Raw genomic sequence first — 67142 nt, 5'->3', positions numbered from 1 at the left:
CCAGCATCTTCAGAAGGCAGGCACGAAGCGTGGGGACACCAGGAAGAGCAGCACGATTCCCTTTCACCCTCCTCCCCTCCAGCCCCCGAGGCCCCCAACTTCCAGGTGTCCTGAAAGTCCAGCTCTGTGGAGCAGGATGCTGGAATCCTTGCTCCCAACCTGGCGGCCAGCATAGTGGCCCCTGTGGTCGGAGCCCGCCTGCCTCTGGGAATTGTGTCTTGGGGGAAATGAGGTCCTCCTCACCCCAGGCCATTTCCAGGCTTCCTGAGCCACCGAGAGCACTGGTATGAAGGATGAATATTTTATAAAAGGCCATAAAACATAATTTGTTCTTCAGAACGAAGTAGAGGCTGTAGTTAAAAAAAGAGAGACGCTACCATCGGTGGACTGGGAATGTTGCATTATTTAGCCCCAGCTATTTCATTCCATCGGGAAAGCAGAAGAACCAGAACATGAAAATCACACTCTTAGCTCCTCAGGAAGGGAAGCAGCACCTTGGAGGCCCCGCTACATCCAGCTTAGACTCACTGGGCAAGGGACAGTGGCTCTCTGTTTGCAGTGTGCTTGGGGGGAGGGAAGCATAAACGCTTTGGAAAGGACCAGGCACAAGGCTGCCCCAGCCTCACCCTACTGCTCCTGTCTGTCTATTTGCATCCAAAGGGGAGAGGGGAGCGGGGGATGCTAGTGGGGTCTCCTCCTTCTGTAGACGCCTCCCTAACGTCCCCCATCTTTTCTTCCAAAGCAGCCCCTTCATTCTCCAAGACTGGAACGGGAAGCCAAGCCCAGAAGAGAAAACAGCCTAAAAGTGCACATTAGACTTGCCAGCTCCATTTCCTGCATCCGACAGGCTACCTCACAAGGCCTTTGAGACCTTGCCTGCCCACTTGTTTTGGGGACCTGTCCTACTCGACAGACAACCTTCTCTAATTTCTTCCTTTTTATTTTTTTCTTTTCTTTTTCTTCCCTCCTTTCCTCCCTCCTTCTCTCTCTTTCTTTCTTTCTTTCTTTCTTTCTTTCTTTCTTTCTTTCTTTCTTTCTTTCTTTCTTTCTTTCTTTCTTTCTTTCTTTCTTTCTTTCTTTCTTCCTTTCTTCCTTTCTTCCTTTCTTTCTTCCTTTCTCTCCTTTCTCTCCTTTCTTCATTTCTTCCTTTTTTAAAAACATCTTTATTGGAGTACAATTGCTTTACAATGTTGTGTTCCTTTCTTTCTTTCTTTAAAAATTTTTGGCCATGCCACGCGACTTGTGGAATCTTAGATCCCCAAGTAGCTTGTGGAATCTTAGTTCCCCCACCAGGGATCGAATCTGTGCCCTCGGCAGTGAAAGGGCCGAGTCCTAACCACTGGACCGCCAGGGAATTTGCAATTTCTTCCTTTTTAGGTTCCTGCAATTCCTGACCCTGGGGGGAGACGGAAAACCATTTTACTTCTGTTTTGATGCAAAGAATTGAACTTCCTTTGCCTTAAGCTTACATCACAAACTGTATCCTGGGCTTTATTTTTCTTATAACCATAAAGTCCTTTCATTTGTCGTCAGACCTAAGAGAACTTCTTTACTTCACGGAGTTCGCAGTGAGCAGAATCAACAAGAGATATAATTTCTTCAACTGTGTCAAAGTTTCCAGATCCATCTCTTCGTGAACTTGTACTTCACTCCAGTGGTGGAAGAGGCCAGAAAATATTTTCTCTGTCTTTTCTGAGTATACCCTCTGCAGAGTGATATGGTGGGGGGAGAAGTAACCAACAATAAAAACAAAAGAGTTGACCAAAATTAAGCTTTTGAAATGAATTTCATGATTTATGTTCAATGTTTTTCTTGTGGCCATAGAAAATAGAACATTAATGACCTCTGTTGTATGTATCTCCAAGCAGGGAAACAAGCAGGTGTATCAGTCAGGAGAGGCTACGTTAAGCTGTAGTAACAAACATCCCAGACCTCTCAGTGGGTTCTATTGAAGGATTATTTACACATTCTTCACTGGCATTCTTGGCGGCCCTAGGTTGATGAAGCGGCCACTCTCGCAAGTGCTGTGGAGCGTTATGGCAGAGGAAAAGAGTTTGGGAAACTCAGCGCTGCAGGCCAGATGTGACACGTGTCACAACGCATCAGCTGGAGCTAGTCACGTGACTCTGGCCCGCCGTACGTGGACCAGGAAGGGCACAAACCTACCACGTGCTCAGAAGGTAGAGAGATGGAAATATTCGGTAAATAGCAACAATGCCTACTATCGTCTGCCCTCCTGATCGTAAAATGTTTGACCCTCACAGGCAAAATACACTTACTCACTCTCTAAGGGAGACAACACGAAAGTCCTATCCATTCCAGGTACCAAGCTCAAAGTCTAGGACCTCAGCGGCGGGTAGCAGGTCTTTGTGTTCAGAGGGACATGTTCTGGTCTCCACATCAGTTACAGACGTGGACCTCCTAGTTCAGAAACTCAGAGAACCAAAGACATGTTAACTTTCCCTCTCTCACAACGCGATGGACAAGGGTTGATTTGGAATAAGATAACCTTAATAAATATTCCCGTTCAGAAGGGGGAGAGATGGAAGCAGTGCGGCCATCACTGGACTGCTGTGGTTCTGAACTCCACTTAGCAGAATTAGGACCTCATGTGGCTGCTTGGGAGGGATTCCCAGCTCACTGCTCTCTATCCCCTGGCTTCTCCTTCTGGAACACCCTTTTTCTCTGTCATCTTCCTTGGTCCTGTCTGAGATGGGCATTGCAGGTGATATGTTTCTTGGGGACTGAGCAGGTTTCTCTGTCTGCTTCCTGACCATAAAAATTTAGGGGCCTGGGCTTCCCTGGTGGCGCAGTGGTTGAGAGTCTGCCTGCCAATGCAGGCGACACGGGTTCGTGCCCCGGTCCGGGAAGATCCCACATGCCGCGGAGCGGCTGGGCCCGTGAGCCATGGCCGCTGAGCCTGCGCGTCCAGAGCCTGTGCTCCGCAACGGGAGAGGTCACAGCAGTGAGAGGCCCGCGTGCCGCACACACACACGCACAAAATTTAGGGGCCTAAGAGTTGTTTCAAGTCTTGAACAGTCCTGAATGGTCTAGTCCAGGTCATGGTTCCTTTGGCCGTATGACCGATGTAAATCATCTTAGACATTCTTCTATCTGTCCAGGCAGCTCTCTGTGCCCCTAGTCAGTAACCACACCCATGGTTCTTCCTGAGATCAACCTAACAGTGGATAATTTGAGCCTATTAGTTTTCTGTGGGAGGTTACACATCTCTAGTTTCTTCCCCTCCCCACAAGCCACTTTGTTTAATTCAAATAATAATGTTTTTGGAAGCCACAACTTTAATTAGGTTTTTGTAAAACAGCTTATTTCCTTCAGAGGTATTAACAATGGGCATGACTGCTCTACGATAGAGTTGTTCCACGAAGCAAGGCTGAGTCCTGATCAGCCCTTCTGCCACAGAGGTCTTTCAATTTTTGTTTACATCTGATTGGGAATAGCAGCTGTTGCCTCTGCCAGCCCTGAAGAGCCCCACATTTCCGGACTCTCTCTTGTCCATTTCAGCTCTGCTTGCCAATGGTAGCCACCCTGTGATACTAACAGTCTGTTTTCTAACCTCTTCATAGATGTGTCAGTCTTTAGGTACGTTATCTGCCTTCTAAGTTATCACAGGCAACAATTTTTCAAATATTTTGCCACTCAGGACATAGATAGTCCATAACGGCCTCCAATAAAGTGTCTTTACTGCCCATTATCTGGCCCCTGAACCAATGACACGAATTTTAGCTTTTGGTTACAGCACCTTCTCGATTCTGGGTATCATTGTGGATCAGTTTGGATAGACTAGATTATGCCACGGTAACAAATCCATCCCCAAGTATCAGAGAATTAGAAGGACAGAAGATTTTTTTCTTACTCGTGCTACGTTCCTGTTCCTTTGTCTGGGGGTCCTATCCCACGTCACCTCACTCTGGAACCCACCTCACTCTGCCAGGGCAGCCACCATCATGGGTGATTATGGCCATTGTGGCTGGGATAAAGAAAGCTCTAGAGGCTTTAAATATTTGGGTCCAGAAATGACACGCATCACTTCTGCTTACAACTCATGGGTTAGAACTACTGGACTGGTCCAACCACAATTGAGCTAGAGTGTACAGTTCCCCACCTTCCTGAAAGGGAGAGAGCTGGAGACATTTGGAAAATAGCACTAATGATGCCACAGTAGGGGAATGGGATGAAGAAGCAGCTGCAAACCTGTAATACTAACATGTGCTCTTGGATCCTCCTTGACTGGTAAAACATTCTTTCTTCTTCTTTTTTTTTGGCTGCGTCGGGTCTTAGCTGCGACATGTGGGATCTTCCGTTGCAGCTCGCGGGCTTCTCTCTAGTTGTGGTGTGCGGGTTTTCTCTCTCTAGTTGTGGTGTGTGGGCTCCAGGGCAGGTGGGCTCTGTAGTTTGCAGCATGCGGGCTCTCTCCTTGAGGCTCATGAGCTCAGTAGTTGTGGCACACGGGCTTAGTTGCCCCGTGGCACGTGGGATCTTAGCTCCCCAACCGGGGATCAAACCCCGGTCCCCTGCATTGGAAGGTGAATTTTTTACCACTGGACCACCAGAGAAGTCCCAAGCGTTCTTTATAGATTTATGTTTTGGCACGGTTAGTCATTTCCTAGGGCTGATGATTTGCAAGACACAGATGTCTAATGCATTCTTTTCCCAATATACAGCTTCACTCAACTGAAATCTGTTAGATTTTCCTCTAGTGGATCCTGGAGCATCATTATCTCCATCACACTTTGTAGCTGAGTTCATCACCATCACAATCATCATCATCATCATCATCAAAAACTGGCTAAGCAGCTAATTATAACTGATGCTTATCTACAAGATACGTGTTTACATTTGTCCTTCCCCTTGTCACTTGAGTCCCAGGGAAAGCCCAGAGGGAGGGAAATGGTCATGAGACACATGGTCTGACTCATCATCCCTTTCCCAAACCATCTGCAGTGGAAACCTAGAGAGGGGAGTGATTCTTCTTAGGGAGGATGTGTGTACCCATACATACTTGTGCACAGGTAGGAACTGAGGAAGCTGACCACTTACCATTCCTTCCTTCCACAGGTGTCTGTGAGAGACAGGGCAGTGAGAAGGACCATTCGCAGAGATTACTCAGAGAAACAAGGCTAAGTCTCCCCAAAGGAAAACTTCAAGGATCTTATTCCTGGGGTGATGATAAGCACACACACGCACACACAGAGCAAAGTAGAAAATGGCATCAAAGAAACCTGTGAAATCGAGGAGAATGATCATTTATATACCTGGGGTAAGTACATGTTAAGGCAAAGATAAAAATGTAAATGGTTGTCAAATTATCTGCCATAATTTATCTGCTCATCTTGGCACATACGTCCATTTTTAGGTGGTTCCTCCCTATTGGTACCATTTTATTCCCACCATGCGCTCCTAATTTGACGTAGATATGTTTTCAGCTGGAAGGTCTGCATGGGTGTGGGAGGATGGGACCCCTGGGGTCTGGTCCCAGTTGTTGGTTTCCAGGGCAATCCTTTCTCTTGGTTTCCTTGCCTTTCCACTGAAAACCCCTTGGTCTTCTTTGCTGGTTCCTCTTCTTCCTGAACTTGAATGGTAACTTGTAGACTGCTGTGAAGGACTTGGTCCTGATTACGTGTCTCTTCATCGTTCATATTCTGTTTCTCTAGGAGACGTTAATGCCAGGGGTTTAAATACTTCTAAATATTTTAAGTTCGTAAATCATACATTTCTCTACCATATTCTAGACGTGGATAAACAAGCGCCTCCTTGACGTCTTCGTCCACATGTGTCATTTGCCTCTCCAAGTGAATACGTCTAAAAACGACATGGGTCTTGATTGATCCCAAGCTGTTTAGTCTCTCATCTTCCCCTTCTCAATAAATGGTACCACCAACACACCTGGTTGCTCAAATCCCAAACCTGGCATCCACTGTTTACTTCTCACGTCCTGTCCGTCACCAGTTCCCGCTAATTCTATCTCCTAAACATCTCCCCAACCCCACCCCCTCCCTCTGTATCTCTATACACCTTACCTTTTCTCTAGTCCAAGTCACCATCATCTTTTCCCCAAATCACTGCAATTTCCTGGTCCCCCGATTGTTTCTTTTGTGGCTTTGTAATTCATTCCCCCACAGCCTCTATGTAAATCATGTCATGTCTCTTCTCCTCTTGAGAGCCGTCATTGGCTTCACAACCAACATCCTAAGATAACACCTGAACACCGCCCCCTGTAAGACCTACCCCTCGCTCCTTCTTCAGCCTCATGTTGTACATCTCTCCCTGCTGCCCATTCTCCTCCCAGCACATGGCTTTTGTTATCACTTGAACATCCATGACCTGTCTAGCTCAGAGCTTTTGAACTTGTCTGCCCGGAATGCTCTTCCCTGCTTCTAGCAAGTCTGGCTTATTCTCATCTTGGACTTCTCAGTTGAAATATTACCTCTTCAGAGGGAAATTTCCCAACCACCCTCTTCAAAGCAGAATCCCCAGGTTCATTTCTGACTCAGCATCCCATTTATTTTCATCAGAGCATTTACTACAATATGTAAATATCTTCTTTATTGTTTACTGTTAACATTTTCTATCTAGAACGGCACGTACTTATTGCACGAAAATGTAAGCTCATAAGAGCGGGTGGGTTGTCCAGATCACTTCTAAATCCCCAGCACCTGGCACATGGTGGGCAGCCAGGAGCTTCTCAATGAAAGCTTGTTAAATAAATGAATGGTTCCTACCATTAACGAAAATGTGTGGATTCAGATACAATTAGAAAAGCCTACGGTTTCATGAAATTGGGGCTCAGTGAACTCCGGGGAAGCGTTCGCCGGTCACTGGAGGTGGCGTTGCTGTCTGTGGATGGGGTTATGCTTCCTTCACACAGGAACTGGCACTTCCAAAGGTGTGATCTTACTCACCCTTAATATTTGCTTGAGAGGAAAGATCTAGAAAAAAGGGCTTTTCTAAAGCTAAGAAAGGAGTCTCTTTCACAAAAGAACTAAAAACAGAACTCTGATTCATGAACTTGCTAATGGGTTTTCCCTCCAGGGGAAACTCCTCGTGCACAGTGAAACCTGTCTTGGGGCAGAGCCTTGTAGGGTGCATGTCAAAGTAACCACGGAGCATCAGCTCTGCCTGTAGCTTGACAGCCTTAACCCAAGTGGTATTCAAAGGGCTATTCCTTCCACCACGTTAGACTGTGCACCCTCCTGGCAGAATGCAGTTCCTTCCCACGTTTCTCCAAGATTTGTTTAGAAGAGTTACTGACCTAGTTGATAACCTCGTGGATAAAAATGGCAATGATGAAAACAAACATGCGAATGGATATTTCACTGTAAAAACTGACCACCAAAGACGACAAAAGGGATCATGAGTGAGTCAATTTACCACCCGGAAAAGAATTACAGATAATTGGCCATGGGTAAAAAAGAGTATCTTCTATGTTATATAATACTTATGTTATATGATACAAGTATATCATATAATATATGATATACTTATATCATATAACACAGCATATGTGTAGGTTCCCTTTCTTTCCTTAAAATATTTCTTTTTTTAAGAAATAGGTTCTTTAAAAACCTATAGGTTTTTTAGGTTCCCTTTCTTTCCTTAAAATATTTCTTTTTTTTTTTAACGGAGCAACTTAATAGTGCAAAGTTTAAATTGATTAATTACAGAGCCTGTGAATAGAAAAAATATTGACCGAGTGACTGGGTACACTTGCTCTCTCGCCATTCACTGAAACATGCAAGCTGAGAGGAGGGAGTGGAAATGGACTGGATAAGCAAAGAAAAGAAGCGGAAGAACGATTGCCCTGCAGGTCTGGTGAGGGACCAGACTGGAGAGTGAAGCGGTGATGTGGCAGCCTGTCTCCTACCCACTCACCACTTGACCTCTGCCCTAAACATCCAGGACACTTAGTTCCCTCCTCCCCATCTCCCCCCCACCCCCTGCCCCCACCGCGCTGGGAGTGAATCACTGTGGTTTTAAAACACTCCATGCTATACAAAGAACTCTCGCAGGAATCTTGTCGTTTGAGAGTACCTTTATGTATCATTTCCATCGGTATTGTCCATGAGCTCTTACCAATGATCTAAGAGCACAAGAAGCTACACACGAACACCTTCTGATCGTCAGCAACCTGTTTTGTCCACAGCCACCCCAAAAGGGGGAAAATGAAGCAAGAGAAGCAAACATCAACCCTACCTGGCAGTGGCAGTGTGAAAAGATCAGACCATAGCTCCCCCAGCAGACCCCAACCTGTGTGATCCAGCGATGGAAGACGATAGGGTCTCTGGTAGAAATGGATGGAAAACCATTCTTACCTTCTCCCTCCTGGAGAGTTAGGGGAAGAGTCTCTACAGCAAACTTGGGTCCCTACCCAAATACTGCCAGGTGGGTCTTCGCTGTAACAGTACTGAGGAGCAGAGGCCGTCTTTCCCGTGGGATTGTGAAGAGGGAGAGAGGTGGTGCAGGTGAAGCACCTGGAAGGTGGCCGGTACCTATTAAGTGCTCAGGAAGTGCAGCTGTTAGTTTAATCAACATGCCCTTTCCACTCCCCTCTTCCCCCTTTTCTCATTCACTCCGGATTCCTTCCCAGGGAGGCTGGGAGATTATGAATTCCAGGATGCACTTCCCTGGGCTATGCTACCTCTGAGATGCCACCATCTTCTGGTTCTTTCTTCACTGGGGCTGCTGCCCAAACTCCCAGGACTCCCTTAGAAAACTTCTGTTGGAAAAGGCAACCAGCGACTTCCTACCCTTTTCCCTGCTATCACTTTGCAATCCTGGGAGAATGGCGGCCTCGCCCTCCCGGGTTTGCAAAGGGAGGTATGGGATTCTCTGGGGACTGACATTGGAGTACAATTTAAATTGGAAGCTCTCAAGACATCAAAACATGCTTCCTCAATTTTTTTTTTTTTTAAGTAGAGATTGGAGAAGCTGGCAAATAGGTCTTCGTAAATACAGAAGGACAAAATATGATTTGATTTCTTTCATTAAATTTCTGGGTGAGTGGAGGCACAGAACTCTGTGCCATGGGGCGCGGGGGGGGCGGTGAGGGGTGTTTTCTTATTGATGAGATGCACTGCGCAGGTCAGCTCCCTAAACCGAAAAGAGAAGAGCGACTTGCCGGGGCGGGGGGGTGTGCCATTAGGGTACCTGCGCCTGTTTAGAGGGCCGTGGATGTGGACGTGCGGGAGGGAGAGGCGTGCCAGGAGAGCGCGGGAAAGATTACTGGAGAGGTGAGGGTGCGTCCGCTCGCCGCGCCCTGGCTCGCGCGGCCCCTGGCCGGGCAAGGGGTGTGATGCGCGAGTGGGGTGGGAGGGGGCAGCAGGCGGGGCCTGCCACGTCACTTGGAGAGAGTGTGTTGGGAAGGAAGGGCAGAGCGGAGAGCCGAGCCGCTGCAGCTGCCGCGGCTGCAGCGAAGGCACAAGGGCTGGGGAGGTGGGTCCGCGCGCCCCGGCGCCGGGGCGGCCCCAGGGCCCTCTCGCAGGCCAGCGGCGCGGCTCGGAGGGAGGCGGTGGCGGCCGCGGCGGCGGGAACGGCGACCTTGGCCAGTGGAGCCCGCGGTGGCCGTAGGGCGGAGGCCGAGCCCCGCCAGGCGTCTTGGCCGAGCCGGAGGGAGGCGCATCTGGCGCTCGGGTCCCAGCGGCGGCCGGGGGTCTGGAGCTGCTGGAGGAGCGCCGCGGGAGCTGGGACGTGCTGACCGGTCTGGAGGGCGGACCCCCGCGTCCCGGAGCCCAGTCTGGGGAGGGCGGGGGCGCGAAGCCACGCTTCTTTCCTGGCGTCCAGCTGCACACGCGCCAGGCTGCGGTTCCAGGTACCACAAGCTCTATCTAGCATCGTGCGCGGATAACTGGGGGCGCGGAGCCGAACCCTCCGCGCCCAGGTCACCTCCCCAGACCTAGCCCGGTGAAGACCAGGGCTTCGGGGCTTAGGGACCCGACGTCGGTCGTACCGCGAGCCCCACCCCGAAAAGAAGGCGCCGCCGAGAGCTGGGAGGCGGCGCCGTGCCCGGGAGGTCGTGTCGTGGGCGCCGTCCTAGTGGCGGGGAGCGCACCGCGGAGGGGACATGCGATCGGAGAAATCCCTTACGTTGGCGGCGCCGGGGGAGGCCCGTGGGCCGGAGGGGGAGCAACAGGATGCCGGAGACTTCCCGGAGGCCGGCGGCGGCGGCGGCGGCTGCTGTAGTAGCGAGCGGCTGGTCATCAACATCTCCGGGCTGCGCTTCGAGACGCAGCTGCGCACCCTGTCGCTGTTCCCCGACACGCTCCTGGGGGACCCCGGCCGCCGTGTCCGCTTCTTCGACCCGCTGAGGAACGAGTACTTCTTCGACCGCAACCGGCCCAGCTTCGACGCCATCCTCTACTACTACCAGTCGGGGGGCCGGCTGCGGAGGCCGGTCAACGTGCCGCTGGACATCTTCCTGGAGGAGATCCGCTTCTACCAGCTCGGGGACGAGGCCCTGGCTGCCTTCCGCGAGGACGAGGGCTGCCTGCCCGAGGGTGGCGTGGACGAGAAGCCACTGCCCTCCCAGCCCTTCCAGCGCCAGGTGTGGCTGCTCTTCGAGTACCCGGAGAGCTCGGGGCCCGCCCGGGGCATCGCCATCGTCTCGGTGCTGGTCATCCTCATCTCCATCGTCATCTTTTGTCTGGAGACGCTGCCGCAGTTCCGCGCAGATGGTCGAGGTGGAAGCAATGGTGGTGGTGTCTCCCCGGTGTCCAGGGGCAGCCAGGAGGAAGAGGAGGATGAAGACGATTCCTATACGTTTCATCCTGGCATCACCGCGGGGGGAATGGTGGCAGGGGGCTCCTCCCCACTAAGTACCCTTGGGGGCTCCTTCTTCACCGACCCCTTTTTTCTGGTGGAGACGCTGTGCATTGTCTGGTTCACCTTCGAGCTGCTGGTGCGCTTCTCCGCCTGCCCCAGCAAGCCAGCCTTCTTCCGCAACATCATGAACATCATCGACTTGGTGGCCATCTTCCCCTACTTCATCACCCTGGGCACCGAGCTGGTGCAGCAGCAGGGACAGCAGTCCGCCAGTGGAGGCGGCGGCCAGAACGGGCAGCAGGCCATGTCCCTGGCCATCCTCAGAGTGATCCGCCTGGTCCGGGTGTTCCGCATCTTCAAGCTGTCCCGCCACTCCAAGGGGCTGCAGATCCTGGGCAAGACCCTGCAGGCGTCCATGCGGGAGCTGGGTCTGCTCATCTTCTTCCTGTTCATCGGGGTCATCCTCTTCTCCAGCGCCGTCTACTTCGCAGAGGCCGACGATGACGATTCGCTCTTTCCCAGCATCCCGGATGCCTTCTGGTGGGCCGTGGTCACCATGACCACAGTAGGTTACGGGGACATGTACCCCATGACGGTGGGGGGCAAGATCGTGGGCTCGCTGTGTGCCATCGCCGGGGTCCTCACCATCGCCCTGCCCGTGCCCGTCATCGTCTCCAACTTCAACTACTTCTACCACCGGGAGACCGAGCAGGAAGAACAAGGCCAGTACACCCACGTCACTTGTGGGCAGCCTGCCCCGGACCTGAAGGCAGCCGACAACGGACTTGGCAAGCCTGAATTCTCGGAGGCCACCCGGGAGCGGAGACCCAGCTACTTTCCCACTCCACATCGGGCATATGCAGAGAAGAGGATGCTCACCGAAGTTTGACGGATGCAGGCCGGGCCTGCACGGAAGGAAGGACACTGGACAAACAATCCCTTAGGGCTCCTTGTCATTCTCCACTACTCGCACCCCAGCTCCAGGTGACTTCCTGACTCCCCCCCCCACACACACACCCAGTGGCTGGCGCCAGGACCACACACCTGGACTCTCAGTCTTGTTACTTGACCCCTGCAGCATCCAAGCTTTCTCCATCTAAGTGGCATTTTCCAAACTCTAACGGTGCCACCCATTCGTGCCCATCTTCTGTCACATGGATGAGATTTCCATCTGACCTTCGTCCCTCAAGACTCTGATTTTTCATGTCTGGGACTTGTAATATCTCTAGGAAGAGCGATGTTGACAAGATGGAAACCAGGCACACCTGGGTCCTTTTTCTCCTTAGCATCTGTGGCTTTGGGGCATGCACCAGTCTTAGCTTCCGGCCACGTGGTCACTGGCAGAAACGGGTGGACAGAAACAGTACTCCTCCTTTGTTTTCCTCCAGCGCCCTGTAACACCGGCTGCTCATCCTGAAGAGGACCCCTGGGAGAGCCTTCAGCTGCCCAGCCTGATACTACGCTATACATCTCTAATCTTGGATGGAATTAGAGAAACTACAATTACACTGGGCCATTTGGAGGATGTGAGAGTCAGTCCTGGACCAAAGGGGCCAATGGATTCTTCCAGGTGCGAGCTGGCCCGGTAGACACATCAGTCTTTGGTCTGCACCTCGTTCTCCCCACTCTGATCCCCTGACCCTCTCGAGCTTCCAGGAAGGCTCCTTCTCAGAGCCAAATACTCTTCCTGTGCAGAGGAACTGGCAAAGGGGAACCCACAGAGCTGGGAGAAATGGCCGGATATAATCAAGCACCTGGCTTGACCGCTCATCAGAAGAGAGGCGCCACGGAGACAGTACCGTCTAGGGGGGCAGAGGAGTCTTCTGCAGACAGCAGATTTCTCTCCCTCGCTTCCCCCGACCCTCTCTAGTCCTCCACCCTTCTTCCTGGGAGTCTGACTTAGGATTGCTGTTGAAGGCTTTCTAAAGCGGACTCCAGCCTAAACCCACAGACAGGTAGCAGCACACATTGGATGCTAGCGTGGGCTTTTTGTTTTTCCTTTCCATTTCGTGGGCAAGAGACAGGTGGTTTAGAGTAAGGAAGAAGCATTATTCCTTTGCTGACAGCCTCCCTGTTAGAGGTTTCTGCTGAGTCAAGCAAACATTCTCCTGCTCTGGCCCTGGAGCTGCAGCCCACAGCTCTCACTGGTAAGGTGCCACTTAGACCAAGTCATCTTCTTCCGTTGTGAACCCCTGTTTCTGTCCCCTCATCACATCGTCATTCATTTGTTGCCTTGATCAACTGTGATGCACTGTTCTGAGCTCTCCTGGGTACAGTTCAGAAACCGGAAGGACTGTTAATGAGTTTTTAATTTTATAAACTAGGCTTTACGGCTCCTTGATAAGAATTTTTAAAAAAATCTTTTCTCAAAGAGCAAACTTATGAGGGACAGACAGCCTCTTGAGGGTTTTCTTGAGAGACACTGTCCGGATGTTGCCACACTTTACAGGGTAACTTGGGTGCCACAGTCCCTCTTTGTGCCTCAGTCTCCCCACCCATTCAATGGGAACATTCATGTCTTCCCCCCACCCCCACCTCATGGGGAACGGCCCGTGAACTCATCTGGGAGGCTGGGGATGACGCTATGCAAATGTGTGAACGTCCGTAATGGTTTCTAGTTCATTACCACGTTTCCCCATCCCCCACAGGCAAGGCCTCCCCTGAGAGTTCCTGCCTTGGATCCAGAGCCCATACACAGGCCATTCTGGGCCATTAGCTCTTTAAATCCCTCCCTAGCCTCTCAGACTGGGCCTTGGTCTTTCTTCTTACCTTTTGGCCAGGAGGATGCTCTCTTTGGAGCGATCCAGTGGGATCCTTTTGGGGCCAGACACCATCATCCTGATTGGGAGCTTGGCTTCTCCAAACCTGAAATGCAGGAGGAGATGCTCATGATTCAGACACTTGCTCTGAGCCCATAGAATGCCAGGTTTCCAAATGTCTTCTGGAATATTACTCCCGGCAATTCGGGGGAAAGAGGAGGCCCACGCAGAGGCAAAAGCGATGCTCCCGGCGAGGGTAATGTTGGAACACGTATGCATGTGTCTCTGTATGTGTGTGTGTGTCATCCTCATCACCATTTCCTTTTCAAGTCAGAGCATGCCCGAAAGTAAAGGGTTTATGGAGAGCTGGGCTCTCCAGGGACTCTGGTTGCCGTAGCAACCTTCCAGACTGTTCTCTCTATCTTCTGATTTGGGCAGCCAGGGAGAACAGGAGACTACGTATTCCCAGCTTCTGAAAGGGGGACGCCTCTCACATATGGCTTTAGGGGCTGGTAGGGCTAGGACAGGGATGCGTGACCTTCGGAAAATGAAGGGGAAGCGGGTCCCCAAAGCTTCCTATCTGGACCTTTCTTCCTGGCTTCCCCACCCAGTCACTGAAGCTGCCTCATCCCACCCCTGAGTCTTCAGAAACTTGAATGCCAAGCAACTGCCGGTGAAAGCAATGTCCATATTACTGTTTTTGAAATGGCCTTGGAGGGGACTAGCTTCTCCCGAGGTAGTCAAGCTGGGCCTCGCCAAGGGTCATACTAGTTTTAGTCCATAATAGCACTGCGGGGCACTCACGTCCTCAGAGAGAGGCTCCTCCCAGCACTGAGAGAGACAGAGAAATGATGCTTCTGCTTCCCAAGGAACAGTCTAGCTCTTGGGAGGAATCTCATAGGTGGTTCATCTTAAGATGTCGAAGAAAAACTGAGAGGCGGTGACCTGACCTAGTTCCTGTGAAGGATTCTGCCAAGTGACCCCCTCTGACTCTGAGCCTCTTGACGTGGATTTTGCTCCCTGAGCGCCGCGACAATCTGCGCCCGGTGTGGCTGTGACAGCTGGGGTGGCGATTTCGCAGCTGCCAGCAGAGGGGTTCAGGTCATCGTTACGCCTGACTCGGGCCCACAGGAGCGCCCAGAGGTCTTCCTGGATCTGTGAAGCTCGGCTGAGACGTGGGAGGTGACTCCTGCCAGATCGGCCCCAGGAGAGAAGGGGACAGCTGGCCGTCTTGGCACCCGAGGTAGGTTCTCCTGCTGGGGAATATCCTTCAGGCCAAATGAGAACAGGGGTGGGAAGGGCCAGAGGGAGGGCGGGAGAGGGTGTGTCTGGGGGAGGGGGAGGCTTTGGTTTCCTTTCCTCAGCGGCCACCTCGCTCTCTGTGTGTTTTTGTCTGCATGTACTTTGCTCTCCTTCTCTGTTTCTGTTCCCACACTGGTACCTCCCTCCTTCCTCCCCTTCATATATATATGTATATATAATTTTTGTATTTATTTTGGCCGCGCCGGGTCTTCGTTGAGGCACGCGTGTGGGATCTAATTCCCCGACCAGGGATTGAACCCAGGCCTCCTGCCCTGGAAGCATACAGTCTTACCCACTGGACCACCAGGGAAGTACCCCCTCATCCCCTTCTAATCACCCCCTTTTCTCTGTACTTTCCCCTTCCTTCTTCTATTCAGTGTCACTTCCTCTGCCTTGTGTTTCGTTCTCACGTCTCTGATTTTCCCCCATCTGCTGTTTGAACTTCTTCTTCCTCCTCTGTGTATCTTTCTCTCTGTCTCTCTCTTACGGGGCTGGGAGCACCTTGGGGCATTTCCCTTGAGGTTGCTCTTTGGACTCTAGGACGGCTGTGACCTAGGGTGTTTGCTCTGAAGGTTGTTCTCCATCTGGAGGACCCCCTTTTTCCTGTCATCTTGGTACAGCATCCTTTCCTAGGGTACTCACCTCTGTGGGCAGAGTCCCGAGCTTCTGGAGCAAGGGGAGATTGCTGTGGGTTTCGAAGATGTCTCGGACAAAATTTCTTGAATCTTCAAGGATAAAATAGAGAAGGAGAGAGAGAGAGAAGGAACCTGATAGCAGTACATTTCAGAGAAATACTCTGATTGTGTAGCACAGGACTATGCTCACCTCAGGGTCCCCCAACCTTAAGGAGCTTACAGAAAGGTTCAAGACAATGGCACAGTGGAAACAGTGAAATAAACACAGAAAAGAGGGCTTAGGAGGAAGGCATAGCGTGGAATTAGACTAGAAAAAGTCTTCATTCAAGGGCGACCTTCTGACTGCCCTTAATTCACTCGAAGGGTCTCAGAGCTGTCTCTCTTGTCCCCTGAAGGCAGAAGAAAAGCAAAGGACATAAATGTCAGTGGTACAAGGTGCGGGGGACACTCCTTGGCATGATGGGTTAAGATTCACCAACCGGTCCAGAGGGAAGCTTGTGCATCTCCTTGCTGGAGGTCGTGTAGGCTGAGTCCCACCTGCATCAGGATATCAGGCGGCTTTTGGAGGGTAAGGGACATTTTCTAAAAGAGGATTGTGGTGACAGTTGTACAGCTCTATAAGGCAACACAAAAAAGTTACTGAATTGTTAAAAAAAAAGTGACGTGAGACTAATAACCTCAGAGTTTCACCTCTTGTCTGGGAGATGCTTTGGTTTTATAAATCTAGAGGTTAAGCCTCTCTAAAGATGGGCCAGACTGCGTATTCAGGATGGAATGACAGTTTTTTTTCTCTGCCACACGGGGACACTTTAGAACTTTCATACAGTTGCTGCCTGCTCCTCCCTTCCAGTGCCAAGAACTGTTTGTTTTCTTTTGTTCTGAATTTTGACAATGAAACCTTTGTGGGACTGACATGCCCCTTTCTTTTGGCTCTGAAGACAGGCCAAGCCATTCCTGGTCCGTACAGAGCCTGGTTAGCATGTACTGAACCAAATGCAGAAACCGCCACCTTACCTCTGTACCTGGAAACTCAGAATTCCTTAAGAAATTACACAGGAGTCAAGGTGTTTTTCTCCTGGCCGGGTCCCCACCCTCCAGCCACTGATGGGGCCCCGCAGGCTGTGGTGCTTCCAGGAAACAGAAGAAGTAGGGGTGAGAGTCTTCCCTTAGCTCGTCCTCCTCCAAGAGCGCTCATTGGATGTCATTCCTCGCTCTCTCTCTCTCTTTTTTAAAAAAATACTTATTTATTTATTTGGCGGAGCCAGGTCTTAGTTGCAGGATGTGGGATCTAGTTCACTGACCGGGGATCAAACCCGGGCCCCCTGCGTTGGGAGCACGGAGTCTTAGCCACTGGCCCACCCGGGAAGTCCCTGTCGTTCCTCTCTTGCTCCTACTTGCCTTCCGCTCGCCAATCCCTTCCTTCACCACGACCCCCGACCCCTGCCCTGCTTTTCCTCACATGACACCTTCCAGTCCTGCTGTTTATCATGCCTTCTCTCCCCTGGCTGAGCCCTCGCTTTTGGCAGTGTTTTGTCCCCCGGCATCTCTCCATAAATGCCAAGATACATCTCCAGAGGACACCGTCCTCCCGGGACAATCTGGCTGGGACCTCCGGGCCGGCTCTGATTGGCTTTGACTGTGCGTTATGGCCCCGGGAAGCAAAGTTTGGTCTAATTCTAGCTTGTCAAGGTCACTTAGGGAAGGAAAAGAAATCCATTCTTTAAACCAAAAGATTTCCGCTCTCCATCCCACTTGACTCCGGGCTTCCCGGGGTGCGTGGCTCTCTTGGACCACAATAAGACTGGAGCCTAGGGCTTTTTGGGAAAGGGAACCTCTGGATGCAGACCACTGGGGATGAGGACAGATGGGCTCTTAGTTCTCGTGTTACCGTGTCTCCCCGATGAACCGCTTTCCTGTTCTGGGCTCGAGGTCCTTGTGGGGTTGGAGAGGGTCATTTCTTTCCCTTCCTTTTGCTCTGAACTCCTAGAGAAAGGCATTCATACCACCCTTTGGTCCCATATATTTTTAAAACTTTTTATTGGAGTGAAACTAACACAATGTTGTGTTAGTTTCAGGTGTACAGCGAAGTGAATCAGTTATACATATACATAGATCCACTCTTTTTTAGATTCTTTTCCCATATAGGTCATCACAGAGTACTGAGTAGAGCTCCCTGTGCTGTGCAGCAGGTCCTCATTAGTTATCTTTGGTCCTCATCCCCTTGCTTCCCTAAAGAAGGAGTGGAAACCTCTCAGTGAGCCCTTGGGAAAGGTTATCCAAAACAAGTGACTGCTCATTCCCAGAACAAGAGAGAAAGAAGAGGCAGACACCATAGTCAGTGCCCTCAAGACTGGTCGCACCTTGGCTGTCACCTAACCTATTGGGGGCCTAGCCCTGATGGGGTTTACGACAATTTCTTTAAAATGGATTTTATTGAAGTAGAGTTGCTTTACCATGTTGTGTCCATTTCTGCTGCACAGCAAAGTGAGTCAGTTATACATATATATTCTTTTTCATATTCTTTTCCATTATGGTTTATCTGGGACAATTTTTTCTTCTTTTTGAGCACACCTCCGACCTCACCCTTGTTACCGTGGAGGGGCTTTTCCTTTAGTCTGTCCCGCGCCTGGCGGACACTCTGCCCGGCCCTAGAAAAATCCCGGAGCCTTAAGCAGCCTCTGTCACAGGTGCAGGGAACGCAGACAGACCCCGGCTCTTTGGCGAGAGTGAAACCAGCATGTCAAAGGAGCTGCAGCCGCGCCGTCTGCGGCCCTGCTATTTTTGACACGCTTGCTCTTGCTTCGAGGACTTGACAACCGCGGTTTCCAGGAGACAGACAAACCCGCTCTTGGCAGCAGAGACATTGTGCTTTGGGGAAAAAAAAAAAAAAAAAAGGAAGACAGTCCCGTGGCCAGGAGGGGCTGGGACCACGCCTTCTTTCTCTTCCCGGGGGCTGGCACTGTCCGGTGACGTTGTGGATCTGAGGCTGTGGTACCGCCTCCACCGGGGAATCCATCCTCTCCCGTGGGAGTGGTCCTAACAGGAATGAGAATGGCGCCATTCATTTAAAAAAGCATCTCGAACACGTTCAGTCCTTTCAGACGTCGTGTCGTGTAACAGAGGTTGGGAGCCTGGACTCTGGAGCCAGATCGTCTGGGTTCAAATCCCACCTCTGCCACTCACCTGCTGGGTGATGTAGACCAAGTTCTGAAACCTTCTGTGCCTCAGTTTCCCTCTCTGTAAAACGGGGGCATAACGGGGCCAGTCTCACAGGGCTGTTTTGAGGGTTAGATGAGGTAGTTTAGGTACAATATTATGTAATCTGTGACACCATGTGACACTATGTCCACAGTGTGATAGGCAGCCATATGTGAGCACGACCCAGAGGTTGGTATTATGATCAATGCTGTTATCCTTCAACAACCAAATGCAGTGGGAAGGCTAGGCATTGCTTTCCTCTTTGGCAGATCAGACAGTTGAGGCGCAGAGGGCAGGTTCAAGGGCACCCGGCTTCCTTGTGGTCCATCGCCCTCAGGGGAGATGTAATGAACAGAACGCAGTGAGGGTCTGATTGGTACTAAGCAAGAAGAGAGAATGAATTCGTGGTTCCTAAATGTGTACATAGGCTGGTTTTTGTTTGTTTGTTGTTGGTTGGTTGTTTTTTTGGCCGCGCCGTGCGACATGTGGGATCTTAGTTCCCTGACCAGGGATTGAACCCGGGCCCCCTGCATTGGAAACGCGAAGTCTTAACCACTGGACTCCCAGGGAAGTCCCCCATAGGCTTTCATTTACGTGCCAGCTTGTCTTTTCGATGGAAACCCAGCGAGCATCGTATGCTCTTTTCTTTCTGGGGCTCTGAGGGCACGGAGCTGCGTCCGCATCTCTCTAGAGGGCCTTTCCTCACTCCATCACTCTTCTCCTCCCCTCACGTTTTAGCAACCTCGGCGGGTCACTCTCCTGCAGCCTTCCTCACACACTTCTTCACGTCCTCCTCCTTGGGACAAATGCAAGCTCTCACAGTTAATCCTCGGGACAGAACCCAGAAGCTGGACCCGGCTCAGAGTTTTCATCCATTGTTCTAGCGGCTTTCAAACTCCCACTTCCCCCATCCTCGCCCTCAGCATCCCTCTTTCACGTCCCACTGCACCCTTTCCCCTTTGCCGGTGGGGTACCCGCTGACATTCCTGGGCTGTTTTCCAGCTGCCCTTTCTTCCTTTCAGGCAGAGGGCAGGAGACCCCGGAGTCGGAAGACGCTGCTCCCCTGACTCCTGTGGGTCTCTGTTTGCTTCCACTGTGACTGAAGGACCACTGCTGCACTGGGGGTCCTGAGTCCGGCCAGAATGCCGTATGCACCCTCAGCTCATTCCCACAGCCACCACAGTGTCCCATGCGACACTGCCTTCCCCATCCTGGATTCAGAGCTGCCTTGCTTTTGGGGTCAGAGAACTTGGGTCTGAATCACTGTCTGTTAGCTGCACCTCGTTTAAACCTCTCCAAGCTTCTGCTTTGCCATCTGCAAAATAAGGAAGCAGATTCCACTTGCCCCACTTAGTTGTCGTGAGGTTGCAAGGGAAAGGGTTTAGCAGGCCAGACACTCTCAGCAGAGCCCCGTTCTCCCCTCTGCCAGGCAGCCTAGGGGGCCTCAGCGACACTGACCAGCAACCTGAGGTGACCAGCCACCTGCACCTCAAAGACAGGGGGTCCCAGTTGACTGCAGTTTTGTTCTCTGAAACCAACATTGAAATGAAATATGACATAAAAATAGACTCAGGGTAGCACGCTTAACTAGAAGGCTCTTTTCCTAAAGGATTCACAGCAGAATCTCTTTAAATAAATTACACTTAAGACATCACTTAAATATAGAGAAAGTAATCTGAATATGTCTTGTAAGAACATGGTGGATATACCGGTAATCTTTTTGGTTGGTTTCCAACCAAGTACGATGCAGCGTCTCACTCAACCCCATCCCATGAGCATCAGCATATTGGGTAGAGCAGTATCCAGGGTCATAGATGGACAGATGAGAGAGCTGGGAGTGGTCATAAATGCCCCCCTTCGTGAAGGAGGGGTCTGATGTGGACAAGAGGAGTGACTGACCCATGGTCACACAGGCAGTCGGGGCAGAGCTGAGCTCAATGTTTTCTGACTCCAATGCAAGTATCTTTTTCTATGGAAAATGGAAACCTAAGGATTATTTAAACATTAAAAAAAAAACAACTCTATTCATTTCCTACCCAACCAAACTCCTCCGCAGAGCTGTCCAGGAGGACATGGAATTCGTGCGTTTTAATTTCATCTCTCTCCCCTGACTTTCCAGGGGGCAGTTTAACCTTGTAGGGCTTCACTTTTTCTGTTAAATTTAGTGCCTGGGCTGCAGGAAACTGTCTTAGGTTAGAAACCAGGAAAGCTGGAGGTTATTTGAGACTTCTGTATTTTATAGAGGAAGGAAGGAATACAGAAGGTTGGCCTCTTACCCAGCAGTGGTGACTTCTGATGCCCTGGGAAACAGAAATCCGCTTCTAGGCTCTTCTCTGCCTTTTGTTGCCCTGGGGGAGAAAGAGAAGTTACTGCTGGGTTACAGATCACTTATAAATCACAGGACTAGGGGCAGGAAGAGCTAAGTTTCCAGAGGCCGTGGTAGCTGAGCCATAAATCAGACAGATGCTCGCCGGCTGCTTTAGGGCAGTTTGGCATTTCTGGGAAGAGACAAAAGTCTGGTGTGCTGGGGGAAAAAAGCTTGTGGCCCGTGCAGGACTGCTCTCTGCTTCAGAGGATGGGTCATGCTAAATGTCTGTGCAGCATTCCAGACAGCTGTCACAAAGCACCTAACCTGAGACTCTGCACGTTACTCCTGACCAGATGTCTTACGCTGGTAATGTGTGGGCCAAATATGATGAGACACTGAGAAATATTGGACATGACAATTACATTTGCATAAAGGTGGGAAGAATAAAAGAATAAAACAAAATACAAGAAAAGTTGGGAGATTTCACGTGCAGACCTGGATATCTGTTTTCTTCTGGAAAACAATAGGTCTGGTCTCCTTGGTCCTGTCCCTTTGGAAGGGCCGGGTGCTCTTGCCAGGTGCCCACGGAGGCTGGGGCCCCTGTCGCTTGCACTGTGCCCACAGCCTTGGGCTCCTTGTAGGAGGAAGACATCTCCCTATGTGTGCATTTCCACCGCAGGTGGGAATATCAGAGATGGAACGGGTACCCCGTGCAGGGACAGGTGGCACCCGGCCTTCTTCATCTGGTGACCGGTGGACTCTGGCGCGTGTGGCCGCTCTCGGAAGCCCTCCTGTGGGATCGCGTTGGACTGAGTCACAGCGGACTGTTAGGTCGGGGTGGGAGGAGGGTGGCTGTCAGACATAGACAGTGGGGATGGAGGCGAGGGCTGGCAGCGGGAGAGGAGACAGTCACAGCTCCAGACAGAGACAGTCATGTGGCTGCAGGAGAGCAGGGGGCCTCGCAGCGATCAAGAACACACTAAGGCAATGTATAAATACGACACCGCCTCTGTCCCCTGGGGCTGTCTACCATCACCCTTGTGTAGGCGCTCAGCACCCGATGTTAGAATTATTGCAATAAAATCATTCAATCTGGAAGAAAAAAAAGTTATGTGCTCTGTCCAATTATGTAAGCAGGGAGATGTGTGAAACAATTAAGGATTTCCGTCTAAAATGAGAAAAAGGCAAACTGCAGTGTTTAGATATTTCCGATTTGAAGATGACTTCCTGATGTCAGATAACTAGGCGTCCCCCATGCCTGCTGGCTGGGACTGGAGAGAATTGAGAGCAGGCATTCCTAAGGGGGGACCACGTGGCTTTCCTGGGTCAACATAGGCCCCGCAGCACGGGCTCTACATCTGTCAGCTGTCTGCGACATCATGACCCCACGGTCAGCCCCAGATCCCTTCCTGCCCCTCTTCTGAGATTCTTCCCAGCGAGTTTCAGCTCCCGGGGGAAAGCTCATGTCTGGGAGATTTACTAGCCGAAAGTTAAATAACTGTAGAGTTGGAATCATGTCCAACATTATCGCTTTGGGAGACAGATAAGAAAGTCTCTCCTCTTCTCATTGCTTTATGTGTATCATTTCATCACAGTATCTCAGGGCTAGAATTCAAGTGGAGAGTCTGAAAAGCATTCTGAGTTACCGTCAGCCCCAAATCCTCAGGATTCCAAGAGAGGGGTAGATTTCACGCTGGTCATCCTTCACCGGGGACAGCTTTCACTGCTGTAAACCCAAGTTTAAAAGGATGCTGTAACCCTTTTCCTTCCCCTTCCCCCCAAATATTTACCGTTTCCAGGAGTGTGGAAAAAATGAAATCAGGTTAGGCTTAAAGGAAATCCATCATGGCCTTCCATCTTAATGCTTGTCGGCCTCACTTTTTCCAATAGATGCACTTCTAAAAAGTTGCTGTTTTTGCCATGAGTGTGTGTGCGCGTGCATGCACACACGTATAAAAATAATAGACTCGGGGCTTCCCTGGTGGCACAGTGGTTAAGAATCTGCCTGCCAAAGAAGGGGACATGGGTTCAAGCCTTGGTCCGGGAAGATCCCACTTGCCGCGGAGCAACTGAGCCCGTGCACCACAACTACTGAGGCTGCGCTCTAGAGCCTGTGAGCCACAACTAGTGAGCCCGCGTGCCACAACTACTGAAGCCCTTGAGCCTAGAGCCTGTGCTCCGCAACAAGAGAAGCCACCAAAATAAGAAGCCTGCGCATCGCAACAAAGAGTAGCCCCCACTCGCCACAACTAGAGAAATGCCGCGCACAGCAATGAAGACCCAATGCAACCAAAAATAAATAAAATAAATAAAATAATAGAGTCACTTCCTATCAGAGGTGTTTTCAATAGAAGGGGGCCTTTTCACATTAAAAAAATCACAATAGGGCCTTCCCTAGTGTCGCAGTTGTTGAGAGTCCGCCTGCCGATGCAGGGGACACGGGTTCGTGCCCCAGTCCGGGAGGATCCCATGTGCCGCGGAGCAGCTGGGCCCGTGAGCCATGGCCACTGAGCCTGCGCGTCCGGAGCCTGTGCTCCACAACGGGAGAGGCCACAACAGTGAGAGGCCCACGTACCGCAAAAACAAAAAACAAAAAAACAAAATATAGTTAAATTTACAGGAGAATACCTAGTCTATAGAAAAATGCACCTCAGCTAGTTTGTGGCATCCTACCTACCATCCTAATTCCTTCCTGCAGTGGTGGGAAAAGGAATGCTCTGGTATTAGAAAGGGTGGGGATCGCTGACCAGATCTGAGAAAGAAAGAGCCTTTTTGTTTGTTAGCAGAAGAAGGGTATATTTTTCAAAATGTATGTTCAAAAGTGAGAACTCTAAGAGACCCTTCACCATTTTCCTCTCTTTCTTACTGCATTTTGGCTCTCGAGGTGCTGAATCTGCCAGGTGCAGCACTGCGTTTTCCATGCCTATCGCCGTGTCAGGAGAGGCGGGATGGGAGAGATGACACAGTTGGACTGTGGGGAAGGCGGGCATCATTTAATTCTGGGTCTGTCACTAACTTGCTGTGACCCTGAGCAAGTTGTGTGCCTGGTACCGGGCTGGCATTAGCTGTCGGTATTATCCTGTGTCCTGGTGTCTCCATCTGTAGAGTAAGGTGGTTGCATTAGACAATTTTTGAGCTTTTGCTTGGAAATTCTGTGGTTGCTCAAGCCTGTTCATTACATGTACAGCTGGTTCCCTCCATAACTTGGCAAACTTCATTGCTTGGCTTTTACCACCAGAGTGATCTTTTCAAAAGAGAGTTGGAGTTAACTTAAAATTTCAACTTTATATGGAATTATTTAATTTCAGAGGCTATCTACTCCAGTCTCTTATTTTACAAGATCAGAACTTAACACTTAAAAATATACTGAGCAGGGCTTCCCTGGTGGTGCAGTGGTTGAGAGTCCGCCTGCCGATGCAGGGGACACGGGGTCGTGCCCTGGTCCGGGAAGATCCCACATGCCGCGGAGCGGCTGGGCCCGTGAGCCATGGCCGCTGAGCCTGCGCGTCTGGAGCCTGTGCTCCGCAACGGGAGAAGCCACAACAGTGAGAGGCCCGCGTACCGCAAAAAAAAAAAAAAAAAAAATATATATATATATATACATATATATATACTAAGCAGGTTATAGCAAAGTTTTGAAAGCAATGTCTTAATTTTTTATGTGATACCAAGTATGATAAATCCCTTCCTTCTGCTTTTCTGTTACTTTTTCTCTCTCCCTCTTCCCTGCTTCCCTCCCTGCTTTCCTATTTTTCTTAGATGAAGTCTATCTTAGTTATTCAGTGATTTCCAGATCTTTTAAATTTCAAAGTATCAAATAAACATTCCTCGGTGTTGGCTGCGTCAGCACCTTGGCGTTATGACTGGAAAAACATTGGGCACAGAGATATGCTTCTATGTTATGGAAAAGCAGGGGATGCAGACCAGCAGGGATGCTGACCTATATCCTCTGGGTCTCTGGCTCCCCAGCTGCAGAGGGAGCCCGTAGAAAAGACAAAGCAAAGAAAAGTTGGTACAATTCTCTGGTATCTTCAAAGTAGAAGCTGGCTTTTTCCACTTCTGGGAAACCAAGGGCAGGCATTGGATTGTATGCTGGGATGGTCCCACTGAACTGTGCAGGGGTTCTAAGTAGTAAGGCCTGTCCAGCTCCGCCTGTCCAGCTCAGCCCCGGGAGCTGGGGCTGCACATCGGGGCCAGGGTCCCCCCGAGCCGGGTCCCAGTCCTGCACGGGCGCACCAGGTCCTGGTGCCTTTTGGTGTTTGTTCACCATCCTCACCCATTTAGTCTCCTTTCCTCCTGCTGGTGCACCTGACAGAGCAGCAGAACCTGGCCGTGGATAGAGAAAGCCCATGTGAGCTCCGAGTATACTGTCTGACCCTGAGCAGATGGCTTGAAACAAACATTTTATTTACTGACTTTAAAAGTAGTATCTGGGGCTTCCCTGGTGGCGCAGTGGTTGAGAGTCCGCCTGCCGATGCAGGGGACACGGGTTCGTGACCCGGTCCGGGAAGATCCCACATGCCACGGAGCGGTTGGACCCGTGAGCTGTGGCCGCTGAGCCTGCGCGTCCGGAGCCTGTGCTCTGCAACGGGAGGGGCCACAACAGTGAGAGGCCCACGTACCGCAAAAAAAAAAAAAAAAAAAAAAAAAAAAGTAGTATCTGCTCATTAGGGAAAATTAGTACAATTCAGAAAAATATAAGGAAGGAAATGAAAGTACCCCTAATCCCACAACCAGAGACTTTCAGTGTCGGTATTTTACTGGGTTTTTCTTCCAGACTAGCTCTGTCTCTGCATCTGTATCTCTGTTGAGACCATTTTGTGTTTCATTAAAAAAAAACCCTCCATGTTATGTCTCTAATTTTCTCATGCAATTATTTTTTAAATAAATTTATTTATTTATTTTTGGCTGCATTGGGTCTTCGTTGCTGCACGTGGGCTTTCTCTAGTTGCGGCGAGCGGGGGCTACTCTTTGTTGTGGTGTGTGGGCTCCTCATTGTGGTGGCTTCTCTTGTTGTGGAGCACGGGCTCCAGAGCGCAGGCTCAGTAGTTGTGACGCACGGGCTTAGTTGCTCCGTGGCATGTGGGATCTTCCCAGACCAGGGCTCGAACCCGTGTTCCCTGCATTGGAAGGCAGATTCTTAACCACTGCGCCACCAGGGAAGTCCCTCTCATGCAATTATTATATAACCGTCACATAGGTGCACCATCATTTTGGTAACCTATCCCTTACTGTGGGACATTCAGGTTGTTTTCTAGCTTTTTGTTCTAAATGATGCTACAGTGAACATTCTCCCTATAGATAAGTGTTCGCATTTATGACTGTCTCCTTAGGTTGTGTTCCTACAAGGGTCAAGCGGCATGAATAAATGGAGCAAATTATTTTCTTGGCCTCAGCTTCCTCACCTATCATAGAACAACAACAGAAACAACAATAATTAAGAGCAGCAAACACTTCCCCAGCGTAGTGTGTACAGCCACGTTTCTATGAGCTTCGCGTATACCGACTCAGTTACTCTCCCAGCAGCGCTGTGAGCATCCCCAGCCCAGGGGAGCCACTGGTCCAGGATCACACGGCTAGAAAGTGGGGGTTGGGATTTCACCCCAGGCAGCCTGGCTCCAGCATCCTTGCTCTCAACCGTGATGCTAATACTGCCTCCGTGAGATGGGGAACAATCCCCAGAGAGCCATTGGTCCTAAGGTCATCTGCATCACGTGATTCTCCACCAGCCACGTTCCCAAGTAGCACGGTTGCCTAGTGTGAGTCCCCCGCTCCTTGAATCCTCCTCACCCCTGCATTTATGTGCATTTGTATGCGTGTGTGTGTGTGTGTGTGTGCACACGTGCGCACACACGCGCTTGTATGATCTCAGGAATGGAACAGAGCCAGCAGGGAGAGTGTGGAGCAGAAAAGCCTGACATCTATTGACAAAACAATAAAACCCTGCGAATGGGTGTTATTATTATGGATAACTCATCATGGTATCCTCCTTTCCTTAAGGTTCCCAGCCTCTATGGCTGGGAAATTTGTCACGTTATAATTGGGTTGTCATCCCAGTGGAGCAGGAATGGGATGGGATGTGCTGTCTAGCACGACCCTGTCCCAGAAACACATGTCATATGCCTCGAGGAGGGCACGTCCCCTCCCAGAGCAGCTCCGCCCACGCTGTCTGGAGCAGTGTGATACCCGCGGGTGTGATTATGCATCCTGCAGGGAAGGAGGGAATCGACAGACTTATCACAGAATGAGGGTCCAGGCTGCCTTACTGCATGTTCAATACAGAGATTGCCTGATGCAGGAGATCTGGGAGAAGCCGAGGATCAGCCTCTCTAATACGTGTGCACTACGTGATAATCTTCAGGAAGCCTGGGGAGGTCTTAGGTGGTGAGTCTCCACCTTTCCAGGGCTTCAGAATCACCTGAGAATCTTTTTAAAAAGTATCACTTCCTGCCCCCTCTGCTGTCTTAACTCCTTCCTGCTCCAGCCCAATTTGAATCATTAATTTTGGATGGGGTCCAAGAGCAACATTTTTTTTTTTTTTTTTTTTTTGCGGTACGCGGTCCCTTCACCTGTTGTGGCCTCTCGCGTTGCGGAGCACAGGCTCCGGACGCGCAGGCTCAGCGGCCATGGCTCACGGGTCCAACCGCTCCGCGGCATGTTGGATCTTCCCGGACCGGGGCACGAACCCGCGCCCCCTGCATCGGCAGGCGGACTCTCAACCACTGCGCCACCAGGGAAGCCCCCAAGAGCAACATTTTTTAAAAAGCTTCTCAAGAGATTGTAGGGTGCAGCCACAGTTGGGGAGGTTCTGGCGATAATGACTTACACCTTCACATTTAAGTGCCCTTGACACTTTACAAAGCTCTTTCACAACGGAACATCACAACAGTCCACTAAGGTCAGTAGAGCGGGCATTTTTATGACTTTCCGTGGCCCGCAGAGGTTTACTGAGTTGGCCAGGGTTGCACAGCTTCTCCCTCAGTCACAGTGGAGGTTCCCTGCCCAGCCCAGCCCAGTCCTGCCAGGCCCTTTGGGAAAGGGCAGCTTCCCCTCCCAGAGGATCTTCCAGGAGAGAATCTTAGCCTCCACCAGCTGCCTCTCCAGCGTGGAGGCTCTTCCTTTCCATTCTCATCTGAATCCCTTCTACTGCAGCCCCTCTTCCTCCCCAGAAAGCCTCCTCGTGAAATGTGCCAACACATCTTTTCTGCAAGCTCCACCCCACGTAACAGACAACGGCCCCGAGGGACACAAGGGTCTGACCCCCAGCCCCAGCCCTAGCCCTTCACGGCTGATCCTCTGCATTAGCGCCTGGCGGGAGTGGGCAGGGCTACCTCCAGCACAGCAGCCGCCCAGGGCCCCCCTTTGCTTCTCCCTAGTTGGCACCTCCCATCCCCGTTCCCTCTTCACCACCAGAGCTTCTCTCCTGCACCCACTCCCTTCCCATCCCGCCCCCAAAACAACCTTCAGGCCCACCTGAGTCCTTCCTGTGAGCCCCTGCAGTGGTGGGTCTCCTCTCTGGACATCTGGGATGGACTGGCGCTTAACAACGTGGACCAGGGACAGGAAGACAGAAGTAGGTACCTGCACACGCCTGCTGCCGTCCTCTGCCCAGCACACCAATTATTGGCTCAAACTCTCCCCCGACTCAAAGCAACGACCTCTGTTTCTCGTTCCTCTTCCTCTCCTTGTTCAAACCTTTTCCCTCGCGCAGGCTGTACCCTGGACCGGCTCCCAGGGACTGCAGGCTCTCTGTGTCAGAATCCTGCCTCCTTGGTCCCTGGGATGCAGGGAGGGGGGCGGGGCGGGCAGGAGGCGGGGTTTGGCTTCTGGGCACTGCAGGCTGCAGTGCTGCCCCGCAGGAGGAGGTGCAGGTGCAGGTCCCCTCCTTCCTTTCACCTGCTCAGCAGCCTTGTGACACGTGACACCACCACCTGGCACACGCCCTCGGAGTGCCCTTCTTTCTCTCTCCCCGGCCTGCCCACCGCAGGTTAATTGCTTTGGAGGGTTGGTGTGGAGGGTCAGTTAACGTCCTCATGACTTTTGATCCCCGAGGACCAACTTTCAGGAAAGGCGTGTCCTCTGCTCTCAAGGCCGGGCCCCCGCTCTGGCCTGCTGCTCTTATACAAAAACTCTGTGTAGCCTTTTCTGCCAGGAGAGAGGAGAGAGGATTTGGAAGGAGGGAAGAGGTGTATGACAGGCTCTCCTTTCCCAAAACAAAGGAAGCAAAGGTATAGTTTCCCAGGGCCTGGAATGGCTTGGTAAACCTTTACCATCTGGTTGGGTGTCATCAGACAGAATGGCTATTAGTGGGTCCAAGGGCCCGTCACTGTGACCCCCCTGAGCCTCTTTCCAAAAAGCTGTGAGTTGGGACAGAAGGCCCTAGTGTGGTCTGGGCTATAGTCTCTCGGTGGAAGAGATGGAAAACCTCCCAACCATGAGAGCGGGAAGGGGTCTGATCCATCATCCAGCTTCCCTTTCTCATGTTTTTTTTTAACATCTTTATTGGAGTATCATTGCTTTACAATGGTGTGTTAGTTTCTGCCTTATAACAAAGTGAATCAGCTGTACATATACGTATATCCCCATATCCCATCCCTCTTGCGTCTCCCTCCCACCCTCCCTATCCCACCCCTCTAGGTGGTCACAAAGCACCGAGCTGATCTCCCTGTGCTATGCGGCTGCTTCCCACTAGCTATCTGTTTTACATCTGGTAGTGTATATATGTCCATGCCACTCTCTCACTTCATCTCAGCTTACCCTTCCCCCTCCCCGTGTCCTCGTCCATTCTCTCCGTCTGTGCCTTTATTCCTGTCCTGCCCCTAGGTTCTTCATGACCTTTTTTTTTCTTAGATTCCATATATATGTGTTAGCATACGGTATTTGTTTTTCTCTTTCTGACTTACTTCACTCTGTATGACAGTCTCTAGGTCCATCCACCCCACTACAAATAACTCAATTTCGTTTCTTTTTATGGCTAAGTAATATTCCATTGTATATATGTGCCACATCTTCTTTATCCATTCATCTGTCGATGGACGCTTAGGTTGCTTCCATGTCCTATTGTAAGTAGAGCTGCAATGAACATTGTGGTACATGACTCTTTTTGAATTATGGTTTTCTCAGGGTATATGCCCAGTGGTGGGATTGCTGGGACATATGGTAGTTCTATTTTTAGTTTTTTAAGGAACCTCCATACTGTTCTCCATAGTGGCTGTATCAATTTACATTCCCATCAACAGTGCAAGAGGGTTCCCTTTTCTCCACACCCTCTCCAGCATTTATTGTTTGTAGAATTTTTGATGATGGCCATTCTGACTGGTGTCAGGTGATGCCTCACTGTAGTTTTGATTTGCATTTCTCTAATGATTAGTGATGTTGAGCATCCTTTCATGTGTTTGTTGGCTCTCTGTATATCTTCTTTGGAGAAATGTCTATTGAGGTCCAGAGATATTACTTGATCAGCCCAAGGCCACATGGCTTTGGTGGCCACTTTGTAATAGAGCTGGGTCTGAAGTCTAAAATGCTAAGACACAATGCCTCTACAACGAATCTCCTATGAAAGCGTGCAGTAGCTCCGACTCTGAGGGGTCATGGTCGCCTGGCACCATGTGAGGGCTTCACGGGCAGAGCACGGATGCAGCCTCAGACCTGGTGGGTTCAAATCCTGCCTCTCCTACTCGCTAGCATTGAGGTCTCAGGCACCTTTCTTTCTCTCTTGGGGCCTGGTGCGCCTCAGCTATAACATGGGGATCATTGCACTTATTTTATAGAACTACCGTGAGGGTTTTCTAATGGAGATAAGATATATTTAGCACATAATCATTGCTCAATGAAAGAAAGAATTGTCCTTGGGCAAAATAAATAATACTTGCCCTCTTCCCCTGGGTTCTAATTCTGAAGCTGGTTTGGTTTGGGGATTATTTAGTGCCTTCATGCTTGCAGTTGGGGGCAGAGAACGGGGGAGGGGTGGCCTTCTTTTTTTCACCTCTCCAGGCCCCGAGGGGGATGCCCCTGCGAAGAGCTGGGTGTCACCCTGCAGCCTGTGGTCATGCCTCTCAGGCCCAGGCAGCCCAGACATAGAGGGAGATGAGCCAGACCTTGGCAACTCAAAAGAATCAGGAATTTAGCCTTCCTGGGAGGCAGGTGCTCCTGGTAAGGAAGAGTAGGGAATTCTGGGGGCTGGAGGGGGTCGGGAGAGGTTTCCCAAAGAAGTCAATGCATCAGCTGGGCCTTGCAGGATGAGTAGGAGTTTTCAGGATTAAAAAGAAAATTCTTAATAGCAGGAACGGCTTGAGCAAAGGCAAGGGGACCCAAGAAAAGGAGGATGTGTTCAAGGCACTGGGAACTTGGGACACATGGGGTGGGGCAAAGGGTGCAGGGGAGGCTGGAGAAAGAGGCTGGACTCAGATGGTGAAGAGCCATGAAGCTGTTAGGAGTTCGATGCATTGGAACTTCTGATGCCTGTGGGAGCAGCAAACGTTGTCAATCAGAGACAGGACCTGCTCAGATGCTGTTCTGGAATGATCCCAAATGCTGGCTGATGTGAGGACAGGAGTGGGAAAGAGGCTAGAGAGTGGGGGCCCTGGCCCAGCACATCGTGGAGAGAGGTGTAGGAGTGGTCCACTGTAGTCGGGAGGGATGTTTCATCGCTGACACTGTGTATCATGGATGGCAGCTGTTTGGGGTCAGTTTTATTATTGTGGACGAGGCGATCCTTCACTGCCTGTGTGGGGACAGACCTCTCTCAAAGCAGTGCCCCTGATGTGCTCCTGAGGGAAGGCGCCTGTGGGAAACGAAGTGGAAGAGGTTTGGGTCACGTACTGAGCATCTGCTGGGAGCTTTGGATGGACGGGCTGAGTGTGGGCTCTGCGGGTTGGAGGTGGATTTGAAAAGAGCCGTCGTATTTGGGACGCTGCTGCACCAGGCTGCAGAAACTGTCTGCCTCTAAGAGTTTCTTGAAAGTGGAAGAGGCCCACGTGCTCTTGGAGGATGTGGAGAGAAGGTGGGGTGGGGGTAGGTGTCACCATCCTGCTGACCTCAGGGGCATGGGTCTCACAAACCCCATCTCTTCTGGCCACGTTGGCTCCCCTTGACCCTCAGGGAGACAGAGATGCCTTCCCTCAGGCTGCTGGGAGCAGGTGGGAAGGAACAGCGTCTCTTTTGTGCCTGGAACTTCCTCCATAAAATAGTCAGGGCTGCCAGGAAGTTATCAAGGGGAGCCGTTTGACAAGTAGAGTTATTCAGAAGGGAAAGCTTTGCCTGCCAGTCTCCATCCCTCCAGGCTTCTACAGGTGTCCATCTCCCACCTTTGCTGTCCTGGGGCACTGTAACATTGCAACATCCACACACCAGAGGCTGCAGGTATTATCGTGGGTGCTCTTGGTGGAGAGCAGAACCTGGGGACAGCAAGAGCGCTTCCCTTGACCTCCGATCGCTTTGCAGCCTAAATGAAATGTGATTCCATGGTCCAGGTGACTCAGTTGCCTCTGAAAAGCAGGCAGATTCATCTGTCTGCCATTGGCCTGCCTGACTTTGAACAGTCTCACCTATGTGTTGTACCTCGGTTTCTTGGGAGGGATGTTGGGTTACTGTGAGAAATAACAAACGAGATGAATTGCATATTGAATGTCATCTCACGGGTAAATGCACACGAACCATTTTATTATATTTTCATATAAGTATAAGAAACAGAAATGATTTATTGGAAATCTGGAGATAGCTCATGTCCATCTTAGACGGCGTAAGACAGTATGCTTATAAAGTGGAAACTTTGCAGTTATCCAGCCGTCACCGATGGAGTCAGCTTTGATTAATGCTCTGGAGGTTGCATGATGCTGCTGGGCATTTGACACGACTCAAGTGAACCCCAAACTTGCTCTCAGGTCTTGATAGCCTCTGGGAAGTTAGAGGAAAATGGAAGCACCGAGGAGACTTCCTCCACCCACTTTAAATGAGGTTCTATTGTGAGCTTTTCCTGTGCTTGGCTTCAACCAGAGCTATCTGTGGGAAGTTAGACTTTCTGGGGGTTATTTTAGCTCAACTAGTAGTGAACCCAAGCCCAACAAAAGGGTTCTGTCTGTGATGTGAGACCAAAATTCTAAGTCTAGACCAGAAGGTGGTGTGGCGCAGTGACGGAATGTAGGGCTGGTGTCTTGATATCCTGGTTCTTTCCATCTTGCTATGTGATTTGGGGTAATTATTTAACCTCGTGGAGCCTCAGATTCCTTATTTGTGAAATAGAGAAAGTAATGTCTATCTCAAAGGCTGGGTAGGCTTATTCATGAGATAATGTATTTAAAATATCTTGAACACAGGAAGTGATGAATAAAGTATAGTTATTATTTTAATTAGACTATAGAACTTAGCTGTTGGTGGTTCTATAATTAAATGGGGCCAGTTAGCTTTCTTTTGGTTACAAGAGACTAAAACGCTGGCTCAAACCAATTTAATCAAAAAGGGTTTAATAAAAGTTCATTTACAACTGGGCTTCCCTTAGCAGGATACCATAGAACAGGACGAAGCATGGAAGGTTGTAGGGGTCGAATGACTCTTTAGTAGTCGTTTAGCAAATGAATTTTACCAAATTTAGCAAATGAAAGTCCAGGATGCCCAGGTAATTTAATGAATAGCTCTAACTGCTGAAGTTTTGTAATGTATTGAAAAAAGCTGAGTATGAGACATTTAGGCTGTCCTGAGAAGACCAATACGGGAAGCAAGACAAAATCATTAAATGTAGAACATGTCCTAAATCTACAGGTTGCCTAGCAACCCTCCTCTTGTTTAGGGTATTTCCGCCCATGAAATTCTACCCATACCTATAAGTAGCGCTTTTAGCTAGTGCTATTAGACTCAATTAATTTAATTCCTATATCAATTAAATTATCCAGAGCCTGTGCTGGAAAATTCAAGATAAGTCTAAGATCCATAGTATGTTATTTGAAAATAATAGAATTCTTTTAAAAAGTTGGTCTCCGAGTCCAGCATGATCCAGGAGGTGACATTTTTTCATCCCTCTTAATGTAATTCTGCTGTCCATGTTGACTGTAGATGATGGTAAGATGGCTAGTAGCTCCAGACATATCCTCCCAGGTTCTAGCCCAACAAACAGAGTCTTTTATTGACCTGGAAAAATCCATGATCTGATTTTCATTGGTCAGAATTCCACCTCATTCTCTTATCTGGGCCGATTATTAGGCCAGGGGAATGGTCTGCTCTGACTGGACATATCTGGGTCACATGCACAGCCTTGGAGCCAGTGCTGGAGTCACTTTCACCCAAAGCCTACGGGCTGAGTGTGGAGTGTGGAGATTGCTTTTCCAGAGGAGAGCTGTTCTCTGAAAGGAAAAGAAGAGACAGCATAGGTGCTGGGTAACCAAAAATGCAGCAGTCTCCCTCCCCAAACAAACAAACAAACAAAACAGCAAGTATCTATTACATCCAGGTTCTTCTTTGCCACCCTTTAGCAAAAGAAAAATGTCATAGCTTAGGTAAATCAACACCAAACTAGGACAAGGAACATGTTCGTGACTTTAGGTGAGGAATTCCTAAATCCACACATGGGCTTGCTGCTGCAGATTTTAAGATTATCCAAGAATGCTTTTGCATAATTCTTTTTTTTTAAGTTACTGGTTCTTCCCCGCCCCCCCTCCAGATTATGAAGATAATGCAGTTGATTCTTGAACGACGTGGGTTTGAACTGAATGGGTCCACTTTTGCACAGAGTTTTTTCAGTAAATGCACACGACAGCACACAGTCCAAGGCTGATTGAACCCGAGGATGTGGAAGAGGGTGACTCAGACTTTCGACTGTGTGGAGGGTCAGCACCCTAGATCCCTGAGTTGTTCAAAGTTCAGCTGAAAATAAATAAAGATGTATAGAGCAAAATAAGTCACCAATAATCCCACAATCCAGAGATCATTCCTTTCATCTTGGTATAGTTATTCCAGATGATTTGTGAGTGTGTATTTATGTGTCTTGTACATATAAAATACTTTAAAAAATGAAATCAAACATAAACTTTATTACCTTTTAAAATGCAATAATATATTCTGGAAATCTTTTCATCTTAAAGTGTAGATTTTAGAACAAAATTTTTTAGAACAAAATTTTAGATTTTACACAAAAATACCATTACTATTTAACCACTCTTCTATTAATTGTTTTTCGTGATTGTAAGCAACACATATCCTTACCTGTACATGCTTATCTATTTGCTGATGATTTCTTGTGAATAAATTCCCAGAAGTGGAATTTTTGTGCTAACAATTGTGTATGCCTTAAGGATTCTGACATTTTGTATTACTAAAATGCCCTTCAGAAAATTGTACCCGTACTGGGTAGGTTGCCAGATAAAATACAGGATGCCCAGTTAATTCGAATTTCAGATAACAGTGAAATTTTGTAGTATAAGAAGGTCCCAAATATTGCAGAATCATTTGAAATTCAAATTTACCTGTGGATCCTGGGAACCCCAGTCTCGGGTCTGGCCACCTTAGTGCACCAACAGCCGTTCCCTCCGAAGTCTGGCCATCTCTGGGGATGCTACCATCTAGTGGGTTTGGGTCCCTGCTCTTCTCCTACTCTGACCTCTGACTTTTTTTTTTTTTTCTGGATGTAAGGGAGGAATCTCTACTTCTCATATTGTAGCAGTCTGCTAAGGCTACCATAATGCAGTGTCACAGATTGGGTGGCTTAAACAAGTAATTAAATTATTAAATTTATTTTCTCATAGCTCTGGAGGCTGGATGTCCACGATCAAGGTGCCAGCAGATTCAGTTTCTGGGGAGGGCTCTCTTCCCATTTTTGAGGACCGCCGCCTTCTCACCTTCTGGCTGTGTCCTCACATCACCCTTTCTTGGCACACACACGAGCTCCAGTGTCTCTTGTATACGGACACCAATCCCACAGGACCGGGCCCTACCCCTCGCACCTCATTTAAGCTTGGTTACTTCCTTAGAGACCCCGTCTCCAAAGATAGCTGCCCTTGGGGTGGGGAGCTCGGGCTTCAGCATATGAATTTTGGTGCGACGCAAACATTCCATTCATAACATGTATCTTTAAAGGTGCTTTCCTCTTATTGCTTTCCAAGACTCTAAAGGAGTTCAGGCTTTCGAAAAACAACACAGGCAACCTCTGCTTATGAATGAGGTAGTGAAACGCGTCCGTTGAACTCAGAAGCTTCCGGAAGAACTCAATTGAAAGATTTATAACCTTCATAAATTGAATATTTGTTTATCAAAGCCATGGATCCTCTAAATAATCTTTTTGGCACACAAAAGCACCTTGTGGGAACATAAAAAGTGCACACTGACATTTATACACATGTATATATGCATAGGAAAAAGACCAGAGGTATGTTAATAACAATAATAGACACAGCTGCCAATTACTAAACATTGTGCTGCACAAAAATATTACCGTAAACCGTCACACCGTAAGACAGCTTCAATTATTATTTCCATTTATCAGACGAGGTCACCACATAAGTAACTGGGCTAAAACCAGTTCTGTGCGACTCCAAAGGCAAAGAGTGTGTACGTTTTAGAATCAGAAGGATTATTTCCACCTTGGTCAATGGATAGAAATGAAAAGACAAACAGAAGAGCTCTCCAGCTCTCTGTGAGAGTATTCATGTGACCAACCAGCTCTGAATGTTCTAGTTGGGAAGGGTGGCTGTTAACTTGACGGGCATTAAGTGGCATCCTGTGTAGTTTGCCTTTTGTTGCTAATTATAATGTCCACAGGCTCTTTTGTTTGAACTTTTTATTTTATATTGGAGTATAGTTGAATAACAAGGTTGTGATCGTTTCAGGTGTGCAGCAAAGTGATTCAGTTTTACATTTTCCCACTTGGGTTGTTACGTAACATTGAGCAGAGTTCCTTGTGCTATGCTATATAGTGGGTCCTTGTTGGTTGTCCATTTTAAATATAGCCGTGTGTACATGTCGATCCCAAGCTCCCAATCTATCCCTTCCTCCGACGCTTCCACCCCTGGTAACCATAAGTTCGCTCTCTAAGTCTGTGAGTCTGTTTCTGTTTTGTAAATAAGTTCATTTGTATCATTTCTTTTTAGATTCTGCATGTAAGCAATATACGATAGTTTTCTTTCTCTGTGTGACTTACTTTACTCAATATGATAATCTCCAGGTCCATCCATGTGGCTGCAAATGCCATTATTTCATTCTTTTTCATGGCTGAGTAATATTCTGTTGTATATATGTACCACATCTTCTTTATCCATTCCTCTGTCGATGGGCATTTAGGCTGCTTCCATGTCTTGGCCGCACGCTGTTAAAGATAATGGTGAACCCTAAGACTTGGGAGAGACCGACAGTCTCCCTGTGGGTGTCTGGAGCCTGACGTAGCCCTCACCTTGCTGCATGCGGCCTCCCCATCTCTCAGGGGTTGCACAGGGTTTGGTGACGTACCCCAGAGGAGCAGCAACTTCGATCCAGCTCAAGGTTTCAGGGGAGGCCAAATTCCACATCACTCACAGGAATGCCGGAACGGTTGGGAAACAGCTGTTGAGTCTAGACCAGCCAGTGTAGACACGACACAAGACCAGCCAGTGTAGACACGAGACTGAGATGATCAGCGGTTCGCACTGGATCCAGCAAGAGGCAGGATCGTCCAGATTCTGGTCCTCACTTTCCCCTGCACGTGGGGCATGGCCCAAGCTCTGGGAAGTGCAGCCCATTTGAAGATGTGACTCCCCCGATAGCAATTGCCAAGAGCTGATTTTGGGGGCAACGGAAAGGGTGTTTTAAAAATATACACATGAGGATCCTCAAATTGCGTTGTTCAATTGTAATATATCGCAGATGTAAAAAACTTAAGACTCCCTCTGACTATTTTAGCTTGTGTCTGAAGGGGAGTTAATTTAAAGGAGACAACCTGGCAGCCTTATTCTTTTTAGAAGGAACGTTAAAGAATGTTTGTTTTATCATACGGTTCTGAATAAGTAGGGAAAAATGGATGAATTCAAACTTGCTTTACTCAGCAAAGGGTTAAATTAATACAGGATTACTAGGTAGTCCTTAATTGCACAGGCAGTATAAACAAGTGGTGCTCAAATTAGGTGTTCAAATTTAGATCCCCCGATGCCCTATCTTATGTTGGATTTGTTATTTTGTGCATTAGCTGACAGATGGTCGTTCTCATGGCGGCCCTGTCAGCCGGCCCATGTCACCATCTTTTCTGTATAGTTATGCATGTGCAATAATTTTGCTACTTCGTTGCATTTTTTTGCCCTTGTTTTATAAAAATGAGGGGAACACAGAGAAATTGACAGCACCAGGCAAAGTTGTTAGCAGAGCTGAGAGGAGATAAAAATCGTTAGGTTTGCCGAAAGTGCTGAATCAGTTGTTCACTGGGATTCAGCCAATTGAATGTGTGTTGAATTATGAAGGAAGGTAACATATTGAAGGATCATGTGTGAAGTGCTGGAAATAGATATGGATGTTATATCTACAAGGCAAAGTGTAAGGAAGGATTTCATCATACCTAGTGCTCCAGCATAGAAACCCCATACAACACAACCTGTTGCAGATTTTACATAAATACACATTTCCAGAAATTATGTGTAAAGATGGGGACCACAGGCTTATAGAGGAGTGAGTGGCAGGGCTTTACAGAAAAGCGTGCTGGACTTCCCTGGTGGTGCAGTGGTTAAGAATCCGCCTACCAATGCAGGGGACACGGGATCAAGCCCTGGTCTGGGAAGATCCCACATGCCGTGGAGCAACTAAGCCCATGTGCCACAACTACTGAGCCTGCGCTCTAGAGCCCGCGAGCCACAACTCCTGAAGCCTGCGTGCCTAGAGCCTGTGCTCCACAAGAGAAGCCACCGCAATGAGAAGCCCATGCACTGCAAGGAAGAGTAGCCCCCGCTCGCCGCAACTGGAGAGAGCTCGCGCGCAGCAACGAAGACCCAACACGGCCAAAATGTAAAATATAAATAACTAAATAAATTTATTTTTTTAAAAAAGCATGCAGTCTCCAAGTCCTAAGAGTTTTAGGGCAGAGGTGAGGCAGATTAATAAATGTTATTCAAACCCAAGCAATACATATCGCCTGTTGCAGTAGCAAAAGGTAGTGTTTTAACAAATTATTGATAAATATTTACTGAGCTCCTACTGTGTGCTATAGGCAATGGCGATAGAATGATAAACGGAACAAATGATTTCCTCCTTTACCAGAACTGATGACGACGATGATGATGATGATGTGGTGTGTGTGTTAGTGCTGATGGTGGGGCTAGAGGCACCTGTTCATCCAGTAAACCCCAGTATAAAACTGCAACTGTGACAAGCGTTACAAAGTACATTCACATACCAGTTCTATAAGAGCCTGAAATGGGAGGTTTTGACTTAATGATATGTGAATTATATAAAGAAGGTTAGATAGGCAAAGGTTCCAGAAATGTCATTCCAGGCAGAGTGAACAGTATGTCCAAAGGCCCTATAGTGAGTACAAGAGACGGGGTTGCCAAGGGAACAAAGGAAAGGGCACGCTTGGAGCAAGGCAGTCTCAGCACAAGACAGTGGGTTGGATGGACTGGATGGATGCAGGTGGACCCGTTACAAAACTTTTGCCAACATCCAGGTGAAAGATGGCACTAGAATGATAGTGATGGAGATAGAAAGAAGTGATTGGATTTGACAGCGATGGAGGAGGTGGGAGCTTCCGGCCTTGGGGATGGATCGGAGGAGGTGGGTTAGAGAAAGAGAGGTGGACGAGAGGAAGGAAATAACATCTAGGACTAATAACACAAAAAATAGGAAATCTAGCCCTCACTTCCTTGGCATTGGAATGAAATATGATTAGGGGTGGGGGAGGTGAAAAACAGTATATTTAGGAATCATTTTAATTTTTGTTAAAGTCATACCCACCCATGACTTGAAAAGCCCAATAATACTGTAAGGCTTCTGAGGAAACTCAGCAGGCCTTGCTTCTCTCCTCCCCAGGAACTCAAGTCCTTAGATAAGGCAACCGCTTTCAATTATTTGAACAGTTAGTTTCCGGTATTTTCCTTCGTTTTTCTCTGTAAACGCTTCTGTTCTCACAGAGCTCTCACTCCAGTGGGGAGGGTAAGGAAACACTGAAAGAAAACATCGCTGTCAGCCTCTCATTATATAGAGGCAGTGCTCTACAGGGACGGTTATACGTAATATGGAGAGGAGTAAGCACCCGTGGGAGTGATGTGGGCCGTGCTGGGAAGAAACGCAGTGTTCACTAAGGGAGCGGGGGCAGGGATGACCCAACTGAGAAATGGCGTCTGAGCAACGACCCGAAGGATGGGAAGGAGAGCCCCGTGGGTGTGTGGGGAGGTGGCATTCCAGACCAGGCAACGGCAGGTGCAAAGGCCCTGAGGTGGGAGGACAGAGGGTGTAGCTGAGAACCAGAACAGCAGAGGGGTCCTTGCTGCTGGAGCACAGGGGGCGGGGGAGGGCGATGGGGATGAGGTCAGCTCGGTAGGGTGGGGAGGCACGAGGGGTAGGGCCTCACGGGCTGCTGTAGCAACTTTGACTTCTACTCGGTGTGATGGGACAGCACCTCTTGTCTTGAGAGGAACCTGTATGCCCTCTTTCTGCCACAATTTTTGGTTAAGTCGGTGCTCAGTGTTTCCACATCATCACTAGCAAATATATTCCCTGCACTGTCAGCATCATTTGCTTGGATCCCACACGTAGGTGATGTTACATGATACTTGTCTTTCTCTGTCTGACTTACTTCCCTCAGTAGGATAATCTCTAGGTCCATCCACGTTGCTGCAAATGACATTATTTCATTCTTTTTCATGGCTGAGTAGTATTCCATTGTATCTATGTACCACATCTTCTTTATCCGTTCCTCTGTTGATGGACACTTAGGTTGCTTCCATGTCTTGGCTCTTAGTGTGGCAATGAACATGGGGGCACATGTGTCCTCTCAAGTTAGATAAACTTCCCCCCTTTTGACTGAGAGGCAGAGGGATAGATGTTTGGCTCTGTGGAGGTGGGGAGGAGACCTGGAGGAGCATGTCCAAGGCAACCCTGGCCTGTTCTTGAAGGGCTTTGTGGGAGTTACAGCAACGCGCCTTCACATCCGGTGGCTGAGTTGGGACTTGGCTTTCTCAGCCCAGGGCACGGTAGAGGCACACCTTGAACACAGAACACTGGGCCCCAAATCTCACATACTTTCCAGTAGAAAACACTGACGTCTGATATCATGGGGGACTGACTGTAAGGGCAGCAGGAAATCAGGGAAGAGAGAGCTCAGTCGTGTTGGTGCGGCCAGAGGGGCTCACGGGCGGCGCTGAGGCTCGGCTGGGCTAGGAGGGATGGGGGATGGAGGAAAGTGGGAGGGGAGGCAGGAGGCTCCAGTGGGTGGCAGAGGGGAGAGCCAGGCTGTAGCAAGGACTCTTTCACGGAGGAAGCGTACGCCTGATGGATCTGAGGGTCAAAGTTGGCCCTGGGACCCAGCAGGACAGTGCAGGTGTCAGAGAGAAGGGAGCCCAGCTAGTAAATTGTATGAAACGTCACCTTCCTGGGCCTGGAAGCTGAGCGGATTGCTTGGGCTTAATTTTGGGGTCTGAGAGGCCATTAAAGGTGGAGTGTTGATGACCACGGTATACAAAGGCAGCTTCTGCAAGAGCCGTTCACAGCTCAGCAGTTGCTGATGGGTTGCAGGGACCCTTGGAGGGCTTGTGGGGTGGCAGGTAGGGTTTGGGTAAACCAGAGAGGCCAGGAATGGGGCCAGGTGGGGGACCAGCATACACAGGAGCTAAGAAAAGGGGCTGGCCGTCCGTCCAAGGCCTCTTGGGGCCACTCTCCTCGTGCAGCCCAGCCCCCCACCACTAACTCACCTCCTTTTCTTCTGATTCATCCCTGGCAGGAAGGAAGGGAAGAGGCTGGCACAGAGGTCCAAGCCAGGAGACCTACACCTCCACTTCTGATAGTGGCTGGGAAAAGAGGGTCCGGACCCTCAGCTCCTCCAGAAGACGAGACCCCCTCCGGTGGCCTCCCGCGAGCCTTGACCAGGCTGGAAAAAGCTGGGACCAGACCCACTGGCTAATTTAAAGATGGGGCCCAGGATATGGGGGTGAAGCTGGGGCGGGGAGGTGAGAGCTGGTGGTGTGGATCGAAGAGACCAGGTGTGGAGAGGTCAGGGGTCGAGCGATGTGGGCAAGTGCATGGCTGTGCTGCAGGCCCGTCTAGGAAAAGGGTGGCCATGGAGGACCGCCAATAAACACACGCAGAGTCTCGGAGGCCGTGCGCTTCGCTGTGTGCCAACATCAACAGCTAAGTTAAGCAGACACGTCATGCTAAGTCGTGACAAAGGCAGCTATCCAAGGTGCCTGGGCACCCAGCCAGCGCCCCAGGTGCCACCCACAGATGGCATCAGAAAGGACGCTTGATCACCCTCTGCCGTGACCCCACCCCGGACAGGGGACGTCTTCCAAGGGAGCAGGATGTGTCACCCACGGTTGAGGAGCGGCCCGCCTCTCCTATAGACGTGCCTGTGGACAGATGTCAAGGCCATATGATGCCACGCGCAGGGCGTCCCAGGACAGCGGAGGCTCCTTTCTAGTGTGTAACCCACTTCCCCAGGGGAAGGAGAGAAGTTTCTACTTCCGGGAAATCCCTCCTCCTCGCCTCCCTCCCTCCCTCCCTCCAGCATCCTTCCAGGGTGCTCTGGAAGGGGACATTCCCGCTAGTGGCCACTCATCCAAGTATCCTTTCCTCTTGGTGACAAAACGCAGGCTGATTTTCTTGCCTTGAATTTACTTTCCTAATTAGGTGTTGCTGAGGTTACCGTTTGCTTTAATGCCCGGACCCTCCCAGATCTGTGTGCTGGGCAGGGGGCTTCGTCACCAAACTGCAGAAGCCCCGGTAGCGGGGACCATCTCCTCAGCGAAGTGCCCACCCGATGTCTCTAGCAAAGCACCGGACGTGGACTTGTCACTCACAAAGTGTCCGGTGAATGAGTGAGTGAGGATGTGATTGAATGAATGTTGGCTCTGGTTAATATATGCCATTAACACGCTCGCGTATAAGTCATCAAGCGCTCACACGTTGTTTCCTGTAAGTGAGGGTGGCCGCAAGCATCGCTGCGTCACACACACACACACTTTTGTCTCCCAGGCTTCTCCTCTTACCGAAGAAGCCTCGCAACTCTGACATCTCCTGTGAAGGTCTGTTTCCCAAACTGTGTCTGTGATCTGTTTGCTTCTTCATTCAACAAGTGTTCGTTGAGTGCCTGCTGTGGGCCAATGGACAAAACCAAGGACTCGGGCTCTTAAGAAGCTTAGCTTCTGCTGGAGGAGATAGGCAATCGATAGAATAAGTAACTAAAATACACTCTATGCTAGGTGAGTACAAACGCCACCGAGGAACATCCAGAAAGGGGCCCGTGAAATACAGCAGCGGGTAGGGGAGTGTGAGGACCAGATTAAAGCAGGGGAGACAGGGGAAGGCTGACCTAGAAGGGAATGTCTGAGTAAAGAGCAGAGGGGGTCAAGGAGTGAGGGCGCCGTTCTAGATGGAGGAACAGGAAGTGCAAAGGCCCTGAGGTGGGAGCCTCACTGGCGTGTTCCAGGAACAGCAAGGGGGCCGGTGCGGCTGGAGGGCAGTGAGCCAGCAGGACGCGAGGTCAGGGTTAACTGGGTGCTGAGGGTGGGCTCTGTCCAGCCAGGGCCTTAGAGGCCCTGAAAGGACTGTGCTTGTATGTGGAGTTGGAAAGGAAGCCATTCCTGCAGGGTTCTGAGCGGAAGAAGGGACATGTCTGGACTTCAATTCTAACAGAATTTCCAGTTGGGAAGCGGGTGGGATAATCCCGGTGAGAGCGGCTGGTGGGTGGACCAGGCTGTCCATGGTGGGGTTGGTGAGAAGTGGACAGAGAGAAAGAGCGAAGGCGAGGATGACTCCCAGCTTGCGGGGGAGAAAGGGGAGACCCAGGGGCCGGACCACCCTCTGTGGCTGTGCTGGAGACCCAGCGACCCGCTCCCGGAAGCTGGCCTGCGGGTGACGTCACCCACCAGACCCTGCCCCCAGGCACAGCTTGGCTTTGCCTCCCAGCCCCACTTCCTTCTCTCCAGGAATCCGGGGGTGGATGGCAGCAGGGGGGGTGGTGGGTGGGTAGTGTCATCTGCTGCCGTCCCCGCTGTCTGTCTCCCTGACCGCACATCCAGGACGGGCTGCATCTGCATTTCCATGATTTATTCTGAGTCTCGTGCACCTGGGAAGGTTGGGGACCTGGCTGGCCTTGGCCTTGGCAGGCAAGGTATTGTCACCTCCCGGGCAGTCGCACCGGAGTGGGACGCAGGAGACCAGAATCACCTGAGGCCGAGACAATGGGGGAAGAAAAGCCAGGGTGCATGGGGCGCTCCAGTAGGAGAACCCGGAATCGGTCTGGGAGAAGAAGAAACATCAGTGGCAGCCTGAGGACACCTCTATCCTGGCCCCTGGAGGGGCCCACGGAGGCCTTGTCCAGAGTGGATGGATGGACAGCAGGACGCCCGATGTCACAGGCCGCCCTCAGACTGTCCTGCTCTCTGCCATCGGTCTGCCTTTGGGAAGCACCGTTCCGGGAGTGACTCTTTTCTTTGTTTTGAGGTGAGGTAGCAGAAAACTGATTCACCAGGCCACTCGTGGGCGCCATGGGCTGATGTCAGAGGACGCTGCTGCCTGAGCTCAGTTGCGCTGGCTCGTGGCCGGGGAGCCCGCTGGGCCGCCCGAGGGGAGGTCTCAGGGCCACGCTTCAGCTCACGCGTGGACAGCCACGTGACAACACGCTGGAACGGCAGAAGCTGTGGGCCGAGAGGCTGGAGACCCGGGGCCCAGTCCCGGCTCTGCCACTAAACTCACCGTCTGATGCACGTCGACACTTGGCATGTCTTTATCCCCTGGTCCTCCACCTTGCCTGAGAAATGAAGAATCGGACCCAGTGATCGCCAATGTCTCTTCCCACTTGGATAGACTTTAACTCCATCACTTGGATAACTGAGGGCAAATTGATTTCCAGGCCCCTGATGGAAAACGAGAGCCCTCTCCTCTTGCCTAGGGAGATCCGTAATGATTCAATTGTTATCAAGCGTCAGACGGTCACTGTGCTCTTTGTGGCAGTGCTTGGTGACTGTCAGGCCCCCTCCAGGTGTAGGTGGTATGAGCAATGCTGAGTTTCCTCCTGGGTGAGCAGTAGACTGTGGGCTCATTTGAGACTCAGAGCATCTCAGGGATGGGAGGTCATGTGGAGGAAAACAAGACCCAGAGAAATGAAGAGGGTTTGTCCACGGTGAGGCAGTGAGTGGCTGGAAGAGGAGTCTTGGGTAGGAGGGTAGTGCTCGGGGCCCTTGGGCTTGTTGCGGATTCTGAGGCCTGCAGCCAGAGATCGCCAGTGCTTTTTCCCAAAACAAAGCAAAACAACTTCCTCCAAAATCTATAAGAATCTGGGCCACGCTCATCGGCTCCATCCCTTCCCGCAGGTACCTGCTCCCTTTATGGTTCCCCAGCCACCTGCCATTGCCGACAGCGCCACTAGAGGGAGCCACCACTGCTCCTGTTTCTCCCGCAGGTGGGTTGGGAAACCCTGGGGCTGCCCTGGGAGCCGGGCACCTCTTGGTTGGAAGGGCTCTTCATCAGCCCTCGGTAACTCCACGGGGTCCCTGCGTGTCCAGCCACATGTGATGTGTGAGTCCGTTCAGGGCTGAGAGTCTGCTGGGGTCTCTACCCAGCAGTCCTGGTGTAGCTGGACGTCCAGTGAATGGAGGATGACCTGCCCCTTGTCCATCCGTGCAGGAGCCCCAGGAGGTGCTACTCAGAGATCCAGGGCAGATGTGGGGGGAGCCGAGGCTTCAAAGGCCCCCAGATCCTTGGCCTGAGAATTCCAGTGGGCAACTTGAGGGGCCCCTGCCAAGGGGTATCCCCAACCTCTTGGAAGATGCAACAGAGCAGCGTGAAGCAGCAGGAAACTGCCCTGGAAACTGCGCTCAGAGGCCTGATATCCAGGGACTTTTGCCCAGGTTGCTGTCAGCGGTGGGAAATTACCCACAGGGGCCAGGGGATGATGTGGCAAAGAGATCAGGTGTCTTTTGGAAAAGTGATTTTCCAGTTCAAATACCACTCGGTCACAGAGATTTTCTGGAATCCCACCAGGCTAAGAGTCAGGCTGAATTATCCTGAACTCCTACCTGCTATTGGGCTTGGGGTCAGGAGGGGACAGATGGATAGTGACCTTGTGCATAACCTTTTATCCTCCGGGGGAGTCTTCACCTCTGGGCCTCAGTTTCCTCCTCTGTCAAGCAGGGGGTTTATATTTGGATGTTCTCCAAGGCCCCCCCTGCAAGGAAGAGTGGTCTGTCGGGTTTGTCCTCCTGCACTGTGGCTCATCTGTCACCAGCTCTCTGCTGTCCGCAGTTCGAAGCATGTGGAAAGTCGTTGCCCTTCCCCACATAAGCAGCTTTTAAAAATACCCATAAAAATAAAATGAGATTGACCTCTTAGGACCAGTCAACTCATCAAAACAGTTCTGAGTCCTCCGTGCTTAAGTGTCAGCAGTAATGGGTCATTTCACAGCAACAGGCTGGAAAATCTCAAGGGTGGGGCTAAAGTTTACATTTTCTATGTCAACAGTCACTTGCCTGCTGTCTGGCTTCCTTTTTGGCCCTGCTGACTTCTGATGGGCTGGGGCCAGCTCGTCGGGGCTCTGTGATGTCGCATCGCATCTTGGTGACAGGGTCCTCATGACTCTGAATTTCCACGCACAGCTTAGTCTCTCAAAGATGCTTCAGTGACTAAAACTCCATTCCAAACGTGGTTTTGGTGGAAAAGAAAGTCGATGACGATGGGAGGGGTTGGAGGGGTTTCCTGAGAGGCAAGGAGCAGGGATTCCTTCCGATCAATACATTATTCCAGTCAATACATTATTGATTGCAATAATGAAGATGTGTTTTTCAGTCTTGTTTTTGTCTAGTGACTTAATAGTCAAGAAAGGCTGTGGACATTAATGGGAGCAGGGTACTGGGGCCTGCATGGTCCAGGGCAGGACTTCTCATCCTTCATTGTGGAGCCAGATCACCTGAAGACCTTGTTAAAATGCAGATTCCTGGGCCCCAACCCCCGGGGATACTGATTCAGTAGGTCTGAGAAGGAGCCCAGGAACGTGCATTTCTATCAAGCTCCGGGTAATACCGAGGCTGCAGGTCAGGACACCAGGCTGTGGGTGGCACTGTCCTAGGGCACAGTGACGTGCTATCTACACCCAGGGCGGTGAGCCCCGTGCAGATACGAACCAGGGATTGTCGAGCTCACAGGGAACATGGGGAACAGTTCACTGCAGTGGATGCGAACACAGCTAAATCTCCAAGGAACCAGACGCTCCCCCACCCCCCCACTGTCATTCACAAGACTGTGGTGGTGACTAAACCCTTGGCTAATTACCACGCTGGTGGGAAGCATCCCAGGTTAGTGCTCTGAGGTTCTGGCCACTTCTGGCCACCAGGTGGGGCAGGATGATTTCTTCCCAGGCCCGAGGGGCTGGAAGAGGAAAAGTACTGAGGAGATGGTAGCAGAGCCTTTCAGAAAACGCTGCAATCTCCGAGTGCACCAACCATCCAGAACTAGGCTTTGGCGGGGAAGGGATGCTGTTGGTTTTTCAAGCTGTTTGCTTTTCTTCCTGTTATCCCAAAGTGCATCCCCGTTCACCCCCTTGTGCAGTAGGTGACCGTGGCTTGAGATGAAAGGGAGATCGCTCTCCCTGTACTGAAGATGGAGCAAGAGGACAAGGGAGAAAAAGGAGCTTGTGTGAGGTGCCAGTGAGCAGCGCTGGGCTGCCTGGACCAGCATGTTTCTTGCCAAGGTGGGTGGGGGGGATGCTGGTCTGCCCCGAAGGTCTCTGCCGACCCCAAGGTCACGGTCCTGATCAGGCTGTGCTCTTGGGGTGGGGAAGGTGAAGCAGCTTTTTAGGGAGAAAAAGTCAGGCAATCCTCGGACTAAGATGAAATGACCCAGAGGGTATTAGTTGCCCTGCGCTTGCAAAGCAGCACGGTCCGGGAGCTATCGAGCGCCCCCTTTGTGCACCGTTAGCCAGTCTCATCTGGGCACGTACATCTGAGCATCACGCAGACAGCCACGCCGACACAGTGCCTGCTGGCCAGGCGCTGGTCCCCCAGCGTTCCCAGAGCATCCTCAGAGAGAGCCCCCTGTTACAATTAATTGGGGGGACTTGAAGCCTCGCGTCTAACCCTGTGGCCTGAAATTTTCTGCAGCTCACTGTGATAGCATTTCGGCCTGAGCAGGTGAGCAGACTTCCTCTTTTACAGATATGAACAAAGAGGTGTGTGTGTGTTTAGATTTCAAGCTCCCACCTCAACCCCCCCGCGAAAGCATCTTTAAGAGTGAGCAGAGGTGCATCCCCACACTGTCCCCTCACTCCTTAGACAGCTCTCTTTACTGTCAGCCACCCAGACGATCTTAAGCGAAAGACCATGGGGGTTCCCCTTTCCCTGCACTGACATCTGGATATAAATTCTGACTTTCCTAGAGACAATTTCCCAGAGGGCTTCTTTGTCCCTTGTTGACTGCAAACGATTTTGCTCCACAAGACGGAGCATCGGCGTCACCCCTACTGCAGCTGTTCGGGTGGCAGGAACTCTCAGCCTCGGATCCTAAGGCAACCTATAGCTGCCCCCGAACGTGCATCTTTGGGGACTCTGCAGACCCTGCCCGCAGGTCCCCTCTGCCACCTGCCCAGCTCCACTGGGGCTCCCTGCTGCTGCCTCCAGTTCAGCCTGGCTGCTGGGACCAAGAACGAGTCCAACGGCCAGCAGTCAGGGAGCGGCGAGCGACGTTCTCCGAAGATTGAGTTTCTGATGGCTGTCCTTGAAAGCCTTCAACCCCCCTCCCCTCGCTCGGTGCCGTCCGGAGTGCTGTAACTGACCCGGAACACCAGAGGCAGGAAAGTCACTGCTCCAGTTGAATTTTGCTGCAGTTTCTTTTTTTTTTTTTTCCTCCCTTAGATGCTGAGAGCTATTTTTAGCCACAGATTCTTTTTTTTTTTTTTTTGCAGGGGATCCACAGTCTATTTATAAAGCCCTTACGGAGGCCATATCGTCCAGTGACCCCCAAAGGGATTTTGGAGTTAGGTGGGAGAGGCCAGAGCAGTGGGTGGGTGGGTGACTTCCTGAAGACGAGAGGGCTGTCCTAGGGAGGGCTGGCAGAGGCTGGACCCCAGCCGGGGGCGGGGGCCCGTCCACGCAGACCCACCCTGCTCTTCCCTCCAAAATCGCTCAGCTTCAGGGACAGGGCAGCGGGCTCTGGCAGCCCAGCAGCTGCGATGACAGTGCCTTCAAATGTGGCCACTGGTTTAATTTACTGCATTTTCCTCTCCTTTCCCTGAATTTCTACACGCACGTCTCTCCCCATCGCCCCCTTCCATGGTCCCACCTGGCAGAAGTGAGCTGGGCTGTGGAAGGCTTTGGACAATGGGTCGGGCAGGAAGCTGGCCCTGGGTGAGGAAAGGGGCCAGGGGTGCCCCAGGAGGTGGCCGGGGGTGGAGAAGCAGCTGGGCAAGGATCTGGTGGCCTCAGGCTCCACTGCAGGGGCAGAAGGTGGAGGAACCGTGGACCCAGGGCAGGGTTGCTTCTAGGAAAGCCCAGGTTCTGTTCAGAGTCGCCTGGACAGAGGCGTTAATGGGCAGAGGTGCAGTGGCGTCTGGAAGACCCTGCCCTCCCACTCCCATTCCAGGCACTTAACCTCTCCTGACAAGGCCTGTGGGGCTGGATGGATGGAGCAGGTGGGGAGAGGAGACAGGATGGAAAATTCCAGACAGAGTTGGTGAAAGTGTTCCCCAGCTGGACTGAAGCCTCCTTTCTCTCTGCTTTGCATTTAGGGAAGGACGGAGGACGGCCTCGCGAGAGGTCCTGAGCCTTCCCCGCCCCTCTTTTCTCTCTCTTCCTGGAACTGAGTCCACGGGCTGCTCTGGAAACGACTGGGGTGCTTGACGCCCCCTCGTCCAAGAGGTGAGAAGGAGGAGACAGGGAAGGCGGGGGGGGGCGGGGGTCCTTGCTTCCAGCTGGTTAGCAGACGATTGCACGGCCGGTCGGCCAAGAGCGGCTGGGGAGGCTGCTGTGGGTCCACCTGGGGTTGGCAGGAGCCCCGGCTAAGGCAGCCCTCCCTGGGCTCTGCCAGCACTGTGGACCATCCAGGTCAGCCGGGCGTCCCTGCCTCAGGAAGGCAAGGGACTGCGCGCCCCTAAATGGACCCCACACTCCGTCGCCTCCCCACTACGACCTGCCCAGAGTCAGGCCAGCGTCGCCTGTTCCGTCAGGCTCCACCTGAGCCCCGGGACCCCCTTTTCCTGGATTCTCCCCTCCATCACTCTGACTTCATTGGTGGGTCTCCCCTGCCCCTCCCTGTAAGACTGCCATCCACTCCCCGCACCCGAGTGCCCCTCCTCGCTGAGCTTCTAGTTCCTCACCATCTGACACGTCATGCATCTTCCCATCTCTTGTTCATTATCTGACTCCTTTAACATAAGTTCCATCAGGACAGGGATTTCCTTTCCTCTGTTCACAACAAATCCCTCAATGCCTAGAGCAGCACTGAATGTATATCTGACGAACGAATTAATAAAAGAAGCAAAACGTGCCATGGAAGAGGCATCCCTGGGGAGGCTGTCTTTTTGGCCCCCACCAGCAGAGCATTCAGGGAGGTGACAAGTTAGGGACACCTCCCCTCCCAACACACACAGAGGAGATCAGTTTTGGGCCCAGAATGACAATCTATTCAGAAGCTTAGCAGGAAGGGGCTGAAGAGATCATCTGACCTAAGCCCCACATCTGTGCGGAAGAGGGAGCTGAAGCCCAGAGAGGTGAGGTAACCTGCCCAGCATCACACAGCCCGTGAGTCACAGAGAGCAGAACCTGGGCACTCTGCTCCCAGGCTAGAATTCCAGAGACAGCCACCAGCTGTCTCTGCCTCAAAATGTGGAGAAAGCATTATATTCCTTCCCAGGCCCAGGAGCAACGGCCTTCCCAACCCCGCGGGGTAGGATTAGCCCTCAGACTCGGGGTGGACAGATCAGCAAATCAGCATCCCAGGCTGCGGGCCAGCTGGAGGGCTCTGGGAGTCTGCCCACGAAGATGTCTTCTCTCAGCAGGACCCAGACCACGAGCAGTAAAGAACCCACATCAGCAAAGAAAGAGACACTGCATTTCCAGGAGGCGATTGAGGGCTGCGTCCCCTTCTTCCCAGTGAAGCCAAAGTCCTCACCAAGGGTCTTTGTGCGGGGCGGGGGGACTGATCTACATGATTTCATCACACTTGGGGTGGCCTGTGTGTCTGTCAAGGGGCAGCTGTGGGGACGAGGCAATAAAGGACCCTAGTTCTGGGGACAGCAGTCCATCAGCCAGTGCATCAGTAGCACCAACTTCCAACCGCACTGAACACCCGTTACCCTGGAGAAACAGGGAAAAGGGGAGTGTTCCATGCAGAGGGGCAGCAGCGCTGGTGCACTGCAGTGAGCTGAGCGCAGTCGCGTGTCAGGTGCAGCGTGTGGGGCTGGGGACAGTTGCTGGGACTCATCTGCAGGACTGCCAGACGTTGAACAAAAGCTATGAATTCGGACACCACTATCAGGTACCTAGTGATCCCTGTGAACCAGATCCAAGCCCTTGACATGAGCCCCTGAATCCTTGGGACAGCCCTATGGGATGGGTGTTAGTACTTATCCTCACTTAGAGAAGAGAGAACAGAGGCACAGAGGAGTTTAAGTCCCCAGCATCTCACAATTGATAAGCGGGGAGGGGCTGGAGTCCAACCCTGACAATCTGGGTCCTGGACCCTCGTGCCAGGGTCCCTCTTCTTCTCTCTGATGATGATGGAGGTGGTGGAGATGCAGCTAACACTTAGGGAGCACTTGCCATGTGCCGACCCCACCCTTTTGGAGATTTTCCTGGTCCAAAGACATTCCAACTGAGGACAGAAGAACACAGAAGAATGCATGGGCAGAGACTGAGTACAGTCCAAGATGCTGCTTATGGGAATAATAGTGGTGATGATGATGATCTGAGGTTAATAAAAGCAATGATGTTGATGATGTTGATGGTGAAGATGCTGCTGCTGCTGATGGTGGTGGTGATGATGATGATGATGGTGGTGATGGTGACGATGATGATGATGGTGGTGGTGGTGATGATGGTGGTGATGATGATGGTGATGGTGACGACGATGATGATGATGATGGTGGTGATGGTGGTGATAGTGGTGATGATGATGATGGTGGTGATGGTGATGATGATGGTGGTGATGGTGATGATGATGGTGGTGATGGTGATGATGATGGTGATGATGATGGTGGTGATGATGATGATGATGGTGGTGATGGTGGTGATGGTGATGATGATGGTGGTGATGGTGACGATGATGGTGATGATGATGGTGGTGATGGTGACGATGATGATGATGATGATGGTGGTGATGGTGGTGATGGTGATGATGATGGGGGTGATGATGATGATGGTGATGTCATCTAGTGTTTATTGAATGCTAACTCCGTATCTGTCACTTGATGTGCAAGAGCTCATTTCATCTTCTCAGCAATCCCATGAGACAGGTATTACTATGTTCCCACTTTGAAGATAAGGAAACTAAGGCTCAGAGTGGTTACGTAACTTGCTTGAGGTCACATAGCAGGGAAGTGGTGGAACTGAGTCTCTCATGCGGGAAGCCTGTCTCAAGAGCCAGCCTTGAAGCAATGCCTCTATCAGGTTTTTAGTCCCTGGCTGCCCCTCATTCATTCCAGATCTTGAATCCGGATAATGGGCTCAATTCTCTCCCCCAAAGTGAAGGTGCTCCTACCCAAGAAAAGGGGCAGAGGGAGCTGTCCACCTGGCATGTCTGAAAAGTGGTCAGAATTGGTGACTGGGGCGTAGAGAGGAGGGGAAGTTTGGGTGGGAGGAGAGGAAACTCGAAAGGTAGATTGGATAAGAGAATGAAGGAGATTTTACTTGACAATAACCGGGAGGCAATAGAGAGCCATCAAAGGTTTCTGAGCACAGAAGTAGCAAGATCACGTTTGTATTTAGGAAGGCACCTGCAGTGATTCAGGTCTGGAGGGAGCCACCCTCTCCGTATTCCTTCAAACCTTGCCAGCAGGAAGAAAGCCCTCTCTTGCACCCGTGGATGAGGCTGTGCCCGCCCGTGAGGTGGGAGGTGAGGCGACTTGCTCTGTTTTGCAGAAGCAGCAGCTCAGCTCACAGGTTGCATGCTGCTTTGGCTTCTCTTGGTGCTCAGAGGGGATGTTCCTGTGCAGCCAGAGGGCGTGGGTAAATGTTAAACAACCAGCCCTCTAGGGATAAAAAGCCCAGGTTTGGAGCATTTGCGAATTTCATTAGTATAAATACCCCCACTATTGTCGATCTCAAGCAACTGAATTGTTATAAACGGGGTTGCAGAATTCCTGAAAAATTTAACAATTGGTTCTAGCAAGCCAGCGGGAGTGGGGTCCACAACTCTGCATGCACCCCTGTGTCCTCCCCTGCAGACACTGGTCACCCCGAGCCAGCACTGATAAGAGAGGCAGAGTAAGTAGCCCAGGCCACGGCTGATCCACTTGGAGACCCAGGGATTGAATGAAGGGTGGAAACTGGCATCTTGTCTTCTGGGCCACATGTTTGGACAGGCTCTGTTTAGGAGGACAAAGTCTGATCTCTGCCTGTATCCCCTTCAGAAGGGATTTTATATTCAGTGGTAGCAAAATTTCTCTCTGGCTTCTAAGGCTTATGGGTCACACACTCCTGCCAGAACTGGAAAAATAATGTCAGGGAGTATTTTTGTTTTTTTGTTTTTTTTTTTTTGTGGTACGCGGGCCTCTCACTGTTGTGGCCTCTCCCGTTGCGGAGCACAGGCTCTGGACGCGCAGGCTCAGCGGCCATGGCTCACGGGCCCAGCCGCTCCGCGGCATGTGGGATCTTCCCGGATCGGGGCACGAACCTGCGTCCCCTGCATTGGCAGGCGGACTCTCAACCACTGCGCCACCAGGGAAGCCCCAGGGAGTATTTTTAATTGTGAGTACAAATCCCCTGCAGTGATGGATGAATTTGAATGCCTCAAATCCCGTGCGTATGCTAGAAGATTATATGTCATTTTTCAATTTCCAAAGTACTTCTATTGCCCTGGTATTCATTTGATCATTCATTCATCTGACATAAACTGAGAGCCCAGGCTTGGCGATTATGGGCAACAGAAGAGAAGGACCACCAGTTAGGTACTGACAATAAGTCAGAGGTGGGAGCAGGCAATAGACCACGAATCCTGACACGCAAGGTGAAAGTTAAAAAGTAAGCAGTGGATGGGGTTCAGGGTTATACAAGCCAAAATATGCCACTGCCTGACCCTCTTTTGTCCCCCTGAAAGCAGGAAATAAATCTCCCATGTGAAGTTACCCTCCCTGTCCCGGGAGGGTAGAAGGCATCCCAGAGACAGGAAATTCAGGACTGAGAAGGCTGTGTAGACAGATCTTGGTATGTCTTCCCTAATTTGCTACCTCAAGCCCAAACCCCTTTGTTTTGTCAGTTCTTCACAAACTTATTGCTTCTTTGTCTAAAAGAGTATACAAGCCACCTGCTTTGGTCATGTCAGGGAGTCTCATATTTCACGGGGCAAGTTTTCCTTCCCTACGCAGTCACTGGAGTTTTGAGAATCAACAGGTGAGACGCTCATGACCAGCAGGTAGGAGGGGGCGCTCAGGACCAGTGAGCAGAGAATATTGCTCACAACAGACCTGCCCTTGAGACCGCAGACTGACCCAGCCCTTGGGTTCTTACCCATTTCCTGTTGGGACAAGAGGCAATGCCAGGGAGGGGACAGGAAGTAACATTATAGAGAGGTCCTGGGATACATCAGGCATGTATGAGTTTTTCACATATATTTTCTTTATTTCTTTCTTTTATTGAAGTATAATTGATTTACAATGTTGTGTTAGCTTCAGGTGTACAACAAAGTGATTCAGTTACATACATACGTATATATATATATATATATATATATATATATTTATATTCCTTTTTCAGATTCTTCTCCATTACAGGTTATTGCAAGATATTGAATATAGTTCCCTGTGCTATACCGTAGGACCTTGTTGTTTATTTTACATATAATAGTATCTGTTAATCCCACCCCCCGTAATTTTTCCCTTCCCCCTTTCCCCTTTGGTAACCATAAGTTTGTTTTCTATGTCAGTGAGTCTATTCCTGTTTTGTAAATAAGTTCATTGGTGTCATTCTTTTAGATTCTACATATAAGTGATATCATATGATATTTGTCTTTCTCTGTTTGGCTTACTTCACTTAGTATGATCATCTCTAGGTCCATCCATGTTGCTGCAAATGGCATTATTTCATTCTTTTTAATGGCTGAGTAATATTCCATTGCATATATGTACCACATCTTCTTTGTCTATTCACCTGCTGATGTCTATGTCTTTGCTATCATAAATAGTGCTGCTATGAACATTGGGGTGCATGTATCTTTTCAAATTAGAGTTTCCTCCGGATATATGCCCAGGAGTGGGATTGCAGGATCATATGCTAACTCTACTTTACCATACCCATACCCATGTCCTTCTGTCACATGTATTTTCTGAAGTCCTAGTGGCAAGGAGAGAACCATGTGAGATCAGTGGTATTATTTTATTATTTGTTTGAGGAAAGGGAGGCTCAGAGAGGTTAATGACTTGCCTGTGGTCACACAGCTGGCAAGAAGCAGAACCAAGGAGTATAAGAGGGCAGCAGCTGAACACAGATTCAGAAAAATTGGCAGGCGGGTGGAATTTATAGAAACGGAATCAGTTGGGTGTCTCCCTGCACTGGGGGGCCCCGTGGCTGCTGATGGCCTGCAAGGCTGGGGACAGGGCTGGTGGAGAAGAGGGAGGGATACTTCTGTTCTCCCAGGCCCCGGGGGCAAGGTGTCCACTGCTCGGTCCACGTGTCCTCCTGGAAGAGGCTCTGGTGTTTACACAAGGGCACATTTCTGGCGAGTGAGGAGGGCCAAGCTGTAAACGGAGCTCCCATCCCCAGCTCGCCAGATGCCCGGGAGCGAGGCACACGCTGACGCTGATGGAGAACAGGGACTTCTTGTTTACCAGGCTCGCCATCTGGACGGCCGGTATCGTCCAAGGAAATCGCTGTAACAAGGGCTCTGAGGCCTCTTACGAACTGACTCCATGGGCCTTTATTTACATTCTGCTCATCCAAATGACTCAGGCCCCCACACGGGAGATTCTCAGGACCTGAGTTCCAGGCATTTACGAGGCTTGGAGGCTTAATTGGCTCTGAGTTGGTTGGCATTTTGTAGGGTATGAGGTCTGAGACTGGGGAGTTTAAGGCAGCAGGCCACTCCAGACATTTCCTTTCTCCAGGGCCTTCTGACCTAATAGGGATTTCCTAACACTTCTACCAAACTCTACATAGAGAAGTTCATAGATGTGAAAGGAAAGTACCTCCTACTATTTCTTCATCTCATGAGTAAGATGACCACCAATCTTGGTTTTCCAGGATGGCCATGTCTACACCCAATGTCCAGGCTTACTAATATTGTCTGCTTTTGCTCTCAGAAAGCTCCCAGTTTGGACAAAATTCACGTGCTCATCCTTCTTAGAGGAGACAGAGCACCTGGGCTTTGTCCTGTTGCTGATCAGATGTGTCTCTGTCAACCAGCCCTACGGCTCCACGTGATGCAGGAGTTGGGCCCATGTCATGAGTCCCCTAGTCATTGTCTTTGTTCAGTTTATTAACCCTGTGATTTCCAGGCTCTGTAGGATCCTGATCTCCTTTCTTTAGAGACCCCAGAGTCATGGGCCTGTGCTTAAGCAGTATTCAATAAGGAGACAGGCAAAAAAGTCAACACACTGATGAGGTTAATAGAGCATGGATTGTACATTCCAGTTTATGGATGTTCAGTTTGGGACCATAAAGACAAGGGACACTTCCAAGTCCACGTGGAACCCAAACTAGTTCTAACCTGGGCATCCTGATTCTGGGTCACTCTTCTTTCCTCTGTGCCAGCTATGAGGTCTCAGGTGCCCCTTACCTAACAGGAGGTCCGGCTAGTCCACACCAAGAAAAATTCTACAGAAGGACCCCAAATCAAACTAACAATGAAGCAAGGATCTATGCCATGGTTTATTGATATATATCAGCTTCCTGAATGTCCTTTCTGAGTGATTCCTTGTCATCAGCAAAAAGGTTTGTTTGTAGGGAGTAATATATCCAGGCCCTCTGAGCCAATTTTGTTCCCGGCTCTGAAAGCAACCACTCAGCAGAAGGCCCACAGAACACTTCTCTGAAGGTGAGGAATGACACCTGTGTTGAATGAAGGAAGCATAAGATGTGAACTGTTCATTAGCTACAGCAAATAGAGTCTGGGGTCGGTGCCATTTGTTGGGAGGAGGGTGACAAGCAGTAGCGTGTGATCTGATAGCGACTCATGTTGACCCCAAACCCACAGGTTAACCAAATGGAACCCTCCAAATCAGGCACCTGTCTTGGTTATGGTTTTCTGTTTAGTATGGTTGAGTCATCCGTAAGCTTGATTTGGAAATGCAGACGTGAGCTTTGAATTCATTAGGCTATGCTTACAGCAGCAGGAACCTTCCTGAGTTCCTAGGAAACAAACAAAAGGGATGAACCGGAGAAGGAAAGGACAATCTAGCTCCTGGGGTGACTTTGGCCACCACACACGAGCTGTACATGGACTCCCCGGGCCGGTAGGAGTCTGCAGAGTTCATGTTATTTACTCCCCATCTCGAGATGCAAACCAGGGGCTCTCACTTGCTCTCATGACCGTCCAAACTTCCCTTAAAGACTTCTGATTTCCATCTGGATATTTGGATATGTGAGTCATGTAGACACATTAGCATTCCAGAACCGAAGACTGCAAAAGACCTTGGAGGAGGAGAATGAACCAGAAAAAGAACAGCCTGATGTGATGGGAAGAATACGAAAACCTAACGACAGACCAAGGTTGAAAATGAAGGACTGGCAAAATACATACCAAGAAGATGATAGCTCAGAGAAAGCCAGGGTGGCCATACGAATGGAAGCCAAAGAAGACCCAAGAGAAAGAGAGTTTTGGAGATCACGATCATTCTTCAATTACTAGGGAATAATTCATGAGGAATATAAAATAACTCTAGGCTGAATTGCACCTAGCAGTTCCCATTCAAACTATATAATGCAACCATTGCCAGAATTATAAGGAGGGATGGGCAAATACATCTAGAGTGCGAGATTTTAACGTCTTTCTGAAAACTAATAGATCGAACAGGTAAAAAAAATAATAGGGTGTGGAAAATTTAAGCAACATGGTTAACAACTTTTGCCAAATGTCCTCATCTAGAATGTTCACCCTTAATTAGAGAATTCAAAGTCTTTTCAATTAAACATGAAACAGTGGTCAACTTTACTATTATTTTCATGTTTATTTACATTTATTGACTTTTAACTTACTACTTGCCTTATCTTAAGCAATACCAACCGTGAACTATTAAGTTTGAGGTAGTAGTTATTATATTTCTTTGAAAGACATATTTTATTAAGTACATAAGTAGTGCTCATTTTTAAAAGTCCATATTTGAAAGTATCCCCAGAATCTCCTTGTATGCCACTAGTGATGTATATTAGAAATAACGAATGCTGAAACTAATGGAGTAAGAGTCTAACTCAAGAATTTATGAAAAAGCAATGGGGTAATCTAATGGAAATAGAAAAAAAAAGGAAATAATAAAGAAAATAGTAAAATTAATGAAATAAGAAAAAATAATGAAAATAACTAAAACAGCTCTTTTCTGAAAAAGTAAAAACATAGACAACCCTTAGGCAATATTGATTAGATAAAAGAGAACATATAAGAACAAAATAAAGGAAATGAAAACTAAGAATTAATTGTATTTACAGTATAGATTTAAAAATTATGAGATAACAATGATTAACTTTATGCCAATATATTTGAAAACCCAGACAAAATATAACATCAAAACTGAGTGAATAAAAAGAAACTAAGGATAAACCTAAAACTATTAAAGAATTTGCATCAGTAGTTTAAAAACTACCTACGAAACAAATAAATAACAAAACAATATACTCAGGTAGTTTTTACATAGAATTCTACCAAATCTTCAAGGAAGAAACAATCCCTATCTTGTATAAACTGCATCAGAGAATAAAGAGGAAAAACAACAGAACTTTGATACTAAATTCCTTGGCCAGGAAGTCCAAGTGATGTCTTCCGTAAGGGGAGACAATGTCCATAGGACATCAGCCTCCCTGTGCTTTGTGACTGCTTCCCACTAGCTATCTGTTTTACATTTGATAGTATATATGAGTCCATGCCACTCTCTCACTTCGTCCCAGCTTACCCTTCCCCCTCCCCGTGTTCTTGTCTATTCTCGGCATCTGCTTCTTTATTCCTGTCCTGCCCCTAGGTTCTTTAGAACCATTTTTTTTTTTTTTTAGATTCCATACATATGTGTAGCACATGGTATTTGTTTTTCTCTTTTCTTCTAATGTTTCTTTTTTTAATAAGATAATCATGTTTTAAAATGAAAAAAGCACATCCCAGAACAAACTTTGCAAACTATAGAACAAATTAATTCTTAAGTGAAAAGTATTATTGTGTGGCTACAATGTTTTTCTCATTCTGACTTACTTCACTCTGTATGACAGACTCTAGGTCCACCCACCTCACTACAAATAACTCAGTTTCGTTTCCTTTTATGGCTGAGTAATATTCCATTGTATATATGTGCTACATCTTCTTTATCCATTCATCTGTCAATGGACACTTAGGTTGCTTCCATGTCCTGGCTATTGTAAATAGAGCTGCAATGAACATTGTGGTACATGACTCTTTTTGAATTATGGTTTTCCCAGGGAATATGCCCAGGAGTGGGATTGCTGGGTCATATGGTAGTTCTATTTTTAGTTTTTTAAGGAACCTCCATACTGTTCTCCATAGTGGCTGTATCAATTTACATTCCCAACAACAGTGCAAGAGGGCTCCCTTTTCTCCACACCCTCTCCAGCGTTTATTGTTTGTAGATTTTTTGATGATGGCCATTCTGACTGGTGTGAGGTGATACCTCATTGTAGTTTTGATTTGCATTTCTCTAATAATTAGTGATGTTGAGCATTCTTTCATGTGTTTGTTGGCAATCTGTATATCTTCTTTGGAGAAATGTCTATTTAAAAGACACCGCATAGCCAAAGCAATCTTGAGAAAGAAAAACAGAGCTAGAGGAATCAGGATCCTGGACTTCAGACTATACTACAAAGCTACAGTAATCAAGACTGTATGGTACTGGCACAAAAACAGAAATATAGATCAATGGAACAGGATAGAAAGCCCAGAGATAAACCCATGTACATATGGTCACCTTATTTTTGATAAAGTAGGTAAGATTATACAATGGAGAAGTGACAGCCTCTTCAATAAGTGGTGCTAGGAAAACTGGACAGCTCCATGTGAAAGAATGAAATTAGAACACTTCCTAACACCATACACAAAAATAAACTCAAAATGGATTAAAGACCTAAGTGTAAAGCCGACACTATAAAACTCTTAGAGGAAAGCATAGGCAGGACACTCTGACATAAATCACAACAAGATCCTTTTTGACCCACCTTCTAGAGAAATGGAAATAAAAACCAAAATAAACAAATGGGACCAAATGAAACTTAAAAGCTTTTGCACAGCAAAGGAAACCATAAACAAGACCAAAAGACAACACTCAGAATGGGAGAAAATATTTGCAAATGAAGCAACTGGCAAAGGATTAATCTCCAAAATTTACAAGCATCTCAATATCAAAAAAACAAACAACCCAATCCAAAAATGGGCAAAAAACCTAAATAGACATTTCTCCAAAGAAGATATACAGACTGCCAACAAACACATGGAAGAGTGCTCTGCTCATTTTTAAACCTCCACCATTCTCCAGCTTTTGCGCTAAAGCACAGTACCAACTGCGGATGACAAGGGTTTTGGGAGGAGAAACATCTCATCTTTATTCACATAATTGGCAGCGATAGGAGAAGGAAGAGAAGAAGTAAAGGAGGAAAATGCTTGAATAAAGCAGACAGAGTTTCCTTTAGTCCAATAGGAACCAAACTCTCTCTCCAACTTGAAAATGAAGCTTCAATAAATGAGGTTTCAACAGAGCATATTTGAGCCCCACTTGTTGTGATGGAAGATCTGATAAAAAATATTGCAGGAAACCCCGGAGAAGGAAAGGCTTTCCTCAAAACACATTCTCCGATGATCTGTATGGGAGAGGATGCTGCTCTGCTCTCTTGCAATATACAAGGTGCTTTATCAATGGGCAAAATAATTCTTAATGTGGATCAATGATTTGCAAAATATCTTTTCCCTTGTGTATCATCCCATGCTACTTCACAAGCAATTAGAGATACAATGTTATATTTTTTTCCTCTTCCAAAAGAAAATTTTAAAATGTGTGTATAACAAAGACAAAAAAATCCATGGTTTGTATCTCAAGGCAAAAGCTCTGTTTTTCAACAAGATAAGTCCCTCTTCTAATTTGTAGTTATACTTCAAGTTCCTTATGAAAACCTCCATGCAAAGACTGGGGCTGGGATTATGACAAGACTTTTGTTGATCAAATGCACATCTTCATAACTCTGGGGCTGAAATGCTACCAGGTCCCCCTTGGCCCTTGTTCATAGAACAAAAGCACACAGCCCTTTCTCCCTAGTTCAGCTCTGGGAAAACTACCCAGAGCACACCTAGAGAACTTGCCCTTCCTCTGTTTTCCAAGTGTCTGGGGAAATTTATTCATTCATTCAGTAAAAATTAATGAGTACCACCTTTCATGTACCAAGCACTTGGTAAAAATTTAAGAATATGAAGATCAAAAGGAATGGAAAGTGTGTGTGTTTGCATGTTTGTGTATGTGAAAATGTGTACGCATGTGTATGAAGGTAGGTAGCTGGGACGGAGAAGCAAACAGATAATTACAGTATAAGGTGAGAACTGTTAAAATAGAGGAGTGAACAAGGAGCTTAAAGAATGTGTAAGATGGACAGTGAACGCAGATTAAGAATCTGGTCTGGGAGGTTTCTTGGAGAAGGTGGTCAATGAACAGCCAGCCAGGAGAGACTAGGGGAAAAAATAATACATGCAGCGAACGGGCTTGCATTCTGCACACACACTCTGGAGGGGAAATGGAAAAATCTGCTCTATTCAGAGAATCAATAGAGAAGTATAGTTAAAGTGTGTGAGCAGGGAATGTACACTGTTTCATATCCTGATTTAGTCACTTAAAATTATATATTGAGCATAAAATAAAGTCATTATTCTCCATAAACATGACTTTTAGTGACTGTATAGAATATGCACAGAGGGTACAAACTATTTAATCGTGTTAGATATTTCAGTTGTTTGTAATTTTTATTGTTATAAGTGATGCTGCAATGAACATCTCTGCACTGGATCGAAGTGTACACACATCTTAAAGACTTCTGGTGCATCCTGAATTAATTCCTTCCACAGAGACTGACTTCTCCTCCAATTGCATGTGGAAAGGCCTATTTTATCACATTTCCCTCTAGAGTGGCTGTTATTATTTTTTAAATATTTTCAAATTAGAAGGCTAAAAATGCTATCTCTTTGCTGTTTTAATGCTGCTTCAACGTCTTACATTTTTAAAGATAATACATGCTATCCTTGAATATAGTCTTCAGTAAAAAAGTAAAAATTCACAAATCCTGCGAATATCACTTACTCACCTCTAGCGTCTAATGGGCTCCACCTGTCCCCCGGGCCCTGGACACTGGCCCTGCTTCCCAGCTAGGGGGACATCAGTGATGGTGCCTATGCTTCTGCAGCCACTGCAGTCACTCCATCCTCTGACACCATTGTCTCCTTCTCTTCCTCAAAGCCTCCACTTCACTTACCTAAGCGAGAGCCACAGCAGCTCCAGCTCTGAGGTCTGACCAGCCAAACTCACAGAGATTCTGCTTCCCCGGCACCTGCCTGGAAAAGCTAGACAATCCAACCAGAAGGTCTGGGAAGTTAACGCCCCGTGGGAGCGTAGCCAGAGCCAGTACACACTTTGCTTGCCCTTGCTTCCCCCAACACAGACAGTGGGTCAAAGGGCTTCTCTGGAGATGTTCTGCTTTACTGTGAAACCAGATGGTGTGTGTGTGTGTGTGTGTGTGTGTGTGTGTGTGTGTGTGTGTGTGTGTGTGTGTGTGTGTGTGTGTGTGTGTGTGTGTGGTTTTGGCCTGCTTGGTAACACACCCCATTGTACATGCTCTGCAACCTTCTCTCCTCTCTCTCCTCTTCTTCCTTCACTTTCTCTTTCCCTGACTTGCAACCTACTGTTAAGCTTTAGCATGTAAACTTGCCTCAGCCTCTGTTTTCTGGGGAACCCGGGCTACACAGGCACATGAAGTAAAAAGTGAGAGTCTCCCCTCCTTCCCCACTGCTTCCAACCCACCACTCTGCTCAGAGGCAAGCACTGTGAACAAGCTGGTGTGTAGCCCCCTTGCCCTTTTACTACGTATGCATTTATTATATATATTTACATCAAAGTACATAGTTTCAAAAAATTCACTTGGGATCGTACTCCATCTTACTTTTTTACCTTCCTTTGTCTTGGCGATCTTTCCATGTTGGTACAGGTGGACAATCTCATTCTTGTTCACAGCTACATAATTTTCCTTTCTATTAAAAAATATTTTAGGGAGTATGGTTGATTTACAGTATTATGTTAGTTTCAGGTGTACAGCAAAGTGATTCAGTTATATATATATATATATATATCAGAAAAGAATCTGAAAAAAATACATGTGTGTATATATGTATATTCTTTTTCAGATTCTTTTCCACTATAGGTTATTACAAGGTACTGAATATTGTTCCCTGTGCTTATACAGTAGCTCCTTGTTTTTTATCTATTTTATATATAGTAGTGTGATAATCTCTAGGTTCATCCATGTCGCTGCAAATGGCATTATCTCATTCTTCTTTATGGCTGAGTAGTATTCCACTGTATATATGTACCATGTCTTCTTTATCCATTCATCAGTCAATGGACATTTAGGTTGCTTCCATGGCTTGGCTATTGTGAATAGTGCTGCTGTGAACTTAGGGGTGCATGTGTCTTTTCGAAATAGAGTTTTTGTCTTTTACAGATATACGCCCAGGAGTGAGATTGCTGGATCATATGGTAACTCTATTTTTAGTTAATTTCAACTGCATAATTTTCAACAGCATGGTTTATCCCTTCTCCTACTAGTTCTTGCACATTTGTAGCCATTACGTATAGTTGGACATCTTTATGCATAGGTGCAGTAATTCCTCTGGAACGATGACGAAAGTAAAATTACTTCTTAGCAGCATATGCATGTTTTAGATTCTAATGGACACTGACAGGTTATTCTTCAAAAAAAAAGCTTGTCAAATTTAACATCCTGCAATTGTATGTAGGAATATCTACTTCTCTGTATGCTCACCAACACTAAGTATTTTAAACACTTACATTTTTTCTCTAGTCAGATGGGGAAAAACATTTTAATATTTTAATATTCATTTTCCTGATTATTGGTCAGTTTGGGCCCCTGTCCCTAAGGTTATTGGTCATTTGATTTCTTTTTTGGTGAATTGCCTTATCATATTTTTTGTACATTTAAACTGGGTTATTTGTATCTTTTCTGAGTTTTGGGTTCTTTAATATTAGTACTTTGTCTATTATGTGTGCTGTAAACATTTCTGACCAGACTGTTGCATGCTTTTTAATCTTTCTTTATACTGAATTTTTTGCCTACAGAGACTCATATACTTAATCTTTTCTCTTATGACTCCTGGATTTTGTGTATGCTTGGAAAGACCTTCCTACCACAAGATTATAAAAAATGTCCATTCATAGTTTCTCTAAGAACTTTATAGTTGGGTTTTTAAATATTTAACTCTTTAATCATTTTGTTTATGATACGAGGTAACATCATTTTTTTGTGTGTGTAGTCCATCCTTTCCCTACTGACTTGAAATTCCGCCATTATCACTCACAGGAGTATTTTCCTTAGCAGGAAAGGATGACTTAAATTAAATCCCTTGTCAATAGGGATCAAAATTTCAGAGAAAATAATGGGGAAAATAGTGGACCTAGGAGCTTATCTTGAAAGTTGAGACTAATAATTATGAAGATGCATTATTTGATCTTCTGTTTATAATATTCAAGTTATAATTATTACTACTATGCACCTGCTCTGAGAGCAAATTAGGAGTAGACCAAGTGTTCATATTTTTTGTGTGTGTTTGGTATGTATTGATAGTTTCTCCCTAAAATTGAGTGATAGCACAATATGCCACCCTCCTGACTTTCTCAGAAGGATCATAAAAGACATACTTTTTACAAAAATAATAAAAAGTTTTACTAATTTCCCCAAGAGCCCCTCTTATGCTGTTGACAATGATATCTTTCTGCTTTTGTTTACTATCGTCAGCATCCTTGTAGAGTTTAGATTTTCTGTTGTGAGCTGGTCTCACACTGCAGTTATCAAGGATCTATGCAGATTACTACCAGTCAGGTCTCCTTACTTGTGGTTAATCCCAGGCTTTACTTTATAATCTTCGCAAAGCGGCAGGATCTCAGGACATTTCCACTCTTCCCCCTTCCGCACTGTACCCACGTCTCACCTCAGGTCACTTTCACCTCCAAACTGCCACTTGGAAGAATCCTTGTCCACCAATACTTCTGCCTCACACTCGAGGGTCTACATGAATATTTCCCTCTAGCAAACTGGAAGTGTGGACATTGGGCTCAGCAATTCTTTTGATCCCAGTAGCAGGTTCTGAATAGATACTTGATTGATTTTTTTAAATCGCAATAATCAGGAACTCCCTGGGATGCAGAGAGTGTCTCTCCCAGCTCTGGCCTAATCACCTTTAATCAAATTCACTATTAAATTTAATCCTGACTCTGTCACTCATGAATGATAAGCATCTCACAGCTTACTTAACTCTTCTGAACTCGAGTTTACTCCTCTGCAAAGTAGAGATGATAACACCTAAAAATTAAACTAGATAAAACACATGCCTGGTGCCTGAAAATGTCTCAGTACATCTTCTTTCCCTTCTGATCTCATTTCCTGATTTTCCTCTTTTTTCTTTTGGGGATCTGGTCCAGTGCATGTGAAAGAATTTTGTAAATATAAATCCTGCAGAAATGTTACTGCTCCTATTATGTGATATTTATGGTATAACTTCTCCCTTTCACACCTATTTTCTAATGTAATATTACATAGAACAAGGGCCAAGCTCCCCTGAGCCTTAGTTTGCCTGTCTTTAAAATGGGAATAGAAATACATATGGAATGCTATCAGTATTCAGTTAAGTCACATTTGTTAAGTATCTGACAGAGTCCTTGATGCATAATAGGGTCTTAATAAATGGTAGCTGTTTTATTGCTTTATAATCGTATATAATCGTATATAATCGATATAACCGTATATAACCGTATATAATCGGTATAATTCGTATACCGATGTGCACTTCACTAATTGCTCTCTCTGCTTCTTGGTTTCCCATACTCCCTCCCCTCCCCGTTCCAGTCAAAAATCAGGAAAGAGGAAACCCAGGATACTGGGATGCCCTGAAGGTCATTTGGGGACCTCATACTGAGTCATAGTGTATGGGATGAGAAAAATCGGCCCAGTTTTCTGGACCCAGCACACAAAGTAGTCAGTTAGTTTACGTCAGCATCCATTGACTAGTGGGGCTCTGATGTTCACAGGCTCCGTGTCCTTTCCCCAACACAACAAGCATCAAACCAACAACAAACTATTGTTCTGTGTCTGCTGCTCTTCTCCGAGGCTTGTAGCTAAGCCCTTCATTTCCTGCCCGTGGGATGCTGGAACATTCACGATCGACTCCGACTGTATATGTAAAGCAAACAGTATTTTTTTTTAATCATTCTCATCTTACAATGAGTCCAGCAGATCCTGTTACCAGAGAGTGGAGAAGGCTCAGCATTCCAATACTCAGATGCCAGCCAGGGTCTCAGGTTCCGTATCCCAGTGGTTGGGACATCTGCTCAGAGCCCTGCCAGAGGCTTTCTCCAGCAGCTGTCTCATCATCTCTATTTGTGAGTGACTATGAAGCTGTAAG

The 67142-nt window shown here is 48.7% G+C and overlaps 1 protein-coding gene and 1 long non-coding RNA gene across 10 annotated transcripts; one reads left to right on the top strand and one right to left on the bottom strand.

The window, feature by feature from the left end:
- Window positions 1-9142: 9142 nt before the first annotated feature.
- Window positions 9143-52045, top strand: KCNA6 (potassium voltage-gated channel subfamily A member 6). 9 transcript variants are annotated; one of them, XM_060306390.1, is made up of 6 exons: window positions 9143-14778; window positions 41854-42079; window positions 45443-45531; window positions 47673-47814; window positions 49846-49975; window positions 50970-52045. In XM_060306390.1, exon 1 carries the CDS (start codon window positions 10079-10081, stop codon window positions 11663-11665), a length of 1587 nt encoding a protein of 528 aa, XP_060162373.1. In that variant the 5' UTR covers window positions 9143-10078; the 3' UTR covers window positions 11666-14778; window positions 41854-42079; window positions 45443-45531; window positions 47673-47814; window positions 49846-49975; window positions 50970-52045. The 9 variants fall into 9 exon arrangements, with proteins under 9 accessions (XP_060162373.1, XP_060162374.1, XP_060162372.1 ...); XM_060306391.1 differs by lacking the exons at window positions 45443-45531; window positions 47673-47814; XM_060306389.1 differs by lacking the exons at window positions 45443-45531; window positions 47673-47814 and having other exon boundaries at window positions 41854-42548.
- On the bottom strand, window positions 18348-28726 carry LOC132598042 (uncharacterized). The gene is made up of 3 exons (XR_011377774.1): window positions 28560-28726; window positions 20947-21018; window positions 18348-18508 (listed from the first exon to the last, which is right to left on the bottom strand). It is a non-coding gene; the product is annotated as an uncharacterized lncRNA (long non-coding RNA).
- Window positions 52046-67142: the final 15097 nt, after the last annotated feature.

Source organism: Globicephala melas, chromosome 10 (assembly GCF_963455315.2).
Source record: "Globicephala melas chromosome 10, mGloMel1.2, whole genome shotgun sequence".
NCBI classification, from domain to species: domain Eukaryota; kingdom Metazoa; phylum Chordata; class Mammalia; order Artiodactyla; family Delphinidae; genus Globicephala; species Globicephala melas.
This window is presented reverse-complemented; position numbering and strand designations above follow the sequence as displayed.

Excerpts from the sequence above, each read along its gene's own strand:
- KCNA6 (XM_060306394.1), top strand. The coding sequence starts at position 10,079 with ATGCGATCGGAGAAATCCCTTACGTTGGCGGCGCCGGGGGAGGCCCGT.